Raw genomic sequence first — 65764 nt, forward strand, 5'->3', positions numbered from 1 at the left:
GCCAGTCAGTGTAGGCAATACTAAAGTAGATGGACCCCCTGCTTTGACTCAGTATAACAAAGTAGCTTCCCGTGATCCTAGATAACTCGCGCAAGTGAGACAGGCTTCTGGAGGAGAGGCACCCATGCCCAGTCTCCGAAGGCGTCTCTGGATACAGCTGGGAACGCCTCCCCAAACCCTGGAGAGCTGCTGCTGCCAGTCCGTGCCGGCGCTGATGAGGCTGAGCAGGCTGGAGTCAGTCTAAAGCTGCTCCCGGCGTCCCTCAGGCACACGATGGACGCGGGCTCTCCCTTCGGTTCGCGGCGCAAAGAGAAGCCGGGATCCGCGGTGGGAGCCCGACCCTTCTCATCCTCCTTGCCCTCAAGGTACCCCCACCCCCCGCGCGCCCTCCGCCCGGTTCGGCCTGATCCAGCAGCCAGGCTCTTGGGGTGCTCTCTGGCTTCCAGGTCCCCCGGGAGGACTTGGATACAGGCTGCAGCTTCCCCTCGCCCCCTCCTCCAGGGAGACGCCTGGCTGGGCCGCGGCGGGACGAGTCGTCCCGGTCTTCCTCGATGAGGGATGGCGCCTTGATCTTGCCCTTCGCTTGGAAGACGCACACGCTGGGCGGGGAAGGCAGCGGGTGTCCCTCGCGCCGGATCCTGCTCGGGCGTGGCAGGCGGGGCCTCCGTCCGCGCTGGAGAGGGGGGGGCGCGTTTGGAAGCTGCAAAAAGGGCGCGCCCCGTTTCCCTTCCCCCCTTCAGAATCTGCTGGGGCCGAGAAGGCGCTGAGGCCGCCTGTGCCCGACCCCCTGCACGCTCACACCTCCCCACACTCGCGCAGCTCTGCCCGCCTTTGAGATCTCTCTCTCCGAGAAGTGGGGGTCCCGCCCTCTCCCTCCCTCTTCCCCCCTCCCACCCCGCGCGCCGGGCGCGCTCCCCGGCTGGCTGGCTGGCTGGCTTGCTCTCGGGCTGCTGCTGCTGGGCGGAGGGATCCGCCGCCGCCGCGACGCTGCGTCAGCCGGAGCCGCGATGGGGAGGACGGAGCAGCCCTGAGGCCAGGTGAGCGGCGGCCAGAGGAGAGGGAGAGCCCCCACCCCAGCCAGCCAGCCCAACAGCCGCGCCTGCCTGCCTGCCTGCCTGCGCCCCCCTCCCCGCCCGCGATCCCGGCGTGGTCCTCTCCATCTTCCTCTCTCCCTCCCTCCGGCAACGTCGCCGCGGCAACGGGATGAGGCTGGGTTGGGCCAAGCGCGCAGGGATGCGGCGGGCGCAGGTGTCCTCCTAGCCCAGGCAGGTCGGGCGCACGGGAGGCGAGGGGCCTGCGGAGGATTGGAGCTGGAGGGGTGGGGTGGAAGGGAATGGGCGAGGTCTGGTTTGGAGGGGGGAGCTGGGAACCAGAGATACCCCCCCCCTCCGCCGCCGCGTCGCCTCCTCTAAGGCCCTTCTTTCTCTCCCTCTCTCTTTGGGCCCCAGCAGCCGCGACCAGCAACCCGCCTTCCCTCCCGGCCGGGCGGCCGGCAAGCGAGGCCCGAGGCCGCATGGAGGGGCGCCCCGCTGAGCCCAGCCTGCCTCCCGGCGCCGAAGCAGGGGCCTGATCCATGCTGCGGGCGGAGGACATGCCCCAGCGAGCCTGCCCCGGCTGCCCTCCCAGATAGCCCCCTCCGCAAGGGGCGCCGGCGGCTCCAGCCCAGCAGGTACTTACCGTAGCCACCGCCTGGGGGGAGGGGGCTAGTCGTGAGAGGGTGGCTATTCGTGGGGTGTGACGCATACCCCGCCCGATAGGGGTCTCCCTTGCTTGCCTGCTCTCACCAATCTAGCTGAGCCCCCAACGGATTTTTCTTTCACACCCCACCGCAGGCAGAAGTGTCCCATCAGCAAATTCTTGGGCCTGAGAGGGGACCCAGGAGTCCGAGCTCTGGCCCACCTCTGTGGGGGCTGAGACTCTCTGGGTCTGGCTCTTCTCAGGGCCGCCCCCCCCCCCTGCACTGGGCCTTGAGTTCCTCTGAAGCCCACAGGCTTAGATCTCCATAAGGACTGGGCCACAAATGGAGACGGTTGCCCCCCCCAGCAAAAAGAGATGCTGGTCGGCTAGTGGTCAGCAAGGCGCTCTGTAGCATTACTGAATGGTAAGACTCCCTGCATCTGAAACACTGGAGAACCACTGCTGCCAGTCAGTGCAGGCACACTCAGCTAGATGCACCTGCGTAAGCCAACTTCCTACATTCCTGAGCCCTGCCCACAACTCTTGAGACGGGTGGATCCACACACACATGCAGGAACACCTTTCTACCTGTCCCCCTCCCCCTAATATAGTCTCTCTCCCTCAGCAGAGCCCCCCCTTTCTGGGCACCCCCTCCCCACCGCCTGCCAGCCACCAGAAGATGAATGCAGGCCCCCCGGAAGCTTTGATCTCCGTGTTTCTGCAGTTCATTGAGGATCGTGGCCGCTGGGCCTACGGGGCCCTGAGCCAGACGTGCCACCCCCGGAAGCAGCTGTGCAACGAAATGAACCTTCTGTACCGCAAGAGCAAGGTGGAGTGGAAACAGAGCAAGGACGACGAGCCCAAGAAGAGGTAGGCGAGGGCTGGAGGGGTTGGCTTGGCCCCTGACGTGCTCCACAGGTGCTGAAAAGGCGATGGGGGGTATAGCATTAGGCAGGGGCCCAAACAAAGGTTGTCCCTTGAGTTCGCCCACCTGTGCTGGACAGCAAAGGGCACACTCGGAGGGATGGCACCACTGGAACTCCCTTCAGCTGGAGGCCTGGCAGAGTCCAACTCCTGAGAATCTTCCACAACAGTTGGAAGATCATTTCAGGCAGGCTGGGCTCTACAAGGAACTAGCTTGGATTTGAAGTGGCTCTCTAAAGGATGTTGTGGACAGCTAGGTTTTGAGGGCTGCAGGCCAAATAAACAGAATTTAAAACACAAAAAAGACCCAAGCCCAGAATGCCTTGCTCTGAGCCATGCCCAGAATAAACCCAATAAAAACTTTTGTGCTTTTAAATGTTTCAGTCACCTGAAAGTTTGAGGCTGCTATTTTTGTGAAGCGGTGCTGCGACGACGGCTTTTATTCCCATTTTTCTCAGATGACTCGCAAGGCCTGTTTTGATTCTGTTGTCACTGCTTCATGTTGTGGTTTTCCCTTTGGTTCTCTTTTACAAGTCCGATTTGAAAATAGGCCATATCAGCTGGCCTCTTGATATGCCAATTCCGATCTTGTAATGGACTTGTTTGACCTGATGCAAAAGCTTACTTGTGCGTTGGCTGTTTTTCTTGAGGTGTGTTTGATCCAGCCACTCAGGTCCTGAGATCATACATTGCTTATTATCTTCATTCCCAACATTGTTATGGTGATGTATAGCAGAAATGTATAGCAGAGGGGAGAAATAAGTTATCTGCTGTCCTTGATTGCTGCAAAACCTTGAGTAGAGGGAAGGGCCTTCGCTTAGGCGGAGAGCACCTGCTTGGCATGCAGAAGGTCCCAGGTTTGATCCCTGATGACATCTTCAAGTTAGGCTGGGAATAGCCCTTGTCTCAAACCCCGGAGAGAGGCTGCCAGCCAGTGTAGGCTATACTGAACTAAATGGATGAGGGAACGGAGAAGGCAGCACCGTTAAATCAAAGTGAGAACATCTTCCCAATTCCCAATTCTTCTTTTTCCTTCAGTGCTCCCAGGCATTTTTTCAAGAATGCTCTTCGCTCAATGAAACAGACTAGCTTGCTCTCCCCCAAGCTGGTGCCCTCCAGCATTTGGAGTACAACGTCCATCAGCCCCAACATCACATGGCCATGCTGGCTGGGGCTGATGAGAGTTGTAGGCCAAAATATCTGGAGGGCACCAGGTTGAGGAAAGCTGACGGCTTAGGGAGCTGGGTATGTTTAGCCTGGAGAAGAGAAGGTTAAGGGGCGATATGATAGCCATGTTCAAATATATGAAAGGATGTCATATGGAGGAGGGAGAAAGATTGTTTTCTGCTGCTCCAGAGAAGCGGACACGGAGCAATGGATTCAAACTACAAGGAAGAAGATTCCACCTAAGCATTAGGAAGAACTTCCTGACAGTAAGAGCTGTTCGGCAGTGGAATTTGCTACCAAGAAGTGTGGTGGAGTCTCCTTCTTTGGAGGTCTTTAAGCAGAGGCTTGACAGGCATATGTCAAGAATGTTTTGATGGTGTTTCCTGCTTGGCAGGGGATTGGACTGGATGGCCCTTGTGGTCTCTTCCAACTCTAGGATTCTATGATTCTATGATGCAGGGAGAGGGGTAGCAGAGGCAAGAGATCGTCAAGAGGCAGGGGCCTTGTGGGTTAAACTGTGGAGGAGGACCATCAAGAAGGTGAACTTGAGGGAGTTGGGGACGTTAAGCCTGGATAGGAGGAGACTTAAGAGATGACAGGATGGCCATCTTCAAATATATAAAGTCCTGTCCCCTGGAAGAAGGAGCAATCTTGTTTCCTGCTGCTCTGAGGGGCAGGACCCAAACAAATGGATTCAAACTGCAAGGAGATTCCGACCAAATGTCAGGAAGAACTTTCTGGTGGTAAGAGCCGTTCAACAGAGGAACAGACTCCCATCGGAGGTGGTGGACTCTCCTGCATTGGATGCTTTTAATAAGAGATACATAAGAATAAGCTGCTCATCGTGCGTTGTGGGGGGGGGTTGGACTAGATGACCCTTGGTGCCCCTTGCAACTCTACAATTCTATGATTATATGGAGGAAAGAGCTTAGAGCAGGGGTCGGCAAGGTTTACCGGCCATGGGCCGGATCACTCCCACGGAGATCGTCAGTGGGCCGGACTGGCGCAGCATGATGCCAGAAATTGCGTCTCTGCATGTCCATGGTGCTAAAAATCGCTTCTGCACATGTCCAGACACCAAAAATTGCACCTGTGCAGAAGTGATTTCCGGCATCCGGACATGCACAGATGCAATTTCCGGTATCTGCATGTGCACAGACGCGATTTCTGGTGCCACACTGCGCTGGTTTAGTGCAGCGTGCAGGGGACTCGCCGTTCGGGGGCGGCTTGGGGGCCAGTAAAACGGTCTTTGTGGGCCGCATCCGGCCCTTGGGCCACTTAGAGAGTGATTCCCAGCAATGACTTTACTGTTCCTGGAACCCAGCAGCGCCTGGTGACGTCTTGCTGCCCTTGACCGGTTTTCTCAAGCACCAGCCACCTGGCCTTAAAGCCCCTTGGTTTGTCTCCCCTACACCCCACACCATTGTTATTTTGGAGACGCCCCGCTCTCTCCTGGCAGATGTTCTCCCCTCTGCCCCTAATCCGTGTGCCCTGGTGGAAGTTTCCCTGCCTGGACTAAGTGCTCTATATATAGCCCCTGGTGTTTTCCAAAGGCGTTTAAAAAGCCCAGGTTATCCTCAGATAATCTGGGGTGGGGGGGAGCGGATTCGCTGAATGGTGGGATGGTGAACGAGAGCCTGCCTTCCCCATCTGATGCAGAAAAGCTGCTCTAATGATTGGCTATTATTTGGAGGGGCAGATTGTCTGCGAGATCTCAGGCTCAGTGGCTCAGGCAGGACCCAGCAAGTAGTGCCAGGCAGTGGGGGCCTGTCCTCGCAGCATGAGGAGAGCCTGTTGGATCAGGCCAATTGCCCACCTAGTCCAGCATCCTGTTCTTACAGTGGCCAGGCAGGTGCCCATTACGGGAAACTCACAAGCAGGATTTGAGCACAAGAGCAACTCTCCTCTCCTGCAGATTCCAGCAACTTGTATTCAAGAGCATTGCTGCCTCCAGCTGTGGAAGCAGAGTACATGATACAGCATCCAAGTCAGTAGCCATCCTTGGCTCCTGTGGCAGCAAGTTCCATAGTTTAAATATGCACTGCATGAAGAAGGGCTTTATCTGCCCTTTGACTCTATCCCCCTTGTGTGTTGGTGGGTAAGAGGGGAAGCTTCCACAAGAGGGGCTGCCTTGCCTGGAATTCCTTGCGCATACAGTGAGAGGAGGCGGCTGGTTGAGGGAAGAGCGCTCTGCATATGTACAAAGGAATTTTAATTTTCACTTGTTAGACACTGGAAAACAGGTCCTGGGGCTAAAGCTCACTGAGTTCCGGGTCAAATCAAGCCTTTGCTGGCTTCAGCCTGCGACCGTGTGACTCAGGGGAGCATCAGCAAAAGCAGTTCCTTGAAGGGGCTTTGATTTCTGCTCCAGACGGATGATTCACAAGAACAGTTTTGACATGGCAGCTGACTTTTATGGACAGGCAGCATTTCTGCCATTCTGAAGAGAAAACATTTATGCAGTCCTTCCAGTTGCAAAGCACTGCACAATCTTGAACATGTTTGCTCCCACAGCAGCCCTGTGAGGTGGGCCACTACTGGTCCCATTTTACAGGCAAGGTCCTGAGACGTTTTTTTTTTTTTTTGGAGGGAGTGCGGTGGCAAATGACAGGTTGGGCCCATGTCCAAGGTGGGATCTGAACTCAGGTTGTATTCCACAGTACCTCTCAGCTTTAGGCCAGGCTAGTGCCTGCTTTTCTCAGTGGCTGTCACAAAATCATAGAATTTGTAGAGTTCCAACCAAAGCTCATCTAGTCCAACCCCCTGCAGTGCTGGAATCACAGCAAAATAATCTGTTTGACAACCTCCAGCGAAGGAGAGCCTACCATTTTCCGAGGCTGTCCGTTCCACGGTTGAATGGCTCTTACCTCCAGGAAGTTCTTCCTAACTTTTGGTTGGGATCTCCTTTCTTGCAACTTGAGTCTGTGGGTTCAGATGTCCCCGTTACGAAACTCCCTCCCAAACCCGGACCCGAGTGGTGGGGCGTGACATCAAGCAATTTCATCTCAACCAGCTTTGGCTCTAAGTTACAGAGTGGTGTGTTTTCCAAAACTCAGCAAGCCACAGTGGCTCAGGGCAGAAGAATGTGTGTAGCCACTGGAGGAGAGTGTACAAAAGCCTTCGTGGAAGCACAGCAAAGGCTAATCTAGTCCAACCTCCCGTTTCCCGCTGCAGTTTAACCAACTGCCTCTTCTGGGAACCCCACAGGCAAGAGCAGAGGCCTGGTGTTACTCCCCAGCAATTTCACATCCAGAGGCATGCTAATTTTGATCCCGGAGGTAGCTCAGTGGGGAGAGCAGCTGCTCTGCATGCAGAAGGTCCCAGGTCCTGTCCCTAATGGCATCTCCAGGTAGGGCCAGTAGACACCCCATTCTGGAACCTGGAGAGCCTCCGCTAGTCAGCATGGACAATTTTTTAGCAAGATGGGCTTGTGGTCTGACTCAGAATAAGGCAGCTTCCTATCATCCTAGATACTCATCATGGCAGCTAGTAGTGGCCAGTCACAGCCTCCGTTCAAAGTCTAACCCCTTCACAGTCCAAAGTTGGTGGCCACCTCTGCACCTTCTGGAAGCAAATTCCATAGTTTGACTAAGTACTTCCTCCTCTTCTTCCTGAATCTACGGTATCACTGTCAGGCTGGGTGTTGGGAGAAGGTCAGCAATAACTCCCAAGGCATCAGTGAAGTTAACTCTTTATTGAAAGAAACAAAACAGCTCAGGCCCAGTGAGCACAGCAACTCTTCCCAGTACTGTAGGTCTTGCCCCCAAATGAGGCAGTTGCCTTCCCAGAACTCTCCAAGTCCCCTTCTTCCCTGGTTCCTTCCCAAGCAATCTAAGGCTCCTTCATCTTGCCTCTCTTTGCTCCATCCTCTTCATACCTCTCTTGGTTCTGGTGGAGACCCCCTGGCTTCTCCAGCAGCCTGCCTTACCTGTCTCCTGGCCCTGCTCCTCTCCTGCTTCAGCTTCTGCCACTGAGTTTGGACTTCTCTCTGCCACAGCCTCTTCCTGCTTACTAACCTCTGTTGCCTCTTCAGCTTCCGACATCTTCTCTTTCCAGTCTTCTCCTGCTGACTACTCATTGTCTCCCACTACAATCCCTGAGCCTTCTTCCCTTGCAGGTTCCCCAGCAAGTCCATGATACCCAACATGCAGCTTCACTGGATGACCCCCATTGGGGTCAGCTATCACAAGGGAGGAAAACTTTCCCCCATCCACTTTCTCTGCATCAGGTATAATTTCCCATGCCATTCAGCTGGTCCTTTGCAAAGTGTGGCACCATTCATCCACGGTAGGTTTCTGCCACCAGTGTGACGGGGAGATCCTTGGGAGGCTGCTGTTAGCAAAGGAAGCCGGCACAAAATCCCATGGTTGGAAGGTGCCCCGGTGAGGACATCTTTCCCACCCTTCTCTCGCAGGGAAGGCAATCCTGAAGGAAAAGCACTCTGCTGTCCTGGGTCTGCCCCCACAAAGAAGGTATCCCCACAGGCTCGCTGAAAATCCTGCTCCCTTGCTTGCGTAATTCGGAAGTTCTGAGCATGGCCCATGGCCCAGTGCCTGATCTGTCCCCCTCCAGCAGGCTCACTCATCGATGCTGCTGCTCCAGCTGCCATTTAGAATTTCCCAGAATGCCTTGGAGCGCCCAACAAAGTGCTGCCCCAGTGCTTTGTGGGAAATTAGGTTAGCAGCTTGTAGCTTTCTGCCACCTGGTGAGGAGGGTCCGGAGCAGGTGTTGGCACCAGCAAGTCCTGCTGGAGCTCTGGCAAATGCCCAAAGATGCCAGCTGCTGAACACCTGGGTGAGGGGATGGATAAAGCTGCCTCTGCCTAGGATTTGTGTCGTGGTAACTTTTTTCAGAGGGTGAGCTCTTACTCACCCTCTTTTCTTGTCGTCTTGGATCCGACTCAGCCTAACCCCGTCCAAGTCCTGCCCTGTGCACCAAGCAAGCCAGCAAGCCCTGAGTCCCATTCCATTCTGCCCCCTTCAGCTTCTTGGACCTTCCTGAATTCCCATTTTGATCTGCCCTCTTCTCTTCTTCAGTTTGTTGAGGTGGCTCTGAGTGCTCATCCTGGCCTCCAAATGCATTCTCAAAGAGGCTGGGAGGGAGACCCCACCCACAGCTACCCTTGCAGCTGCCTCACTCCCCCTTGTCCCAAACAGAGCTAATGAAACCTGCTTGGGGTGGGGATTGTTCCCCCCCTCCCCTGGTTCACAGAAAGTGAAGGGTTAAAGGCACCAGCCGGCTGATGTTGCCTGGCTCCTGCAGGTCACCCAGACGCAGTTTCCATGGAAACTGCTGGGCCATCCGCCAGCATCCTGCTGCATCCTCATACTTTTGGTACCCAGGACCCTTCACTCCAGCGAATAAAACCAGGGAAGAGAGAGAGGAGATGCTGAAGGTCTGCCAGCGGGAGGCTGGGAGAGGTGTGGCCAGAAGGAAGTCAGGAGGAGGGTGGCTGAGGAAGGAGAAGGGTGGCGCATCTCTCCTGCATCGCGAGGAGCAAAGATGTCTGTGGTGGAATTGTGATGTCAATGGGCGGGTGGCTGTGGAGGAGGAAAAGCTGGGAGGATGAATGGCGATGAGCAGGGGGTGGAAGGTTTTGGGTTGTGCAGGGGAGGGAGTGATCTTCGAAAGGCAAAGCCCCAAGTGGTTTAGGGGGCAACGGGAGCCCGTCCCAGTCTGAAGCTCTGGAGTGCTGCTGCCAGTCAGCATAGAAGAGACTAAGCTTCCTGGAGCAATGGCTTAAGGTAGCAAGTTTGGCAGTTGCACAGAATTCTTAAGGGAACCTGCCCTGGAGATCAATTCCATGCAGTTCAATGGCTTGCTAGCTTCCTTCCCGAAACAAAAATGGTCCCAGTCGAAGGTATTCTGTGAATCATTCTCAGTCTGGCCTGTCTTCCTTTGGTACCGGTGCAGCCGCTGTAATAACTGTGGACTAACAATGTAGGAAGAGGCCTGCGTCTGGGCCAAACATTGCGGCTGACCTAGCTGTCTTAGGCTACGGGCTTAGGGCAGCTTTTGCCAACCGTGCCTGCTGGGGGCTGGTGGAAGTTGTGGTCCAAAACATCTGGAGCACACCACATTGGCGAAGAAGGCTAACTTAGGAGATGGGCAGGATGCAGGAAGGCAGTCTGTGGAGTGAGCAGATAAGGGGGGGACCATTCGGGAAGTTTTGAATTATGGTGCTGGAGGAGACTGTTGAGAGTCCCATGGACTGCAAGAAGATCAAACCTATCCATTCTTAAGGAAATCAGCCCTGAGTGCTCCCTGGAAGGACAGATCGTGAAGCTGAGGCTCCAATACTTTGGCCACCTCATGAGAAGAGAAGAATCCTTGGAAAAGACCCTGATGTTGGGAAAGATGGAGGGCACTAGGAGAAGGGGACGTCAGAGGACAAGATGGTTGGACAGTGTTCTCGAAGCTACGAACATGAGTTTGACCAAACTGCGGGAGGCAGTGCAAGACAGGAGTGCCTGACGTGCTATGGTCCATGGGGTCACGAAGAGTCGGACACGACTAAACGACTAAACAACAACATTCGGGAAGTAGGGTGGGGCAAAGGCAGATGGGCATGAAAGAAGCTCTTCCCTCTCTCTCCAGCTCCTTTCTCGCTTGGCTGTGGAGATTGCTGCAGGCAGGCAGGCAGGCACTCTCTCCTTCTTCCGTCTCACCCAGATCTGGTGTGATGACTGGAGGGTGGAATCTGGCGATGCCAGACTGGCTGGGCCTCAGCCAACGTCTCTCCGTCTCCGAAAGCCAGGGAGCAGCTGAGGGTTTGTTTACTCGCCCAGCATCTGCTGTTGGCACGTGCCCTGTCTTCTCTCCTGTCTTCTCTCCGCCACTGTGCCAAGACACAGAGAGACAGAGACAGAGAGGGAGGAAGGGGCCTGCGGGAAGGGGCTGCTCATTGGGGATGAAGGGGCATTCGGGAGAAGCCACTCCCAGCCCTTGGCTCTTTGCCAGCTGCAGCTGACACACTGCAGCACATTTCTCTGCTGCCGGCAAGTGCGATGTGTATGTTGCTGTGCAGGGGGAGGGGGAGGAAATGCCTTTTTTAAAAAAATGTGGTACATGGAGGCAGGGTTGGTGGAGGGAAATGCTAGCCGTGATGCTCTCCCTCCGCGCTATGTATCATTTGCTAGAAATCAGGGGTGGTGTTGTGCTCAGGTTCTCTCCAGAATATCCTTCGCTTTGTGGAAAGGTTGCAGCATTTGGGGTTTTATATTGGGGGGTGGGGTGAATAAGGGTGTATAAATGACAAGAGGTGTGTATATATTAATGCATGGATACAGTGGTTTGCCAGAAACAGCTTTGTCATGCTGGCCACATGACCTGAAAGCTATACGTCAGCTCCCTCGGCCAATAATGCGAGATGAGCGCGTAACCCCAGAGTCGGTCACGACTGAACCTAATGGTCAGGGGTCCCTTTACCTTTACAGTGGATATAAAGCCTTTTTTTTGCCTCTCATAAGATGTAGTGATGGCCACAATAGGTATGTTCTCTCACTGGGGACACCCTTTTGGAAGAATGTGGGGAGGGAATCATAGTGTTTTGGGGCATTGTTTTCTCTGGTACGAGAACTTCAATCATGATAAGTTCAGTTCCTGACACAGCTTTGGCCCACTTGAAGGTCTCCAGGTGTTTTAAACTACAACTCCCGTCAGCCCTCGGGAGTCCAAAACATCTGTGCTAGCAAAGGTAGGGTCACACACACGGCTTCCCGGCAGTGAGAATGTCAACACACAGCACATCCTAGGGTTTGGCTCCCTTTAGAGGAGTGAGCATGAGCCTCTGTTGGAGCCTGGCGTGTCAGAGGAGTGGAGAGCTTCAGTGGAGGCAAAGGGAGCAGGTGTTTCCACAAGGCAAGGGGACAGAACAGCCCCCCCCCTTTGAAGAAACACTGCAGCCCTCGGGCCCTTTTTGTTCAGAGAAAGAGGCAGGAATGGGCCACCAACCTGGATGGCTTTAAAAGAGGATTAGACAAATTCATGGAGGATACGGCTATCAATGGCTATTAGCCACGATGGCTGTGCTCGGCCTACAAAGTTGGAGGCAGCAATGCTTCTGGATACCAGTTGTTGGAAACTTCAGGGGGAGGCGACTGCCTCAGGCAGCAGGATCCACAGGGCGGCAGATCTGGTCTCCTAGGAAGGCATTGCCTCTGCTGCTCCCGACTGCAGCACATCCCTCGGAGACCACATCGGCCTCCTCCATAGTAGCCTGCCCCCAATATTGCCTCTACAGCAGCCTCTTAGCGAATAGGGGGAGCTGCTGGTCTCCTCCCACCCCTAGGGAGGAAATGGCAGGGAGCAGGGCCCCCGCTCTGGGGGTCTCCTGGGCTCTGCAGGCACCCGACGTAATCAGAGCAGGCCCCTTCCCCCTGCAATGATTGCCTTTTATTCCCACTTCAACTGTCAGGTGAGGTTGGTTGGATTCCCGCCTTGTTCCCCGTGTAGATCTCCACTCACCCCTTCTTCCCTGGTGAGAGAAGGACACCATTTTGTGCTGCGGCTCAGGTGTCAAAACGTCTTGGGCCAGCCCGGACCTTTCTGGCACCTGGCTGGCCACTGTGAGAACGGGATGCTGGACTAGATGGGCCACGGGCCTGATCCAGCAGGCTCCCCGTGTGCTTTCACTTGCTCGGCTCTCCTGGTTTCAGACAACGGACATTCCCAGCCCCACTGGGAGATGCTGGGGACCCAACCTAGACCTTCTGCATGAGCAACAGCTGTTTCTCTCTCACGCACAGAGATGTTCAGGTTTCTGCACACCATTCTCCTCCATTGAGGGCCATTCTGGGCTATCTCCTTCACAAAGAAACAGTCAGGTGGCTTCCCTTGCAGGCATCCTGAGGGGAGGAGTTCTTCTAAGGTCAGACAGGTGCCACAAGGTGTTGCTTAAGGCAAACCCCAGAAGAACAGAAGCTTATGGTGGGTGTGGGGCCAACTGAGGAGGGGGCAGCCTTGCAGCTTCAAGCCAGAGCTGTGACAATCTCCCTCCTCGATGCAAAACTGCCACATGACACCAGCTCTTTCCTCCACCCCCACATCACTTTTATTGTGGATGTGTGGTGATTTGTCCTCATGCTTGCATTATAAACAATTATCAGAAGTCCCACATTGGGGGGCATTTTTGTCCATAAAAATTCTTCTTTGGCAATCACTCGCAGCCGAGTAAGATTGTCTTCCATAAACACGGTTTTAACAATGAGTCCATAAGTGATTGTGGAGGCTAATTCTGGACCCACACGTCCTTCCACAGTGGGGACATTGGTTCCCGGGTGGGAGTTGATCATGGTGCGGATTTGGCAAGCGTGAATAAACTAGGAATAACAATACAGTTTGGCGCCTGCAAAACTATCAGGGTGGACATTCGGTTTCATTTCCAACCGATGCAAGCTCCGTGAGTTCCCGTTGGAATCTTATTAACTATTTATGCCTAAAACGTCCCGGTTTATTCTTTTTTTTTTGTCTCAGTTTTGTTGGTACAGGAGTTGCCCCCTCCATATGGCAAAAACGCAGTAACATTGGGAGAAGCATCACAGCTAATAAAGCAGAATGATGTGTGGACACAGTCCAGGATAAATCCACCTCTAATGCACTCTTCACTCTTCTTGCATCAATAACATGGATTATTTCAAGACTAGAATTACTAGTCTACTGATATTTTAACTTTTTGAAAGCCTTACATTGCCATTACCTATTTCTCTTACCGATAATACCGTTTTAGTTCCCCCCACCAATCAAGTGGTGTATAAAATTTTGAAATAAATAAGTAAGCCCTGGTGCAGATGAGGTTGTGTGTGTGTGTGTTTCCCTCCCAACCACCCGTTCATGAACTTTGTCCTCACCCCTTTCCGCTTCTCCCTCCACAGTTCGGCCAAGGAGCCCAGCGTGGGGAAGGTACGGGACGTGGCCTCTTTCCGCCGCCACTTCAGGATGGGGTTCATGACCATGCCGGCCTCGCAGGAGCACGCCCCGCACCCCTGCGCCAGCAGCATGGCGCCCCGCTCCCTCTCCTGCCACTCAGTGGGTAGCGTGGACAACAGCTCAGGGGATGCAGCCGCAGGGTCCCGGAAGCCGCCAGCAAAGCCCAAGCGCCACCCCAGCACCAAGCTCAGCGCCGAGGCCAAGTCCGTCCTGGATCCGGCAGGGAGCAAGAGAGGAAGTAAGGAGGAGGACAGGGCTGCCCTAGGAAGCAGACCCAGAATGTGCCGGGGGGGGGGCAGGGTGGCATTTAGGGAGGTGGGGCCGTGTTGCTCGGAGAAGTTGTCAAGCAGGCCAGACTGACTCGCCACCCCTGGGGCCCAAGCTGCCTGCTGGACTTACAAAACCAGTCAACAGTGGGGGGAGGCGTGGGGGGGGGGGAGAAAACACGGCAGCTGGGGTTACCCAAGCAGAAGACAAAGCGATGGACCCCATTGCCTCACCTCAAGAAGGATATTATAGAATTGGAAAAGGTTCAGAAAAGGAACACGAATGGAGGGGACGGAGGGACTCCTCTGAGGCAAGGAAAAGGGGAGGAAGAGGTGACATGATAGATTATAAAATGATCCCTAGCATGGAGAAAGCGGACAGAGAAAGGTTTTCCTCGCTCTCTCGTAACACCCAATGAAGATGCATGTTGGAAGATTCAGTGCAGATAAAAGAAAGCCCTCCCCTCCCCACAGTGTGTAAACTTTGGAACTCTCTGCCACAGGAGGCAGGGGTGGCCACTAACTGGGGTGGCTTTAAAAGGTAAAGGGACCCCTGACCATTAGGTCCAGTCGTGACCGACTCTGGGGTTGCGCGCTCATCTCGCATTATTGGCCGAGGGAGCCGGTGTATAGCTTCCAGGTCATGTGGCCAGCATCACAAAGCCGCTTCTGGCAAACCAGAGCAGCACATGGAAACGCTGTTTACCTTCCTGCTGTAGCGGTTCCTATTTATCTACTTCTTGCATTTTACGTGCTTTCGAACTGCTAGGTTGGCAGGAGCTGGGACTGAGCAACGGGAGCTCACCCCGTCACAGGGATTTGAACCACCGACCTTCTGATCAGCAAGCCCTAGGCTCAGAGGACGGGACAAATCCATGGAGGAGGAGAGCGCTATCCATGGCTTCTAGCCACAATGGCTCTGCTCTGCCTTCACAGCTGGAAGCAGCAATGCTTATGATTACCAGTTGCTCGAAACGCCAGGAGGGGAGAGTGTTGCTCTTGTGCTCAAATCTTGCTTCCTGGTTTTCCATTGAGGCTGCTGGACTAGATGGGCCATTGGCCTGATCCAGCAGGCTCTTCTAATGATAACTGTGTTCTCCCACCACCATAGGAGGCTGCACGCCTCTGAATGCTGCTCGCTGGGAATTGCAGGGAAAAAAGAGCACCTCTGTCAGGCTCAAATCCTGCTTCTGAGAACAGGATGCTGAACTAGCTGGGCCTTGGGCCTTGTCTTTTGTTGTGAGCTATCTCAACTGGGGTGGGGAAATGCAAACAAGCTGCGGTGAGCGCCTGGGTGAACCTGCCTCAGTTCCCCAGGTGAGAGCTGGGGCAGTTTCACCAGGCACCTTGCGGCCAGAGGCCAATGCAGCTTGTTTTTTCAACAGCGCAGTTTATCGGCAAACAGCAAAGTTTCGCTGGCGATACACCACAATGTTGAAAAGCTGATATCGTCCAGCGCTAGTGGGCCCCTGGGAGAAGCATCAGGGGGACTGGGTGCTCCGCCCCCCCACCTGCATTTCTTAAGGCTGCCTGGGAAGCTGCCCATCAGTCCCAGCTCAGTTTGCACCCGGACGCCACCTCTCCTCCTTGTTCTTTTTGCAGCACATGGAATCTCCCAGAGAATCCTTGGAGCTGTAGTTTGTTAAGGGTGCTGGGAATTGTTAGCTCCATGAGGAGTAAACTACCATTCCCTGGCAGAAGCTTTCAATGTACGGTGTGTACACAACTGGAGTATTGCACGTGGGTCCTGGAACGGAGCCCCCTGCCTCCTTATTCGGCCACCATTTGTCTTGCTTTTAATGCATGCCCCTTTTCCTCCTTTGCTGTTGCTTTTCTCCACCAGCTTCCCATAAGTCAAGCGCAGAGAGCCGAGAATCAGGGCGCAAGGTCCCCCCGCAGAAGCCAAAACGCAGCCCCAACACCCACTTATCTGTCTCGTTCGACGAGACGTATTCAGGTCGACTTCCAGGCCCCGTTGCAGCCGGGGCAATGCAGCGCTACGGCCGCGCCTTCTCCCACAGCCAGGCAAAGGGCTCTGACGCCGAGGAGGACGAGCCTGTGTACATCGAGATGGTCGGGGACATTTTCCGGGGACCCGGCCTCCCATCCCAAGCGCCCCCCACAGCAGACGAGGACTCTGACGAGAGCGAAGCCATTTATGAGGAGATGAAATACCCGCTCCCTGAAGAAGGTGGGGGGGAGTCCCGCCCCAATGGGGCCCCGGCCTCCCCGCGCCACCGCCCTGTGAAACGGGAGGCCGCCAAGGCAGCAGCGCCACCGCCAGGCACCAAGACGTCCCCCTGTGAGATCCCTCCGCCCTTCCCCAATCTCCTGCAGCATCGCCCCCCCCTGCTGGCATTCCCCCAGGGGAAGAAGGGGTACAAACCCACAGGTCAGGATGGCTCTAAGCTGCCAGTCCCCTGCCACAGCAAGGAGGCGCCCTCCGCCCCCATGACCCCGCAGGTCCCCAGTCATCACCACCACCAACACCACCACCCACGGAGCGGCGAGAGCACCGCCCTGGGCCCCTCTGGCCGTGCCCGCAGCCACTCCACACCGCTCCCTCCGCAGCCCACAGGGCAGAGCAAATCAGAGAAGGAGCTCCCCAACTCCCACAGCATGATCTGCCCACCGGCCAAGCAGGCCCCCGTGCCAGTGCTACCCGCGGCCTCCGTCCCATCTATGCTGCCGGTGAAAGAGAAGCCGGCTGTTTCCTACACCATGGTCTACTCGGCGGTCAAGGTCACCACGCACTCCGCTCCGGCCGAGCAGAAGACGGAGAAGGAGATCTCGGTGCTGCACGGCCTGCTGTGCGCCCGCCCCTCCACCGTGCCATCCTGCAAGCAGGTGCAACGGGCGTGCACGCTGCCCGACCCTCCACCCCTGGGCATGGTCTGGACGTACCCTGCGCCGTGTGTGGGCATGAAGCGCCCGCCAGCATATGAGAGCGTCAAGAACGTGGGCACCAAGGCTTCATCGGCGGTCAAGATCCAGTTGCAGGACCGGGCATTCACCAGCATCGCCTGCTCCCACGTCCTGTCCAGTGAGGAGTGTGGCCGGCCCCCGTTGGGAGAGGAGGAGCCCTTTGGATGGGTCCTGCAAAGGAGGATGGGCTACGCCAGCCAGAAGGGGAAAGAGCCGGAGAGTGAGTGTGGCCCAGAGGCACCAACCCTTGGGTGGGGTAGGTGGGGACAGGGAGACAGTTCTGGCTGGTATTCTAGGGGTTGCGAGGACGAAGGGTTTACCGGTCTGCCTGAGGGTGGATGAAGCTTCTCTCCTGGGGAAGGTGCTGCCTTTGGCCTGGGGTCACCCGCAGGCTGGCACTAAACCGGTGAGGAGGAGTGTGGTGAGGAAGAGCAGCCAAAGTGCCTGGAGGGGCTGCCCTTCTATTGGGGAGTGTGGCAGAGTTTTTTCATCCCTTTTGGGCCCAGCTGCCAGCACTGGGAGGGAGGGGGTGGGTTTCCTCCCTAGGGGACCCTTTTTCCAACCAGTTGCAGAACGAACAAGGCTTCCCGTCTAACAAGAAGCCGATCCAGAGAGTTTGGGGTTACGGCGGCATGCCTCCCTGCCCAGCCTTCCTAAGGCTGAGTCCTGAGGCTCCAGTGGTCCCTGGGGATGCACATTATCCATGCTTACTACCCTCCTACGCTGGCTTACCCTGTCTGGCTTTCCCACCTACTTGTGCCCTTCCCTGCTTCCCTCCTTGAGCTCTTCTTTCCCTGACTTTTCAGAGGCTGCAGAAGCCCCCCAAGGATGGGACAGTGGGGGTGGTGCTCCACCGAAAATGGAAAAGGAAGAGAAGGCCCACCAGCCGCCGGTTGTCCTGCAGTCGGGCATCCCTGTCCGCGCCCCGGGGCCAGAGGGCCTGGCTGCCAAGATGCCAGCGGGGAGGACAAATTTGCCCGTTCCCTGCCAGACCTTCCCTGCCTGTCATCGTAATGGAGGTGAGGCTGCCGTTGCCGGGGGTGGGGCCGGGGTGGGGGGCTTGCAGGGCACAGCCTTCCCCGGCCTTGCTTTTGCGGGGTGGGGGTTGTGAGGGATCCCTCTTTGTTCTCTGCCTCGTTTTGGCTGCAGAACTTGTATGCGATGCAGCTGCAAAAGAAAGGAGCAGGTGACCTTCAAATGAGGACAGACTGCAGCAAGCAAGTGCGGGATGCAGAGGAGAGAGAGGAAAACACACACACAGAGAGAGAGAGAGAGAGAGAGAGAGAGAGAGATGTTTGTTCACTTGTTCATCATGCCAGGCTCTTTTCTGCTGGGGGCTATTCCCAGGGGTCCCTCTTTCCCCCTGAAATCCTGCTTTGCTGTTGGGGTTGAGGGGGAACAGAGGGTGCTGCCTCATACGGAGTCAGTGTGACCATTGGTCCACCAACTCAGTACTGTCTTACACTGACTGGGAGGGACTTGCCCAGGATTCAAGCAGGGAGTCTCTCCCAGCCCTACCTAGAGAGGCCATCGGGGATTGAACCTGGGACCTTCTGCATGCAAAGCAGGTGCCCTCTCGCTGAGCTACAAACATTCCCCAAGGAAGGAAGAGGGGGACTCCATTATCTTTGCTTTATTCAGTGTACAAGGCTGTTGCTCCCTTTCAGACATGTTCCTGGCACGCCTCCTCTTAGAGAGAAAGACAGGCAACATCAGGGCTAGCCATTATAGGGTGGGAGGGAATGCTTAGTGGGGGGCCATTGCTCAATAGTCTGTTTCCTGCTCTCCCCTCGCACACCCCAGATTTCACAGGGGGCTACCTTCTGGGCCGCTCGGCATCCACCTCTGGCGTCCGACATGCCGTGATTCAGGCGCAGAGACCGTGCAGCCACGCTCGGGACCCAGCCAGCCTGGTATGTTGGAAGTGAAGGCCGGTGGGGTGGGGGTTGAGTGGTTGGAAAGAATTGGGGCCTAGTGGCTTAGACTGAGGGATTCTGTTTGTGCGCACACACCTGCGGTTCTCCGGAAACAGAAAGGAAGCCTGTTGTATCAGGGACATGGCAGCAGGATATCAGATCCTGGGTGACACTGGGTGGCGCCATCTTCATTTTTAAGGGCTGGCCAAAACCTTTCCTTTTTAACTCAGATTTTTGGCCTGTAATTTGAAGGATTTAGAGTATCTGCGGCCTCCTTTAGAGGATCAGGATCAGTAAGATCTGCCCGTTATTTGTATAGTGAAGGTTTATAAAGTTTTTATGGGTTCTGCTGATTGGTTAGAGTTTATTATTGTGCTTGTAATACACTTTGGGTCATTTTCTTGAGGAAAGCAACAAATGAATATTAACAAATAGCAACGGCACTTAATTTTATAAATGCATCTCCTTTCCCAGATTTTGTGGGGGAAACAAATAGCTGCAAAATTACTTGCGCTGTTTTGGTGTGCATAGGAGTAACATAAGACATGAACTGTTGTGACATGAGCAGACACTGACCCAGCCATTGCCACCCGAGGCTCTTCTACATGAGCCGCCTCCAAGGGAGGTCCAGAGGGTGGTGAGAAGAGAACAGCCTTTATAGCAGTGGCTCCCTCTTTGTGGAATGCTCTCTCCAAGGAGTCCTGTGTGGCGCCATTTTTGTCTATATTTAGGTGCCAAAAAACCTGTCCTTCCCACCTGGGCTTTTGGCACTTAATTGGAAGGGTTTGGGGTATTTGTGGCCTCTTTGTGGGGCAGGATTTGAAGGAGCCATCGGTTACCTGTGTCAGGGTGGTTTTTAAAAAGTTTTTTTCTTGGTTGTGCTCATTGTAATTGGTCTGAGTGATTGTATTGTTTCTGTAAGTTGCTTTGAGTCACTTTCACGAGGAACGCAACAAAATAGTAGTAGTAATAATAATAATAATAATAATAATAATAATAATAATAATAATAATTCATAGGCTAAAAAAGGTGAGGTAGGATGTAAAGTATCCCACTCGGCTTTTGAGGTTTCCCCCTTGTTCTGCTGCTTCACCAACACCACAAATTTAAACAGGTCATAGGCAGGTGACATGCCAAGGTGGGCTCATAATCTATCTTGCCAAGGCTCCCAGCATTGCTGCCTGAGATCCTTTAACTTTGTATTGTGATTTTATCTTGTGAACCACCCTGAGACCTGCGGGTATAGGGCAGTATACTACTACTACTACTACTACTACTACTACTAATAATAATAATAATAATAATAATAATAATAATAATAGGGATCCCGTCTCTTAGAACAGCCCCGCGTCAGCCGGATCAGACCATGGGGAGCGCCAGTCTAGTCCAGCATCCTTTTCTCAGGGTGGCCAAACAGATGCCCCCAAAGGGAAGCCGTCGTGGTTTATTTTTAGACAGGAGGGGATGTGGAGTGAAGTGCTTCCATTAGTGCAAAGATTTTCGGCTGCACAGAGGAACTTCCTCTCCTCCCCGCTAATCTGTTCTAGGTCCCCCACCCCCACCCCACCATGCTCCAGAGCATATTTGGGGAGGGCAACAGATCCAACTGCTTGTGTGTTAGAGCAGCCTTTGCCAACCTGCTGCTCCCCAGGTCACTTTGAACTAAATCTCATGGTCTGATGGGACTACAGCCGGGTGGGGCTAATGGGATAGCTCAAGGCACCTGGCAGGCCCCAGGTTGGCAAAGGCTGCATCAGAGGGAGGAGGACAGCCTTGCTGGGGAAACTTTTTCTCCTCCTGCCCACCTCCAGTGACAATGTCCTGCCAACCCCCCTTTTTCCCTTGCAGGCCTTGCAGCACGCACAGCTGCCGGTGTCGGGGGGCCCCCAGAGCTCCCGCGAGAGGGATGGGAAGCTGCTGGAGGTCATTGAGCGCAAGCGGTGCGTCTGCAAGGAGATCAAAGCACGGCACCGTCCAGAGCGCAGCCTGTGCAAGCAGGAGAGCATGCCCATTCTGCCCAGCTGGCGGAGGAACACGGAGAACCGCAAATCCGGGACGCCACCCTGCCGCCGCCAGCAGACGGTGCTGTGGGACACGGCTATATGACAGTGAGTGGGGGCTGAGCCCCAAGGAACCTGTGCCTTGTGCTGGCCGAGCTGAACACGTCGTCGTCGTTGCAGGGCTGACTGCTGGCAGCATGGTGCCCTGCCTGCCCCCGGGGGCCCTTCTGGCCTGGGACTAACCAGAGACTGCCTGGGCTGCCTGGGGGCGAGCTCCCTGCTGAGCTATGACTTCTGGCGAAGGAGAGGGGGGTTTCTCCTTGACGATATCATGGATGAAAAAGAGATAGGGATGGATGCTGGAAATGCCAGGCAAGACACACCCATCCTGGTGGAGAGCCAGCCACCGCCGCCGCTGCTGCTGCTGCTACTGTTGCTGTTGCCTCCCTCCGAGGGATCCCTGCATCAATGGCCACAGACACACCGCAGAGGCAGCTGCATATCAGAGCCGAGCAAAAGGTTGCCTGTTTGGAACAGCTGCCCCCACCCCCCACGCCAGAGCCAGCTGCATCTATGCCAACTGACTGACATCTAAGACACCAACACTCGCCTTTCTTAGGAGGTTGTGGGCAGGGGGGGGGGGCAGGTGTAGCCGTGCTGTGATTGTGTGTGTCGGGCGAAAAGACAGCCGCCGCCGCCTCCTCCTTTTGCCAAAAGATGATGTGGTTAAAAGTGCCAGGCGCACTTCCAATCGCTCACACGGTTTTTTCCCCTTCCATCTCTGAAAATGCCACTTGGGAGTGGATGTTGGGGAGGGGGGAGGGAGAGGGAGGGAGGGAGGGCTGCAACTTCACATTGGGTGGGGGGGGGGGCTGACTAGAGGTGCCTGAAATTTCTCCTGCTTTTCCTGAACAATTTGGGAGGAAAGAGGGAGGGGAGAAAGTGGCTGAGCTCCCAAACCTGTTGTGCTGAGTTTTTTTGGTTAGCCAGTTTCTGGAGAGAAAGCGAGAGAGAATCGTGGAATTGTAGAGTTGGAAGGGACCCCCAAGGGTCATCTAGTCCAACCCCCTGCAATGAGAGAGAGAAAAGAACAAAGGTGCCATCTTGTTCCACCCTGATGCTTTGGGTTGTCATGACCTTTGACAATCCTGTAATATTTTTACACAATTATTTAGGCCAGGGATAGGTTAAAAAAATTCATAGCAAAGCTAAATAAATCACAGAGCTGGGCCTTGTCTCTTTACACACATGGAGACTCTTGTCTGTTGTCAGTTCTCAGCTCTCTTTTTTTTAAAAAAGGTATGACATCCCCCCCCCAATTCGCTCACGAAAATGAAATGAAATACGCAAAATCAAGCCACTTCCAGCCTGGCATTCGAATTATAAAAACACAGCTTTCTAATCCATTAGATCTGAGAAAAGGGAACAGACTTTTGGTGGAAAATTCACTTCTTCAGATCTCCCCATAACCCCACCAAAAAACTCCGAATCTAATGTTTCCTCAAGTAGCAAAAACGTTTAATAGTTGCAGATGTGACCTGCGATAGTGTACTTCTATCCCCACCTTTTTCATTTCTGATACTTTTCAGATCCAGCAGGTTGGGTTGATTTTAGCGACTAAAGACATTAAAATGGACCTTGCCCAGCCTTTCATCTCCCACTGATTCTACTCAGTTAAAGTCTACTTAAAGAATTCCTTTAGGCTGATTAATTTTTCCTGCCAATAAAAGCAAAGTGGAAAGTCTGAGAGAGCCTGGAGAAGATTCCACAATGGAAACGGCATATCCTTAGGACTTGGCGTAGGTTCAAGTGACTGTACTAGGATTCTGCCACAATTCAGAGTGCTGATGAGAAAAACACAGGTGGGCGGAACTGCCTTGATGCCTTTCGTCCTCTCTTGACGTTTTAAGAGGGGTGAACCTCCATCCTCAGCTCAACATTAGCTCCTTGCTGTGGCAAGAAGATTCTGGCCCTCTCTGGGCACTGGAGGACTCAAGAACTCTGTGGGCTTTTTTCATAGCAGGTTAAACACAGGGTAAAGAATGTGATGTAAACTAGTGCCAGACATCATAATACGCTAAGTGTGACATGCATTGAACACCTCATGTTGGGGGGAGGGCAGGGATACAGTTATTTAGACATTGCCCACTTTCCCCCTTCGTAGAGCTAGTCAACAGAGCTAATTGTAGGGGGTGCCCCAGAAGACCAGCCAGTGTTGCCCAGCCTGTCCCCCCCCCCATCCCCAACCCCCAATTCACTTGGTAACTCTTTTAAACTCACACAGATGTAGATCATGAAGAGCGCTTCCAGACTGTCGCGAAGGGCGCTTTTAGTCCTCTTGCGATAAGGAAATCATGGGGGGGGGGGGAGCACTTGCTTCAATGCAGCGCTGCTTAACTGCCCTGCAAGCAAATTGGAGTGAATGAAAGCTCAATAAACGCATTGTCTGGAAGCAGCCTAGGCCAGTCCGGGATTTTGTCAAAGCAATATCATGCTCATCCTTTTAGTGGTCCACGTTCCCACCCACCCCGCCACCTCCTGCCCACTTCCCCTCCCACCTCATCCTCTCCGCAAACACCATCTCTTGCTCCCAGTCCCCTTCCATTTCCTTCCATTTGCCTGGCATCAAAACACATCCTTCGCCCTCTTCCTCCCTGATTATGACTTCTCTTTCTGCAGTCAGTGCTTTGATGGGAAACCTCAGCTGGGGAGGTCTATAGGTTGAACTAAAACAATGGCCTTCCACCCCCCCCACCCCCCCGCATCTGTCTATACAAGCATTTTTAGTTGGTGTGTTTAAAATCTCATCTTTGCCAACCTAAGTGGGTTGTGGGAGGGGGTGCGAGTCTTCTTCATATCCATCACAGCACCACTACTGAACTCATCCTTTCTCTCACGTCTTCTTCCAACTAAGTGTAAATCCATTAGCCACAATTTCCTGTTAGCGTCCGCAAGACACGGCTGGACCGGTTGAGGCGCTGGCATGAATTAGAAACTAGGGTTACAGACTGGGGGGGGGGGGAGAAGGGAAGTATACAGCACCACTGTAGGGCTGGGGGGGGGAGGGAACCCAGTTGGGAGTCCTGGGTTTTATGTTCTTAACCCTCCCGATTTAAATATTTCACAAGATTGTCTAGCGTAGCAAGATGATGAAACTGCTTTGCAAAAATATTTATGCTGGGGATTCGTGGGAGGGTATTTATATATTTAAAAAAACAATGGAAAGAAAAAATAAAACTGTCACGCTGGGTTGCTCTTCCGAGGACTAGTTTCTTGCACTTAATGCTGGGTTTTCCTTTTATATATATATATATATATATATATATATATATATATATATATATATATATATTACAGGAAATTTTCTGCTACCAATTCAGTGTTTTGCAGCAAAGAAATTGCCAATCTGTGCATTCCTGTCCCAATTTTTATTGACATCTTCTGTTACGGTAAAGATTTCAGCAATGCACAGGAACACCCAGACATCATTGCAAAAGTGCAATGATTCAAATGGATTTGTGCTTCTGCTTTAGACAGGACTACACAAGAACCAACGACCTTCCATGGAAAAGTGCTATAGAAAGATTGGTGCCAGCTTCCTGACGTCGGTTTATATGGATTCATCCTCTCAGCCACCTTAAAGGATCTGCTTCTGTTGGCTACAGGAATAGCCTTGGGCGTAGCCGTGCCCCCCAGATCAAGTAAAACAATAGAAATACTTAACTACCTGACCGATCATGTCAGTTCTGCCCTCCAAAACAGTCCTGCCCCCCCAAAAAAACAAAATCCTGGCTACGCCCATGGGAATAGCTCTGCTTGCAAGCACCTCAGGAAATAATATTAATTGATATTTTAGTGGAGGCACCTGCAAATCTTTAGCTCTTGTAGGAACTGCCTGTGCAGCATCAAACCAAGTTTCATCTAGCTTAGACAGTAGCCAGCCACCAGACTGTTGCCTCTATACAGGGGCATATCTAGGGGTTGGTTAGGTTGGCCCCCGCCAAGGGCCCAGGCCCAGGGAGGTACGAAGATTGGGGCTCTCTACTCTGGCTTGGAGTGACTAGAAGCCCATGGCAAGGGCACAAGGGATGGTGTGTGTGTGCCAATACAGCTCCTTGCTGAGGGTACAACAGAGCCTAGCTATGCCTCTTCCTCTATAGCCTCCAAAGGTGGGAACATAGTTTTCTTCATCTCCATGTACCTGATATGGAGAGGCAGAGATTGCTTCTACTGTACACCAATTTAGCTAGAGAGGTCTGTCCAATGACTATTGGTAACTTTTGGACAGACTTCTCCTCCTCTACAAAATTTCCCACAGTCCTTTTGTAAAGCAGCCTAATTTTAGTGGCCATCTTCACATTTCGTGATAATGAATTAGTTAACTAACATATTTTATCTCCTGATTCAAGCAGGGCTGTTTGGTTTTTCAAAAAAAGTTGGTTGAAAGGTTTAACCCAGGGGTCAGCAAACTTTTTCAGCAGGAGGCCAGTCCACTGTCCCTCAGACCTTGTGGGGGGCTGGATTATATATATATATATATATATATATATATATTGGGGGGTGTGAACAAATTCCTATGCTCCACAAATAATCCAGAGATGCATTTTAAATAAAAGGACACATTCTACTCATGTAAAAACACGCTGATTCCCGGACTGTCCACGGGCCTGATTTAGAAGGCGATTGGGCCAGATCCGGCTCCAGGCCTTAGTTTGCCTACCCATGGTTTAACCTGACATTCCACCCCCCCCCCCACTCTATGTTTCAGAGTCAGCCCCACCCAAGACAGGCTGTTATCTCCCTTTAAAAGGTGGTGTGAGCAAATTGGAGGCTCCCCCATTTTTTGAACTCCAGAACCAATCTTGAAATATAGTCTGCTTCTTTGATGCCCCAGTTTGGCGAAGGTAGTTTTGTGAAATGGCAAAAGGCAGGCTGCATTTTCTCCACAACAGGCTTGGAAGTTGGACACCAAGGCAATTGCAGGGGAAACTACATCAAGCCTGTGGAAGTTAACCCTAAACCTCCCAGCTCTCTGTAAAAGCCCCCAAATCTGATTTTTGTTAGGTGTGGTTCATACTAGAAAGCTGCCGGTTCATATTACAGTGGTGCCTCACTAGATGAATTTAATTCGTTCCACGGGTCTTTTCTTATAACGAAAAATTCGCCTAGCGAATCCCATAGGAATGCATTGAATTTTTTTTTAATTTCTTTTGCCCATGTTGTTGTTGTTTAGTCGTTTAGTCGTGTACGACTCTTCGTGACCCCATGGACCATAGCACGCCAGGCACTCCTGTATTTTTGCCCATAGGAATGCATTAATTGAATTTCAATGCACTCCTATGGGAAACCGCGATTCGCTAGACGAATTTTTCGTAAAACGAATTTGTCTAGCGAGGCAACCTCCACTAGAAAAAACCTTTCGTTAAGCGGAAATTTCGTTAAGCAGGGCATTCGTTAAGCGAGGCACCACTGTAGTTGTATCAACGCTAAGTAGACTATAAGATTTTTCCTCTTTAATAGTCATGGCTTAGGTCTGAGATGTAGATACGCCCTCATGCAAACATAAGAATGGACCTGCTGGGTCTGGCCAAAGGGGGGGCATCTAGTCCAGCTTCCTCTCCTCACAGTGGTCAGCCAGGTGCCCTAAAGGGAAGCCCGTAAGCAGGACCCGAGTGTGGCAGCACTCCCTTCTTGCGATTGCCAGCAACTGACCTTCAGAGCCAATACGACCTCCAAGAACCTAGCCACTGTGGCTAGTAGCCATTGATGGCCTTATTCATTAATTTGTCTAATTCTCTTTTAAAGCAATCCATGTTGGTGACCATCACTCAGATGATCATTGGTTATCTTGTGAAAGTCGGCAAAAGAGCCCACAGCCCCTTTTTCCTAGTGCCAAGAGACCACCTTTACTTTTCCAGGCAGAACAAGGTACTTGATGAGGTTAATTTCTAAAAAGGTGTGTGGTGTGTGTGTGCGTGCTTCTGGGACATTTGAGCTGTCCTGGAATCTGCCCTGTTTAGCTGTGCAAACCCTGTCCTATAAATCCGAGATGCGAGGAGACAGGCTGCGGTTGCTCGTTGATGTGGGAAACATGCTAAGAACAAGCTCAAAGATACTCTTGGTCTTCATTTCACATGCACCAGGACTTAAGACTAGGCCCTGGGCCTAGTCTGCCTAGATTCACAGCCAAGCAGAATGAGATGCTGATCTCTCCTATCCCCTGACAATGTTAATAACTGGCTGGCTGCTCATTTTCATATTTGCCTGCTCAGCATGGAACGTGGAGAGCTCTTCCTCGGAGGTGGGGGGGGAGGGGGGAGGGGGGAAAGACAAAGACAGCCCTGGATGAAATGCTGCTGGTGTTAAGATCGCATGAGGTACCAGAAAGGGAGGGGAGGAGTCGCAGGGAGGGAAGGAAGCATTTTTCTTTCTCATCCTTTCTTAACCAGTTAATAGTTCCAACCTATTCAAGGCTGGTCACATCACACCTGGAGGGTTGTGCCGCAGTCCTAGGGAGCTGAGAAGAGAAGGTTAGGCCTTAAACCATTAAGAGTGGACACAGTAGTGGTCTTCTAATAACCGAAAGTCTGGTGGGAACTGCGAGGGAGCAAACGCTGGCCAAATGTTAGGAATAACTGTCCTACAATGGCCAGAACTGTTCAGCAAGGCAACAGAAAGTTGGGCTCTTCTTTGTCAGAGGCATTGGTTGGACAGCCATCAGTCAAGGATGGATGCTGTGGCTGCAGGTTGTGTACTGAGCATGGGGCTAGACTAGACGGCCTCCTAAAAAAAACCCCACTCCATTATGATTCTACGATCATACATTCATAGACAGAGCATGTCTTGGTCAGTCATGCATACAAAACAGAGTACAGTACGAAACAGAGATGAGCCACTGCTTGGTCTAAACACAAGAAGCGTTTTGTTGAGGACAGCTTATGACAGGCATTGCCTGGACCTAGACTCTTTGCAGCAAGGGTGTCTCAAATATTTGAACTGGGGCGGGGGGAAGCATCCTTTCCAGAATTACAAACCCCCACCCACCCACAGCAGTGGTAGACTCTTCACGCTCAGCAAAATGTATTGGAGGCCACTGGCAGAAAAGAGGCAGCATGTAAATGTCATGAATATAGAGAGGTAACCACTAAGCCTCTTGGGCTTGCCAATCAGAAAGTCGGCGGTTTGAATCCCTGCAATGGGGTGAGCTCCCGTTGTTCGGTCTCAGCTCCTGCCCACCTAGCGGTTCGAAAGTATGTCAAAGTGCAAGTAGATAAATAGGTACTGCTCCGGCAGGAAGGTAAACAGCATTTCTGTGTGCAGCTCCGGTTTCACCAGAAGCGGTTTTGTCATGCTGGTGAAAAACTGTCTGCAGACAAATGCCGGCTCCCTCAGCCTGTAAAGCGAGATGAACACCACAACCCCAGAGTCGTCCGCGACTGGACTTAACAGTCATGGGTACCTTCACCTTTACCTTTATGCAGCTTTCTACAAGGCATGGGGCAGTGAGGCAACATACTAACATTAGCTGTGGTTGGATGGTCCTATATACAGTACGTATTCCCTATCCCTCCATAGCTTGGATATGGGAGACAGGTATGTTTAGTCTGGAGAAGAGCAGACAGATATGATAGCCATCTTCAAATGTCTGAAGGGCTGTCACATGGAAGATGGAGCAAGCTTGTTTTCTGCTGCTCCGGAGGGTAGGACCTGAACCAACAGATTGAAATGACAAGAAATGAGATTGCGACCGAACATCAGAGAGAAGTTTCTGATGGTAAAAGCTATTTGACTGTGAAACGGACCCCTTTGGAAGGTGGTAGGCTCTCCTTTGGTGGAGGTTTTTAAACAGAGCTTGAATGACCAAATGCCAGGGATTCTTTAGCTGTGATTCTGGCATTGCAGGGGTAGAACTAGATAAGCCCTTTTTTGGGGGGGGTTCCCTTCCAACTCTATTCCGTGGTGAGGGAATTTCATCCAAGCAATTTTTCCTATTGATTGATTGAATTTATATACCACTCTATACCCAGAGGTCACAGAACAAAATCAACATATAAAATCACAAAATATATAATCAAAATAAAAACAACAACCCAATAACGCCCACGCCCCCCCCAAACACCATATTTTAAAAGGGCATAGGATGTCAATCAAATCAACCAACGGCCTGGTTAAAAATGAATGTTTTTGCTTGGCGCCTAAAGGTGTATAATGAAAGCGCCAAGTTAACTTCCCTGGGGAGAGCATTCCACAGATAGGGAGTCATTGCAGAGAAGGCCCCATTCTCATGTTGCCACCCTTCGGACCTCTCAAGGAGGAGGCACACGAAGAAGGGCCTCAGAAGATGATCTCGCCCTAATTCCTCTTTCCTCCTGTCATCCCCCTCTCCACTCTGCTGGAAAATCTGCCTCTAGAGCTTGCTGCTAGCACTGTTCTCAGTCAATGACAGCAATATACCGCTTCAGCAACTCCAGGAAACCAGTCATCCTTGAACCATCGCCCCTTTATTTACAAAGTTAAACTAAGACAAAAGGCACCATGCGTCCATGAATGAGTTCTGCTTGGCACATCCCGCCACCCCCCAGCTATGACTGATGTGTCGTGGTTAGAGCAGGTCTGAAGGCTGTGATGTTACACATAAAACCTAAGAAGCGCCTGGCTGCTGGATTGAGCCAAAGGTGGCCCATCTAATCCAGCATCTTATGGTCACAGTGTCGGTTGTGAACTGAGGATAACAGCAGTGATCTCCCCACTAGCGACTCCCAGCTTGGAGGTAAGGACGGGCACCCCCAAACTTCAGCCCTCCAGATGTTTTGGACTACACTTCCCATCATCCCTGACCACTGATCCTGTTAGCTAGGGATCATGGGAGTTGTAGGCCAAAACATCTGGAGGGCCGCAGTTTGGGGATGCCTGGGTAAGGACCTCTCTGGCTCCACTTCTTGCAGGAACCCCTCCCACCCAAATGACTAGCACACCCCACCCCAAGGGAGAGACAGTCCAGTCTGAGAACAACTGAGGTTGTGTCAGTTGCTGGCCAACCCCACCTGCCAAGGGAGGTTGTTCACTATGAAGAGTGTTTTCTCACATGGAGCATGCACAGAACAATTTGTTGCCTCTAATCACAAGAACACTGCGTGGCGCTGAGGTTGGCATGACTCCTTCCTCCACAGGCAGCCTCCTGACGAATATCAAAAAGCAGGGCGGGGAAGGCAGGGCGAAGACAAGGGAGTGGGAGATTTCACTCAACAGTGCTTGATGCCCGCACATCCCGGCCTCACATCAAGGAGCTCTCTGAGTCACATCCACACACGCAGCCACTTCCCCCAGCCTCACCCCAGAGCAGCTACACAGGCGCTGCCCACCCACCCTCATCTGCATGTGCTGCATTAATAAATCAGGGAGAGTTTAGTCTTTGCAAAGCATGCAGCATGGGGGTGAGTTGTTGTTATTTATTCATTCATTCATTCATTTTTAAATATTTTCAAAAGCTTGCTGGTCTCCAGTTAAAAATCAGCACAGTGAAAGAGGGGACGTGGGAAATGACAGGGCTTGCCTGAGAAATTTCAGCTCCTGAGGCTGAACAGCAAATGCTGTCTCTCCCCGCTCCACCACCTTATCCCGGCCACCACCATACCACGACAAGGTGTATTTATTATTAATTAATTTATATAAGTGGTACCTTGGTTCTCAAACTTAATCCGTTCCGGAAGTCCGTTCCAAAACCAAAGCGTTCCAAAACCAAGGCGCGCTTTCCCATAGAAAGTAATGCAAAATGGATTGATCCGTTCCAGACTTATAAAAACAACCCCTAATACAGCCATTTAACATTAATTTTACTACCTAACGAGACCATGGATCCATAAAATGAAAGCAATAAACAATGTACTGCAGTCACACAATCAATCAGCAAGTAGCTGAACTGGGTTCCACACAGTCTCAAAAAAAAAAAAAAAGAGCCGCAAAAAACAACAACGCAAAATAAATAGCAAAAACAGACAGACCTCACCTCAGCATAACACTCAAGTGTGGCACTCAAAACAGAAGTGTGGCACTTAAATCAGAAGTGTAGCACTCAAAGCAGAGCATGTTTGACTTCAGAAAAAAGTTCGCAAACTGGAACACTTACTTCCGGGTTTGCAGTGTTTGTGTCACAGTGGCCTGAGTGGACTACTTCAGAGTAACGACGCTACGCAGCTCTGCATTTTATTCTTTTATTGGTGCTGCGTATTTACAGTGCTCAAGTCATTGCTATTTACACGGAGCGATGTTGTCAGTCGGTTTCAGAACCTCCTAATGGCTTTTGGCGCGTCTTTCTCCAACACAAAAGCTTTGGCAGACCCATCCTCTTGCCCCTCCTCTTCCTGCGTAATTCTGGAGTTGGAGGGATGGGTCTTCCCCCCTTGCTTGCCCCTTCCTGTCCCCCTTGGGACCCTGGCTCCTCTACCTTGCCTGAGCCTCGGACACGACTTCCTGCTTCCCCACTGGAATCGGAACTCTCCCTGCTTTCCCCTTTGCTCGGGGACGGGCTTGAACTCAGGAGGGGAGGGACTTCGCGATATCCCCTGTCCCTCACATCCACCCCCCTCCCAAGCTCTCCTTCACCCCTCCCCAGGCCCCCCCCATGTGTCGGTGACGACTGGAAGCCTAAGAACTCAGTGCTCTCCGAGCCCGTTGGTGTGAATACCTCCCCCCAGTCCTGCGAGCCCCCCCCTTCCGCCTGGGCGGACGGGAATCCCAAAAAGTCCGTGGCGTCAGAGCTGGTGGGGGTAAAAACGTTCTGCCAATCTGCCCCTTCCTCTGACTGGGTGGATCTCGGTGACACCCATACCTCATCCTCTGGTTCCTCAAACTCCGCTTCCCAGCGCCATGGTGAGCTGCTCTCCCGTGCCTCCTCCTCCTCCCCCTCCCTTTCCATGTGCCAGGGCTTGGGTCTGTGGGGAAAGAGGGCGTGAAATTCTTCCACCAAGAATTCCTCCTGTATCTGGGTGGCTGGGACCCATTCATTCTGGGACGGTGGAGCATCCTCCCATGCCATGAGGTACTCCAGTCCCCCCACCCCCCACCTTGAATCCAGGATGGCCGTGGCCTCATTGAGTTGCTCCCTGCCTTCCCTCTCCCCCCCTCCCTCGGGGGTTTGTTCGCTGTCTCGGAGCCTGCTGCTTTCCCTGTACGGCGACAGCAGCGATCTATGAAACACTGGATGCACCCTCATGTCCTCTGGCAGTGCCAGCCTGTATGCCACCGGGTTTACCTGTTGCGTGACCGTGAAGGGGCCCAGCCTTTTGGGTGCCAGCTTTTTGCACCTCCCTCTGGTGGGAAGGCCCTCCGAGGACAACCACACCTTGTCCCCCACCCTGATGACCTCCCCTTGTCGCCTGTGGCGATCTGCCCCCTTTTTGTACGCTTCCTTGGCCCTCTCCAAGTGTTCTCTGAGCTGCTGGTGCACCGTCTCCAGTTCCTCTGCCCAATCCTCAGCCTGTGGGCCCTCCTCCTCCTCCTCCTCCCTCTCCCTCTCTGGGAAAGATCTGAGGTCGCGCCCGTAATTGGCCTTAAAGGGCGACACCCCTGTGGAGACGTGCACTGCATTGTTGTAGGCAAATTCTGCTAGTGGCAAGCGATCCACCCAGTCCGTTTGCCGCTGGCTGACGTAGCATCTCAGGTACTGCTGCAGAATGGCGTTGACCCTCTCCGCTTGTCCGTTGGTCTGCGGGTGTCTAGCCGTCGACAAGCTGACCTCCACCTGCAGGAGGTTCATGAGCCGCCGCCAGAACCTGGAAACAAATTGGCGACCACGATCCGAAATAACCCTTAAAGGTAATCCATGCAGTCTGAAAATGTGATCAACAAACAGTTTGGCTGTCTCTTCTGCCGAGACTGCCCTGGCACACGGTATAAAGTGACACATTTTGGACATAAGGTCCACCACCACCAACACTGCAGTCTTACCCCTGGACGAAGGCAGATCTGTGATGAAGTCCATGGACACCACTTCCCACGGCCTGTGTGGTGTGGCTAAGGGCTCCAGCAACCCTGGTGGCGCTGCTCTGACCACCTTCGCCCGCTGGCAGGTGGTACAGCCCCTTACATAGTCTCGAACATCTTCCCGCACCCCTGGCCACCAGAAGTGTCTCATGACTAGGTGAGCGGTTTTGTCCCTTCCAAAATGCCCCGCTGTAGGGTTGTCGTGCATCTGCTTGAGGACCGTACGTCGAAGCTGGGTGGTGGGCAGGTACAGCGCACCCTTGTAGAAAAGCAGCCCTCTGCGTTCTGCAAAGTCTTTTGCCTGCTCCCTCCCCCCTCTCAGTTCTCTGAAGATGCGGTTGGCAAATTCATCCGCTGCCGTCAGAGCTGTGAGTTCTGCCTCGCTCACCACAGCTGCTCCGCAGGACCATGCCGACGGGGGGAAAATGTGCCTTGGGGCTGGTGGCGCCTCCTCCTCCATGTACTCTGGCTTGCGGGAGAGGGCATCCGCCCTGACATTCTGCTCCCCCGGGATGTAGTGTATGGAGAAGTTGAAGTTCGAGAAGAACTCTGCCCACCGTATCTGCCGCTGGTTGAGCACCCTGGCAGTTCTCCAGAACTCCAGGTTCTTGTGGTCTGTGCACACCTGGATGGGGTGCTTTGCGCCCACCAGGAAGTGTCGCCAGTGCTGGAACGCAGCGTAGATCGCAAGAAGTTCCCTATCAAACACTGTGTAGTTGCGTTCAGGCTGTGTCAACTTCCTGGAGAAGAAGGCACAGGGTCTCCACTCCCTGTTGGCGTCCAGTTGCAACAAAATTGCGCCCCCAGCTTTTTCAGAAGCATCTGTCTCAATGCGTAGGGGCGCGTCCTGCACCACATGGAACAGGTTTTGGTCTGAGGCGAACACTCTCTTGAGGCTTTCGAACGCTGCTTGCGCCTCTGGTGTCCACTTGAACTTCTGCTTGCCTCTCAGGCAGTCCGTGATGGGAGCCGTAACGCGAGAGAAGTTCTTGATGAACTTCCTGTAGAAGTTAGCGAAGCCTAGTAGGCGTTGGGCATCTTTGCGCGTCCTGGGGCTGTGCCAGTCCAGGATGGCCTGCACCTTGTCCTTGTCCATCGCCAGCCCCTTGTCTGACAGCTTGTAGCCCAGGAAGTCCACCTCTTTGGTGTGAAACGTGCACTTCTCCAGCTTCACATACAGGTGGTTCTCCTTCAGGCGTTGCAACACCTCTCTGACATCTTTCACATGCTGCACTGGGTCATTCGAGTAGATAAGGATGTCATCTAGGAAGACCAAGCATTTCCTGAAGAGGAGGGACCCCAGGACGTGGTGCATGAAGGCCTGGAAGCATGCTGAGCCCCCTTGCAAACCGAAGGGCATCACCAGATATTCAAAAGAGCCCAGAGGCGTGAACATCGTGGTTTTCCATTCATCTCCTTCCCGGATCCTGATCAAGTTGTACGCCCCCCTTAGGTCCAGCTTGGTGAAAATCTTGCCCCTGCGTGCCGCTGTCAGGAGATCATCCACTCTGGGCATGGGGAAGGCCACTGGCTCTGTCACCGAATTCAGCCGTCTAAAGTCCACCACAAGACGGCGCTGTTGCGTGTCTTTCTTGTCCACCCAGAAGACCGGGCTGCCCCCTGCTGCCTTGCTTTCCCTTATGAACCCCCGCTTGAGGTTCTTGTCGATGAAAGCGCGCAGATCCTCCAGCTCCTGGTCTGACATGGCGTACAGCTTGGCTGGGGGTATCGTCGCCCCTGGCACCAGGTTGATCTGGCAGTCAAAAGGCCTGTGCGGGGGCAGGTGGTCGGACTCCGCTTCGCTGAAGACCTCCTGCAGGTCCCAGTACTGCTTGGGTATTGCCTCACCCCCTTTGATATGCATGGTGGCCACCGTGGCTATTGGAGGCCCCTCCCCTGGTTGGTGCTGCATGCAATGTTCCAGACAAAAGTCCGACCCAAACGTGATGCACCTCTGGTGCCAACTGATGGAGGGGTCGTGGCGCGCCAGCCAGCTCATGCCCAAGACGATGGGGGGGTCTGAGATGGTGGTGACGTTGAACGCCAGTGTCTCTGAGTGCCTTCCCACCGTCATTCTCATGGGGGGGGTTTGATGTGTGATGGCCCCTCCCAGCAGCTCCCTGCCGTCAATGGTTGCCACGTGCAGAGGAAAATCCAACTGCAAAAGCTGGATTTGGTGCTCTTCTGCAAAGCTTCTCGAGAAGAAGTTGGCGGACGCCCCACTGTCAATTAAGGCGAGGACCGTCAGGGGATAGCCATTTGGGAGCGTTAGCGTCACTTCTAGAACCACTCCTGCTCTGGGAGGGGTGGGCTGGCTCTGCACCTCTCTGTGCGGGTGGGCGGGCTGGGGCTGTTGTCTGCTGACTGTGCCTGGCTGCTGCCCCTTGTCTCCTGCAGCCAGGCTTTCCCGTTTCCCTGCTGTGGTGCTGCGTCAGTGGGGGAGGGCACCACCGTTCCCGCCTTTCCTTGCCACTCCCTGCGATGTGGGCAGTCTCTGACGAGATGCTGGGGTGAGTTGCAGAGAAAGCAATTCCCGCCCCTTCCCTCCTTGCGTCTTGGCGCCGCTGGGGTTTGAAAAGCCCGCGCGCGCGCGCTATCAATCTGCATGGGCTCCTGGTCCTGGCTGGCTCCAGGCGTGGCTTGAAAGGGTTGTTGAGGGAGTGGCTTCTCCTGCGACCGTGGGAACCAAGCCCGCTTTGCGCGCGTCGCTTGCTTGTCGTTCCACCGGGATTCCTGCCTCACCCCCACCGCCAGAGCTGCTTTGCTCAGCTGATCCATAGTACTGGGCTTTGGACCTCTCGAGAGTTCATCCTTCACCTCCTCGCTCAAACCCAAGTAAAACGCAGCTTGCATGGGAGGCGAATCCAAAACCCACCCCAGTCTGTGCACCAGCATGGTGAATTTCGCCCAATATGCGCGAACTGTCATATTTCCTTGGCGTAAATTATGCAGTTCCTCCTTAGTCTGGTCCAAATGACTATCGGACGAATACATCGTCCTCAAACCTTCTAGAAATTGTTGGACATTTTTCATGCAAGGATTCTTGGTTGCGATTAATGGTCTTAGCCACTCCCTGGCTGCTCCGGTGAGATGTTCCACAATAAACGCTACTCTGTGCTCATCATCGGGGAACTCATTCTGGTGCAGCTCAAGAGCATACACGATCTCAGTCTCAAAGCCCTGAAACTCCTTCGGGTCTCCATTGAACTTGCTTACAAGGGTCCCTGCTCTCCTTCCTGGCAGCACTTGGACTTGGGGAGCCCCTCCCGCCTTGTTTTTCTCTGCATCCAGCTTGTTTTGGAGGTCTACCGCCACCGCCCTTAAATGCTGCTCTTTTTCCTGGAGCTCTCTCACCTGTTCCGCAAGTTGTAGCCGGTCGTCCTGGACCTTCTTAGTCTCCTCTTTAGCTGCCTTCAATTCTCCCTGCGCCTGCAGCGACAGCTGTTGCAGTTCTAGCTGGGCTTGCTCAGCGATCTGCCGCCACTTCTCCGCCTCGGACACGCTCATCCCGGCAACTCCGAAGTAGCCCAAAAATGATTAGGAGGTTGCTGTCACAGTGGCCTGAGTGGACTACTTCAGAGTAACGACGCTACGCAGCTCTGCATTTTATTCTTTTATTGGTGCTGCGTATTTACAGTGCTCAAGTCATTGCTATTTACACGGAGCGATGTTGTCAGTCGGTTTCAGAACCTCCTAATGGCTTTTGGCGCGTCTTTCTCCAACACAAAAGCTTTGGCAGACCCATCCTCTTGCCCCTCCTCTTCCTGCGTAATTCTGGAGTTGGAGGGATGGGTCTTCCCCCCTTGCTTGCCCCTTCCTGTCCCCCTTGGGACCCTGGCTCCTCTACCTTGCCTGAGCCTCGGACACGACTTCCTGCTTCCCCACTGGAATCGGAACTCTCCCTGCTTTCCCCTTTGCTCGGGGACGGGCTTGAACTCAGGAGGGGAGGGACTTCGCGATATCCCCTGTCCCTCACAGTTTGGGTTCCAAGTTGTTTGAGTACCAAGACATTTGAGAACCAAGGTACCACTGTACTTATTGTGTGCCAGAACAGCCTCTACTGTAAGTGGCATACAACCATAATTAAAAACACATATTAACATTCAAGCATCCTTAATTAAAATAGACAATAAAGCAAAGAGCTAAAAAGCATAGCAATTAAAACAGGTCTTCTAAAAAGCAATAAAACCACAAGTTTCAGGGGCATGCTTGCCTTTATCCAGCGTGTCTTCAGGAGCCGGTACTGGCTGGATGGCAGCCAGTGTTTTCTTTCTTTCTGGGGGCACTCAAGGGTACGCAGTACAGGCACCTTTTCCCCCCAGTAGAAACGCACTGGTTAAAAGTGTGGCACTTATTGTAACAACTTCATGGTGAGTACTGGCACCTTTCCCCCCTAGAATACAAGCACTGGTGGTGGCACAGAATGCAGTTCCCAAGGCTGGCTACCTTTGTCCACCTGAGGCTGAAAGTCCCACCAACATCTCCCCCTGGGAGTAAAAGCACACCTAGCAATGAATTAAAACAACTGGCAACCTGCTTCCTCTTCATGACGCCCCAAACCATCTGCCTGGGGCAACTACCTTACTCTGCCCAACAGGGCCACCAGGGCATGTTGGATCTGAATGTGAGTTGCTACAGCCCGTTCATCCTCACAGGGGTAAACATGTGGGGGGCAGACACAGAAGACTGAACTGTCTGATAGGGGCCCGCCTCTTTTTATTTTTATTGGGAAGCTGGGGAAATATGTGCTATTTTAAGCTGTTTCGGTTGAATGGGCCCCTGCCCCATTCGTTGTAGCCCAGTGGGCCCTAACCTGAACCCTGACCCTGCACCTCACAAACACTCTGCCCACCTGCCCCAAGATGGCTCAATTTCTGACTGCACCAAAAGATAGGAAGCCATTTCCGCAGAAAGACCGTGAAGTTGAAATTTCCACAGTGACAAAGTGGACAAGGAAACTTACGAGAAGCAACTTCTGGGGAAATAGGTCTGGGGTAACACATGACCAGCATGTGCCCAGGTGGTGCCAGGTTCTGCATGGGCAGCCTGGAGGTGTCTTCGCTGCTGCCACCACTGCTGTGAATTCCTCCAGGAGGTTTAGGGGCTGGGAAATTTATTCGCAGGTGCAAAGTGTGAAGAGCTGCTAAACAGTCCCTCACTGACGCCTACTTCCTTTTGGTTATGAGAAAGCTGCAAATAGCCTGGCTCCTGACAACAAGCTGTATTTTTAATGAAGGATGAAACAACAACAACAACAAAATATAAACTCCACAAGCTCATTCTCATACAAACACCGGGCTGCCCACTGGTCAGAAAAAAGAACAACAATCTGAAATCAAACCTATTCTATGCCCCCCCCCAGTGCACACACAGTTTCCCAAATTCACAAGACTGGCTTTAAAAATCATTGTCTAATGACTTACATATCACATTGGCCACAAGCAAATACCGGTATGTGCTCAAAGTGGCTCACACAAAAACCACAAGTCTAACTACAGTAACCTTTGTCTTAAAAAGCAGAGACATCACCTTGCCGACAAAGGTCCGTATAGTTAAAGCTATGGTTTTCCCAGTAGTGATGTATGGAAGTGAGAGCTGGACCATAAAGAAGGCTGATCGCCGAAGAATTGATGCTTTTGAATTATGGTGCTGGAGGAGACTCTTGAGAGTCCCATGGACTGCAAGAAGATCAAACCTATCCATTCTGAAGGAAATCAGCCCTGAGCGCTCACTGGAAGGACAGATCCTGAAGCTGAGGCTCCAATACTTTGGCCACCTCATGAGAAGAGAAGACTCCCTGGAAAAGACCCTGATGTTGGGAAAGATGGAGGGCACTAGGAGAAGGGGACGACAGAGGACAAGATGGTTGGACAGTGTTCTCGAAGCTACGAACATGAGTCTGACCAAACTGCGGGAGGCAGTGCAAGACAGGAGTGCCTGGCGTGCTATGGTCCATGGGGTCACGAAGTCGGACACGACTAAACGACTAAACAACAACAACAACAATACTGTCATTAGAACACAATAAAGCAGATATCACAGCAATGTAGCACTAAGAAAATTAATAACCAACAATTAACAGTTCATTTAAGAACACGAGAAGAGCCTGCTGGTCAGTGGCCCATTTTCTCACAGTGGTTAAACAGCTGCAAGCAGGATTCGAGCACACGAACACTTTCTTCCCTCCTGTGGTTTCCAGCAACTGGCACCGTATTTGGAAGCATCACTGCCTCTGACCATAGAGACAGAGCAATAGCCATTGCAGCTAGCCGCCATCAATAGCTATTCCTGCGTAAGTATGTATGTTATAAATATGTGTGTCAAATATGCCTACAGCTTGCTAATAGGTCAAGCTGCAACTATCCATTAAGCAACTCTCTTATTAAGGCTCCTAGGGAATTGAGGGTGGGGCAACACAAGTGGAAGTTACCACCCCCTGATGGCATTCAAAGAATCTCTCACCTCTCACAGTTGTTCAGTTATTTTTAAAGTAATAAAAACGTCATAGCCCAGACCTAGGAGCCGCTCAGCCGGGGAGTGTGCACAGTTCTTCAGCTTAACAATATCTGAGCATGTTTAACTTCTGGCAGATGCACTCGCAAGTTATTTATTTATTTATAACATTTCTTACCCGCCCTTCACCGTAACAGGGCAGATAACATTACAGCATACAGACTGAAAAACAGATAAAGTTCTTATAATTATAAAACAAACCAACCCACTCCGAATGGAACAGAACAGCATAAATCCAAAGAACAAGGTGGGTCCCACAAAACAGAACATATCAACAACTATCAAAGGCTGGAGGAAAGAGCCACCTGCCAGGAGCAGAGATGGGGAGAGATATGGGACAGCCAAGCTAATCTGCGGCACCAAGGTCACATCCACACCACACCTGTGGATCTAGAATTGGCCTCCACAGCCACTTACGGACTCGCTGATAAGACTGTGTTCATGGAAGACAACCTTACTCAGCTACAAGTGATTGCCAAAGAAGAAGATTTAGCTATGACTCCTGCATTGCAGGGGTTTGGATCAGATGACCCCTTGGGTCCCTTCTAACCCTATAAATCTGTCATTCTGTTGGAAGTGCAAGGCGTCCGGCCAAAGAATCCTGGGAAATGTAGTTTACCCCACACAGAGCTATAGTTCCCAGCATCCTTAACAAACTACACTTCTCAGGGTTCTTTGGGGGAAGCATGGTGCTGGAGGAGACTCTTGAGAATCCCATGGATTGTAAGAAGATCAAACCTCTCCATTCTGAAGGAAATCAACCCTGGGTGCTCACTGGAAGGACAGATCCTGAAGCTAAGGCTCCAGTACTTTGGCCACCTCATGAGAAGAGAAGACTCCCTGGAAAAGACCCTGATGTTGGGAAAGATTGAGGGCACTAGGAGAAGGGGACGACAGAGGACGAGATGGTTGGACAGTGTTCTTGAAGCTACGAACATGAGTTTGACCAAACTGCGGGAGGCAGTGGAAGACAGGAGTGCCTGGCGTGCTCTGGTCCATGGGGTCACGAAGAGTCGGACATGACTAAACGACTAAACAACAACATCTAGACGCGGGTGGCGCTGTGGTCTAAACCACAGAGCCTAGGGCTTGCCAATCAGAAGGTTGGCGGTTCGAATCCCTGCGACGGGGTGAGCTCCCGTTGCTCAGTCCCAGCTCCTGCCCACCTAGCAGTTCGAAAGCACATCAAAGTGCAAGTAGGTAAATAGGTACCGCTACAGCAGGAAGGTAAATGGTGTTTCCGTGCGCTGCTCTGGTTCGGCAGAAGCGGCTTTGTCATGCTGGCCACATGACCCGGAAGCTGTACGCCGGCTCCCTCAGCCAGTAAAGCAAAATGAGGGCTGCAACTCCAGAGTCGTCCGCGACTGGACCTAACAGTCAGGGGTCCCTTTTCCTTTACCCAGTTGTGTAGAAAGCTCGCATGAGTTTAAATTTGTGGTGTCCAAACTTTTTTCAAAGAGGGCCAGATTAGATGAAGTGAAGGGCTGTGGGGGCCAACCAAAGGACCGACCAAAGTTGTTGACCTTTTGAAGTTGTTGAGCTTTTTAAAAGGATTTTACCCCAAAATCAACAACCCCCCTCCCCACACTCACAATTTAAAGGCCATAGATCGGGGTGCCCAAACTTTTTTTCAAAGTGGGCCAGATTTGATGAAGTGAAAATGCGTGAGGGCCTGACCAAAGTTGTTGACCTTCTTTTAGGGGCTTTTTTAAAGGGTTGGAGTTGTTAAGCACAGGGGCCAGATTAAACTGACCAGCGGGCTGGATTAGGCCCCTGAAATGGATTTTGGACATGCCTGGTTAGTCTATTCTCTTTTGGCTTTTAACTTTCGGTGTATTTTAAAATATGTCTTTAAATGTTTTAACTTTTTGTTAACCACTTTGAGTTTTTTCCTTAACAGCCAAGGAGTCTATAATTTTTTTTATGCAACAAATAAATAAAACAAACAATTAAAAGTGGATTGCCCGTTGCTCAGGGCAACATGTTTTTTTGTTATGGGAGACAGCAAAATAATGTGGGAGGTGTCCCCCAACCCCCCCCCCAAAAAAAAATTACCTGTAAGCTCACAAAGGTTGGTGGGATGCAGTGCAGTCAGTTGGGGCAGTAAAATGTGGCTGGTCTTATAAGCCATAAAATGGGTTCGTCTTTCAGGTGTTATCAGGAAAGGCCCTTAAAAAGGAAAGAAAAATGGCTGGAGGACCTCCATCCCAGGGACATGATTTGAACCCATTCCTTAGCAAATTCCTACCCATCTGAGATCCCCCAATTTTGTTAGTGGTGACAGTATATAACATAGCGACACAGTGGTGATGGGATGTGCAAAAAAGTGTTAAACCTCCCTGCCCAGCCCAGTGCCAAGACAGGAATATCAATCCCTTCCTCCCTGCTCATTACATTGACAATTTAATGGGTCGCCTCACTCTGCCATGTGGCCTCCGGATGGTTTAGTCATGGGTGAATGTGGCCCCTGGGCTCAGTAGGACCAGGCAGCCCTTTGAAAGGACACCGGAATTAATTTTTAAAATCCATCACAAATGGGCTTCATTTTCCTCTGTTTTTCTGGGTTGTTTTCCATTTTGCTCATTCCCCTGCAATGAATCTTTGTTTGAATCAGATTTTCTACTTCTCTCTCTGAAATGTATAAATATGCATTACTATATATATATATATATCTGTAGGAAATACCCCATTAGAAATATATGTGTGTGTACTTATATGTGTGTATACACACAGTCTTTCTCCTAGGGTATTTCCTACAGAGCTTGTGGTTTCTGCTGCGGTTTCTCCCCTTCTAAAACAAACTTTATCAGGAATTTCCTGTTGTTTATTGGTTGCCCAGTTTAACTTCCTTCTTTTGCTTTTCACGCTTTGGGCAAGCTCTTGCTTCCCTGCTTTGCCCAATCATTTGGTTTTTCTGCAAGCTGGTGTGGGGGTGGGGAATCAGCCTGGTTTTCCTTCTGCTCACTTACTATTTTTATTTTATTTTATTTCCTTCCTGTTTGCCTTGCTCATGTCCCATCATCTGGTCTGATCCAGCAGCTGTGCCCTTAATCATGGCTATTATTTTTATGGTAGAAAATGGCCATTACAGGTGCCACACAACATCCACGTTGGTAAGAAATCCAACAGCACAAACACTTTGGAACTCCCTGCCTATTGACATCAGGCTGCACTCTTTTGGGCACCTGCTAAAATACATTTTTGTTCAGGCAAACCTGCCCAGATATGTAGACATGTGTTACCATCAGGAAATTATTACCTTAATCCTAGCTTTATATGCATTTTGGGGAGGGGGATGTTTTAAACGGTTCTCCTTTTTTTAACCTGCTTTGCTAATAGGTATGTTATTTTTAACAATCAAGAGATGCATCAACTTTGTTAAATAAGTTAAATGGCAGATCTGGAAACGCTGAGCAGATAACTTCAGTTGTAAAACGGGCGAGACTGAATTCTGAGGTAAAACCTGAGGGGTCACGTGGCCTTTTGGGCGGGAAACACTCGCGCCACCCTTCCCCCACCCGTCCTCTGGCAACGAGCACGCTTGGCGAGGGAAAAAGGCGGGACCAATCTGCGCATGTGTTTCCAAAAAACCAGGCCACCGTCGGCTACTGATCGGCCGGGGAAGTGGAAGGAGACGATGCGCCTGCGCACTGAAGAAGGAAGCCCCCTTCCTCCCCGTGCGGGTTCAACGCCTCCCTCGGCTTCGGAACCCGGAGCACGCGCAGACGACGCGAGGTCGCGCGCTTCCCCCTCTTGCGCGCCTGCGCGTAGTGGTTCAGGGGGCGGCGGCAGCAGCCGAGGACGAATGGGGTGGGATCGAAAGGTCGGCGGGAGAGGGAGGGGCGGAGAGGGGGGAAGCCCCAGCCGGAGGAGAGCGGAGCATGCGCCGTGCGCGGCGGGAGACAGCGGGGCGCATGCGCGGCGGCGGGTGGCGGAGCTGACAGGGAGCGAGGGGGCTCAGGTGCGCGCCCGGATGGCGGCGTCCGGGTCGAGGAAGCCGAGCTCCCCGCGGGACTCGGAGTCGGAGGTCTGGTCCCGCCGGGTGAGGGAGCTCGTCAGCTCCGAGCCGGCCAGCCGGCTCTGCTTCGAGTGCGGCCAGCGAGGCGTCACCTACGTGGACATCACCATCGGCAGCTACGTCTGCACCACCTGCTCGGGGGCGCTGTGAGTGCGGCGAGGGGGCGGGGCCACGCGGCTATGCGCGAGGGGCGGGGCGGGGCTATTTCCACGCGGAATCCCTCCTATGGGCGGAGCCAAGGGCGGGGCATCGGCGACCCTTCCTCAACCGGGTGCCCTCCCAGCTGCGTCAGGGACCCCATGGGGGAAGGGCTTAATGGTTTGTTGGTCCGTGTTGTTGCCCTTGTTTTTATTATGTGTTTGGATCTTGTGAACTGCCTTCAGATATACAGATGAAGGGTGGCATACAAATTTAATAAATAATAATAATAAATATCAGCCCCACAGCCAGCCTTGGCCAAGGGTTGGGGGGCTGTAGTCCAAAACAGCTGGGGGGCTCCAGGTGGACTGAAGGCTAGACGACCTTTGGGTGTGCCATCCATCTCTGTGACGTACATGAGACCACCGGGCGAAATCATCTGGAGGCTTCCGATGTGAGACGAGTCTTGCAGGAGGAGCACAGTGGCTCTTCTAGGGCAGCATCCCGTTCTCACAGTGGCCAACCAGATCATAGCTGTCAAGTTCTCCCTTTTTTTAAAAGGGAAATTCCCTTATACTGAATAGGCTTCCTCGCGAGAAAAGGGAAAACTTGACAGCTATGAACCAGATGCCTGTGGGAAACTAGCAAGCAGGATCCGAACACAAGTGCAACATTCTCCCCCCCATGTGGTTTCCAGCAACTGGCATTCAGAAGCATTGCTGCCTCTGACCATGGAGGCAGAGATTAGAGGAGCCAACCAGATGCCCCAAATGAATGGAAGAAGCCCACAAGCAGGACTTGAGCGCAACAGCATCTCTCCCCATTTGCGACCCTCAGCAAACTGCGGGAGTTATAAAGCAGCAAGTAAAAATATGGAAACTGTGCACACAATTAAAAGAAGGGCAGCAGATGATGAAACAGAGAGAAGGCACCAGCAGTTTGGAAGAGGCCTGTTTGGACTTTGTGTGGGGTGCAGAAGGACCTCTGGGATAGTGCTGCAAGGCGGCGCAATGCACCCTGGGCCTCTCCCCTGATGCTGGCCGTGCTTTTTGGCCTTCGCTAGCCAGTGGGAGGCAGAGGCATCTCTTCGCTAAAACAAATACTGTTAGAGTTTCATAAGTTCCCCTTTGAGCGGAAAGGCAGGTTAAACACCTTTTGACCCAAGTAAATAGAAACTCGGTGAGTGGAGGTTGTTGCCCTGGATGGTGGGGTATGGCTGACATGAGAGGGAGGGTGGGAAAGAAAGGAATCTGTGGAATACTTTAAAGCCAGCCATTGTCAACATGGTGAGTAAAAGGCGACATGGTAGAAGTTTATATATGGTAACTATGCCTGGCATAGAGAAAGTGGGCAGAGAAAAACTTTTCTCCCTCTCTCACGAAGCTGGTACTCGTGGGCTTCCAATGAAGCCGAATGCTGGAAGAATCAGGACAGATAACTGGAAGCCCGTCTTCACACAGAGCATAGTTGAACTGCAGAACTCCCCCCCAAAGGAGGCGGTGATGGCCAACAACCTGGATGGCTTTAAAAGAGGATTGGGCAAATCCATGGAGCTGGAGAAGGCTTTCGATGGCTACTGGATGGTCAGAACACCAGTTGCTACTGGATGGTTTCTGAACAGCAGTTGCTGGAAAGCACAGAAAGGGACGATGCTCTTGTGTTCGAATCCTGAATGCAGATTTTCCCATCATGGGCATCTGGTTGGCCTCTGTGAGAATAGGATGCTGGGCTAGATGGGCCACTGGCCTGATCCAGCAGGCTCTTCTTGTGTTCTTAAATCATGCTGATATGAGTCCTTAATTTCTCTCCCCCCTGCCCCACTGAGATTGCCCAGATCCCTAATCCAGGTTTGCTCCCTGAGGAAGTTCTCCCCACATGGGGTTCACAGCTCCTCCTCTCCGTGGCATTCTGAATATTTCATTTTCCACCCTCTTAATAATTAACTGCCACAGGCAGAGAGAATCCTTGCGTCAGCAGGTCAGAGCGCTAGGGGACAGGGCCATGAGGAGCCCAGTGGGGCAGAGTCGACATCTAGGCTCTCTTCCCTGAGGGCCCAGGCCTCTCCTGGATTCCGCGGCTCAGGATGCCCAGCACTCTGTCCGTTTTCCTGGCAGCTCAGAGAGCTGTCAACATCACTCTCTTCACCAAGGTGTCTCTCTTGCAAAAGCACACACAGTTTGCTGAACTCAAAGGCCTGGTTTCTCCTGCTCTCCCCTAGAGAGCCTTGGCATCCACTCAGTGGCTATAATCTGCTCTCTTTGCTGTGATTCCTGCATTGTGGCAGCTTAGACTAGATGACCCTCGGGGGTCCCTTCCAGCTCTACAGTTTCGTGATTCTTCTCCCCCACCCCACCCCTAATGCAGCCGTGGCCTGAACCCTCCTCACCGGGTCAAGTCGATCTCCATGACGACCTTCACGGAGAGCGAGGTGCAGTACCTCCAGACCCGTGGGAACGAGGTGAGTTGGGGGCCAGTTGGGGCCTTCGTGGCACTTGTGTCCTGCTTTCTCATATGTATATATATAAGACAATTTATAATAGCAAGGTGGCGAGCTTGGTCTGGTGGCAGAGGAGGCCAACGGAAGGCACGAGTGAGGTTTCGGAGGGTGGGCAGGTGATTGTCCTCTCCTGCTGTACTCAGTTCAAGCCCACTCACTTCCCAAAGGACACCCAGAGTTCTGAATTGCAGCTTATTCCTCATACGCATTGATAAGAGCCCGTATCTTTTAGTGTGGCAGTACCTAAACTTTGGAACTCCCTGCCTATTGACATCAGGCAGGCGCCTTCCCCATACTTTTCGAGCTCCTGCTAAAAGTCATTCTTGTTTAGGCAAGCCTGCCCAGTCAATTTGTGTTTTAATCCCTTTTTGGTTTATAGCTGATTTTGATTTTTTTGATGCTGTGTATATAGTAGCTTTTATTGGTGATTCTGTTGTTTTCCTCCCTCTCTTTGTATACCTCTTCGAGTTGTCCCTTCCGTTACAAGCAAGCAGTGTGTAAGTCTTACAAAGTAAATAATTCTGGGCCCCCTACCCACCCCAGGCCTGTCGGAAGATCTGGTTGGGCACCTTTGACTCGCGGACGTCTCTGCTGCCAGATTCCCACGACCCTCAGAAAGTGAAGGAGTTTCTGCAGGAGAAATATGAGAAGAAGCGATGGTGAGAATGACAGGAGCCTGTCCCTCAAGGGGAGCTCAAATCCCACGAGCTTCCTGGGTGGTAAAGGACTCAGATGAAATTCTGCAAACTGGGCTGTTTATTTTCACACCTTACTCCAAAGGCGAAATGTTGACTTTTCACCCACCCAAGGGATGAGAGGGTGGGGAGATTATCCTGGGCAGTGGTCTATTCTCTCCTCTGGCTTCCCCCTGCAGGTACATCTCCCCGGAGCAAGCCAAAAGTCTGCCCTCGCTGACATCCCAAAGTTCCACGGTGGAAGTGAAGACGCTGCTTGGAGACTCGGGGGCGATGTCTACAGCAGCCAAGCCTAGCCAGGTTGGGCACATCGGGGATCCTTCTGGCCTGACTAAGTTGCTCAGAAATTCTTTCCATTCACTGGCCAACCCAGGCTAGGCCCCTACCCTGTTTCACAAGCTCTAATATCAGGTTTCTGACAGCTGTTGGGGAGTAGCAGGGCAGGGGGTGGTGGGCTGTAGTTTGCAGTGTTTGGGGCTTGTGTAATTTGGAAAAAAGACGAGCAAGAGACAGTAAGAAATGAGAAATTGACAGAGGATAAGGCGGTCCGTGGCAGCTAGCCACAACGTTGACATGACAGAGGGTTATAAGATGAAGATCGGCCTGGAGAAAGTGGATAGAGGGAAGTTTTCCTCCCTCTCTTATCACGGCACCAGAACTGAAGCTGAATGCTGGGAGATTCAGGGCAGGCGAAAGACTGCCATGCAGTGCCCTGTTTAATCTGTGGAACTCCCTCCCACAGGAGGCAGGGGTGGCTGACGGCTTTGAAAGAGGATTGGGCAAATTCATGGACAGGACAAGAGGGCTATATGGATGGCTGCTAGCCACAATGGCTCAGCTCTGCCCTCCGCAGTTGGAGGCAGCCATACTTCTGAATGCCAGTTCCTGGAAATCGCAGGAGGGGACAGTGTCGCTCTTGTGTTTGAATCCTGCTTGCGGGTTTTCCACTGAGGTGTCCGGTTGGCCACTGTGAGGACAGAGGGGCTGGACTAGGGGGGGGGGGGCAGTGGCCTGAGCCAGCAGGCTCTTCTCATCTTCTGACCTCATCCTTTGTGCAAGGCCTGATGGTGGCTGACAGTATAGCAGCTCCCCTGCTCTAGAGGAGGGCAGGAAGGGATGAGCCATGGGGCTGCACTCGTGTAAACTCTCCCTGTGCTGCAAGCGAGTCGCCACCTGTTTGACTGCATCACACCCTTTCTGGCTGGTTTCTGCCACCCCCATGAGAATATAAGAAGTGCCTGTTGGGTCAGGCAAAGGGGAGCCCACCTAGCCCAGCAACCTGTTCTCACAGTGGCCAGCCAGGTGCCCATCATGAGAAACCTGGAGACAGGACCCGAGCACAAGAGTCCTCTCCCCTCCTGGTTTACAATAGAAAACACAGAACTGCATCATATAATAACAAACAAAAACAACACTGCCCCTCCCCCCAGTTTAAAGGGCCATATACTGCCAAAAGTCTGGTTATAGAGGAACATTTTCACCTAGTGCCTGTTAAAAGGGTAAAGGGACCCCTGACCATTAGGTTCAGTCGTGACCGACTCTGGGGTTGCGCGCTCATCTTGCATTATAGGCCGAGGGAGCCGGCGTATAGCTTCCAGGTCATGTGGCCAGCATGACAAAGCCGCTTCTGGAAAACCAGAGCAGCACATGGAAACGCCGTTTACCTTCCCGCTGTAGCGGTTCCTATTTATCTACTTGCATTTTGACGTGCTTTCGAACTGCTAGGTTGGCAGGAGCTGGGACCGAGCAACGGGAGCTCACCCCGTCGCAGGGATTCGAACCGCCGACCTTCTGATCAGCAAGTCCTAGGCTCAGTGGTTTAACCCACAGCGCCACCTGTGTCCCTATCTAGTGCCTGTTAACAACCAACAATTCACCCTACGCCACAGAAACAGTAGATTCTGAAACTTTGCTCACGTTTGAAACTTTGCTGAAGTTCAAAATAAGCATGGCATGCCAGGGAGACCTTTGCGATGCCCTCTTCTCCTAGCCGTTGTGTGTTCTTTGCGTGCAAAAGCCACATAAAGCTATCTCCTTATGATCCAACAATATAGAGTCCAGGCCACAGTATTCTCCCTTAGCACCTCAGTGGGCCACAACTTGCTTCAGAGTGCACTTGCGGTACATGCCAGGCTCTGGGGGGGAGATTTCTTCCCGGGCAGGATCCTTGCCTTTCAGGCTGACCAGCTTTTCTTTTTCCAGATTGCAGAGAGGAGCCAGCCACAGAGCGCCCAGCCAGCCAAGAAAGCCAGTATGGACCTCTTGGCTGACATCGGGGGAGACCCCTTTGCTGCCCCGCAGCCTGGACCTGCCTTCACAGCCTTCCCTGCTTTTGGGAGTGAGTAACTTCTTGCGGCTCGCGGGAGCCTCCTTATCACACCAGAGAGAGGGTGGGTGTGTCTGGCTGGGCAGTTTTGATCTGTGGTGTGTTAACTGAGGAGACTTCAAAATGGGCATCATGGGGGGGTGGGACCCAAGCAACCAGGGAGTTGGGGGAGCTGCCTTTTACCCCATGGGGAAAGAAAAAGGAAAACACTGGCTTTTGGCTCCTTGATTTAGGGCAAGGTTCCCCTCTCTGGCTGTTTTTTTGGACTACAACTCCCATAACCCCCGGTACCAGGACCAGTGGTCAGGGATGATGGGAGTTGTAGTCCAAAAACAGCCAGAGAGCCAAGTTTGGGAAACCCTGATTTAGACAACAGACTGCTAAGATGCAGGGTGTGCTTACAAACCTAGCATTCGTGAGAACATGGTTCTGCAGTAGCTGGGTCATTGGGCAGATCCAGCAGGCTCTTATTGCTTTCCTATGGAATTACAAATGGGGGTAAAGAAGGTGTGATGGGGGTAGTATTCCTGCCTTGCAAAGGGCTGGATGACCCTCGGGGTCCCTTCCAACGCTTACGATTCTATGAGAACGTTCGCCCTTTTCTCCTAATGCCCTGTACCCAGATTTGCTCGAGGAGGTCAGAGCCATAGACTTGGAGGGTTGGAGGGGACCCCAAGGGCAGTCTGGCGCAGGCCCCTGCAATGCGGGAAGAAATCCATCGGCGGTAGATTCAGGGCTGGCCAGAGAAGGAACTTAACCCATGCACAACACTGTGGCTAAATAATCCCTCTTGTGCTCTCTCGCTCAGGCCAGGGGCCAGCCCAGGCCGCCTTCACCAGTTTCGATGCCTTTGGAGGAAGTCCTGCCGGAGTGACCTTTGGGGACGCGTTAGCCGCCAGCCACAGCCCCTTCCAGAGCCAGCCCATGGCAGCGGGTAACATGCCCCGTAAGTGCACTGTTATCATTACTACTATTTTGTTCATCGCATTTATATTCCGCCTCCCCTATAGTTCCTCACCCCCCATTTTATCCTCGCAACATTTTATTCCTCCTCCTTTCGTCGGCAGGCGGAGACTGTTTTACTCCCACAGGCTTTTGGGAACTGACAAATGTTTCTACTACCTGCATATTAACAGATTTGTTTTTGCATTGCTTTGATTCTGCTGCATTAAAGCTGAACACATATAAAAGATAGTTTAAAATGTAACTAAGCTATTACATATTATATGCTTTTAGCTTTTTGCATTTTACCTGCTATGTTTTAATTTGGGTAAACCAGCTCAAGTCCTGGTCTGGGAAAATGACGGGAAGGTGGAGGGGGGAGTTTAAAAATATATTTAATTTGTATATCTTTCTTCATCAACAGATCTCAGGGCAGTTCAGAGCGTAAAAATACAACATAAAAGCACAAAACACACGATTAAAACAAGAACAAAGAAACACAAACCAATAACTCCCAAACAAACCAATATTAATTAATATTCTTCCTCCTGTTCCTTTGCAGATGGAACCCACATGGGCGGTTTCCCCGCCTCCCCTGCCAGCCAACCAGGAGTGGGCATTCCAGACATGGGTGGAGCCTTCAGAGTGGGTGGAGTCCCAAGCAGGTACTATGTTTCCCTCTGGATCGACTGGTTTGGGGCTGGTGGGTCTGTGGACATTTCTGCCTTTGGGCAACGTGTGTGTGTGTGTTTGTGAGTCTTAAGTGGCCTCTAGGTGCATCTCCCAGAGAGCCTTGTGCTTACCTGCTTCCTCCTCCTCTTCCCCCTCTCTCTGCCAGTGTCTTTGGGGCCCTGAGCCAGTCGCCTGTCCTGCCCCCGCCCAGCCCAGCCACGGCCTACGGGGGTAAGTAGTTTTCCTTCCTTCTCTTGGTTTTGATAGTTGCTGCTGTCACCATCTTCAATTTATTTGTAGGCCACTTTTCCTGCGGCGGTGATCAAAGTGTCTTGCATTGCACCAAACAAACAATAATAAATAGAACAATTAAACAAAAACAAAACCCCCAAGGACGATTAGAAATAATCATAATATATACAGAACATAAATCCATACGAAAACAATACAGATAAGCTAAGAACTAAACGGAAAAAAGGTAATGCGCTCAGCTGCTGCTGTGTGAACCTTCAGTTACCCACACTTGAAAGATCGTCATCGTTTTATTAGTAGGCCACCTTCCCGCAGTTAAAGCCAAGCTCAAGGCGGTTCGCAACATGGAAAGACTTTCATAATTACAAACATAACAAAAGTAGTCATAAACAGTGAACGGAACAGATAAAAAAGTACACAACCAAATGGAATGATTTTCACGTAAGTCATAATAATATCTAAAAACAAATCTACAAGAGAGCAGAAACAAACGCCACCCACAGAACCCTCTAAAGTAAGCCAGTGGTTCCCAATAGGGATCTGCGTAACCCAACCGGGGATCTGTGGCACATACCTGTCAGCTGTCTGGGACGTCCCCTTTTGGGAGGGGCCCAAAAAAGCGAGAGATTACACCTGTTACGGGGCACCATGCTCTCGTGCTGGTCACATGACTTGCTCGAACACACAGCCCGGGAGATGCTGAGCCCTGGTTTTGCACTGGGGCACATTGGAGGGTCTGGTGGCACTGCTTGGCTTTTGAAAAACGGGGGGTCCGTGCACTTGGCTGTTTGGGGACCACTGCCCTAAACAATTCCCCATCCCAAGGATTTGTACCGTAACGTCACATAGAGAGAGATAGTCATATGACAGTCAGATAGACACAGCCAGATATACAGAGAGTCGGATACACAACATCCATTGCAAAATCGCCTTCTCCTCCTCCCCCCTAGTCAGCCCTTCGTCCCGCAAAAGCCGTGTTTGACGTGCGTTTCTCTGCTTGTTGAATAAATGCGGTTGAGCAGGAACTGATGGTGCTCACATAGCAAGGCCTGTGCATGTGTGCCATCCAAGAGGAAGTAAAATGGTGGCATGTGAAATTTTGGGGAGCGGTGCGTGTCTTCGAGGGAGGGGCAGGTTTCTAGGAACAAGTCTTGCAGTTACTATGACAAAGTCTGAGGACCCCCAGGCATGTTCCTGGGGTGTAGCAGAGGCCAGTTGCTTAATTTGTGGCATAACTCTCTTTCTCTCTCTCTCTGACTTCCAGCTTGCACCAATCCTTTCGCCACCTCTGCCGTTGCTCAGCCCACGCTGCCTTCCACCAATCCCTTCCAGACCAACGGCATGGGCCCAGGTAAGCCCTTCCCTGCCACCTTGAGACTCTCAGGCTCATAGGTTTGAGCCCCACTTTACCCGGGGGGGGGGGGAGAGAGATTCCTGCATTGCAGGGGCTTGGGCTAGAGGGCCCTCATGTTCCCTTCCAACTCTACAGTCCTGTGGTTCTTATCATTCGAGCGGAGGTGGGAGGGTGGAGAGAGAGAGACGGTGATTCGGGCAAAGGAGGAGTCAGGGCTGGATTTGGAAGCTGACTTCCGCCCTGCAGGACTCATAGAATCGTAGCGTTAGAAGGGAGCCCCAAGGCTCATCTAGCCCAACCTCTGGCAAGGCAGGCATCTCCTCTGGCTCCCTGCAACCCAGTTCACAGCACCCGACCCTTCGAGGTCTTTAAGAGAGTAGCCAAAGGCACCTTTGTGTAAATATACTTGTGGGAGGAAGCCGCCAAGCAGCACCGGGGTGCACCCCGGAAGAATACCTCCTTGGACATGTGGAGATAGAACACAGTCGGAAGAGCATTCTGGATCAGGCCAATGACCCATCTAGCGCAGCTGGTTTGGGTCCTGCCCTGTGGAGCAGCGGAAAACAAGCTCGCTCCATCTTTCACATGACAGCCCTTTCAGATGTTTGAAGATGGCTACCCTCTCTCCTCAGTCTTTCCAGGCACCCCCCCAACACCCTCCAACATTCCTCCAGTTTCCAGGCCCCTGATCTTGGTTGCTCTCCTCTGCACAATACCCTTCTTAAATTCTGGCACCCAGAATTGGACACGGGACTCCAGGTGTGGTCTGACCAAGGCGGAATGGAGGAGGACTATTCCTTCCCTCGACCTGGACACTAGACTTCTGTGGATGCAGACTAGAATAGCAATAGCCTTTTTTTGCTGCTGCATCACACTGCTGGCTCATGTTCATAAGCTTGTGGCCCCCTTAAGACCCACTGCATCCTTTTCACATGTGCAGCTGTCAAGCCAGGCACCGCCCATCCTCCACTGATGGGTTATTCCTGCCCCTTCCTCATTTTCCTGGCTCTCTCTCTTCTCGCAGGCGCCTTCGTGGTGGGGTCGCCCAGCAGCTTCTCCACCTCCCCACTCTCCAGCGTCTTCGCCTCCCCACTGCAGCACCAGCAGCCGCCTCTGTTCCAGACCCAAGGAATGCTGAGTCAACAGCAAAATGGTGGTAAGAGGTGCTTTTGTTTGGGGGGGGGAGGAGGGAGGAGGAGACTCAGTCCAGAAATAGGATTTGGAGCAGAATGTAAATATGTCTCAAGCAGAGGGCTGGCCTGCCTGATCTGGGACCGGTCACTGCCTCTCAGCCTAGCCTCCCTCGCAGGGTGGTTGTTCTAGGGGTTAAATGAGGACGGGGGGAAACCATGTGCATGCCACCTTCAGCTCCAGACTTGGCTGCAGCGCTGTCTTAAGAGAGCCGGTGGTGGTCTATAGTGGTTAGAGTGTCAGGCTAGGACCTGGCAAAGACCAGGGCTTGAAGCCACCCCACCTACTCTCAGCCTAAGCTACCTCACAAGGTTTATGTTTGGGGGATTAAATGAGGAGGCCAGGAGAACCCTTGAGCTCCTTGGAGATATAAAGGCAATAAAATAAAATAAAAATTTCCAGGCTCCCTGGGTGTGTTTTAGGCCCTCTGGGTGGTTTCATCTCATCACGGCAAAAGTCATCTCGACACTCACTCACACTCTGCGTGTGTCTCTCCTGCCTCAGGGTCCCCGTTCAGTGGATTTTCCGTTGCCAAAGCTGGGCAGCCTGTTGGGATCTCCACCAACCCTTTTGTGGTAAGGAAGCCCCTATCCCTCTCCTTCCCCCTTCTCTTCCAGCCCTCCAACCTCTCCCACTTGCCAGTTCCCCATCTCTCGTGATCCCCTTTCCACCCACCAGCCCCTAGGTCTCTCTCTGTGTGTGTGCATCTGTGAAGGCTCCGGTACGAAGGCATGTGGCACTCACGTGATCTTGATAATAATCAAAGAAAGCAATGTTTTCTCCTCTGTTTGAGGGGCCGGGGTGGGAACAGGCTTCCTCCATAGAAAAGTTGCAGTGTTTGGGAATTTTCAGTTCAGAGGGAAAGGCAAGAAAGATGATAAAAAGTTCCACATAGCACGGAAAAAAGCGGATAGAGAACATTTTTTCCTCCCTCTCTCATAACTGGAGGGCATCCAGGACAGATGAAAGAAAGTCCTTTTAGCTGATAGTTAAACTGCGGAACTCCCTCCTGCAGGACACAGTGGTGGCCACCTGCCTGGGTGGCTTTAAAGGAAGAGGTCACAACGGTTGCCTTTTAACCCCACAGTTGGAGGCTTCTGAAACCCAGTTGCTGGAAACCCCAGGAGAGGAGGGTGTTGCTCTTGTGCTCGGATCCTGGTTCTGTGTTTCCCAGAAGAGGCAGCTGGTTGGCCACTGTGGGAACAGACGGCGAGCTCTTACGTTATTGATAATAACTCAAGGAAAACAGTGTTTTCATCTGTTTGGGTGGCAGCAGAATAAATAGGCTTTCCCTCCCTAGCTTACAGAATCTTTGGATATTTCAAGATGATCTTTCCATTCAGTCGATTGGGGTGTGTGTGTGTGTGCCTCTCTGTGTGTGCCTCTCCTTCTCTCCCCCCCCTCCCCCCACTCACCCACCTCTCTGTCTCTGTCTCCCACAGACCCCGATGGCCTCCTCGCCTGCTGGCCCTTTCTCCCTGGCGAAACACCCCCCCACCAACCCTTTCTTATAGCGCTGGCTAGACGACAGACCGCCGGAGACCCTCGACTCGCCTCGAGAGAGAGTGTGTGTGTGTGTGTGTCATATAGGAGAGAGCGTCTCTGCCACTTGAGCACTTTACTCTTCCTGCCCCCTGGACTGGGGGTGGGCGCTTAAGTGCTTTTCAGAAGGTGGGGGGGGACGACATGGGGGGGACGTATGGCCTCTCCCTCCAGAAAGGAGTGCATGATGCGACTTGCCAGGGAGCTGGGTTAGCTCGCTGGAAACCAGGGCAGTGATGCATGCTGGGGAGAAGATTGGGGAGGGGGCGGTAAGCAGTTCTGAGCGATCCTGAGGAAGCTCAGTACCTAGAGGTGGATGTGCATGCTGGGTAAACAGGAAGTCCAGGAGCCCCTCTGAGTCAACTCTCTGCTTCCTCCTTGGCCACCCCTCCCACCAGCTTCCCAACAGCCCTGGGATTGACCAGCCTTCATCCCCCTTCCAAGTCTCTCTGGCCTCTTCCGGGCTCCCTTGCCAGCCTCCATGGGGAGGCTTCTTGGCCCCTTCTCCTCTAGGGCAAAGGTGCCCCATAGGCAGACAGGAAGGCTTCCTGCATCCATTCCTCTTCTGCTGTCCCCGTCCTGCCTCTTCTTCTCATCATTTTATTGCACTAGACGAGGCGGCAGGGAGATGCGCTCAGGGTCGCCTAGAAACACGCCTGCCTGCTTGTGAGCAGACGAAGGGGCGCTGGAGCAACGGAGGCTCCAGGTGGCAATGCTGGAGCCCCAGAATCAAGTCCAGACGCTAGTCCCTCCTCGGAGGAAAGACAGAGGCAGTGGGTATGGTCTGGGGCCCTTTTCGAACAGGTCTGGGCCTCTCCTCCCCCCCCCCAGGCTTGGGGGTCTGTGCTGTCGTGCAAAACCCAAAGTTTGACTTTGCAGCCAGTCCTTGTTTGGGTCCCCCACTGCCGGCTGTGTGCTCTGCCAACGGGTATTGCCTTGTTGGGTGGGGGGAGCCTTCTGGGAGAGCCTTGGCAAGGGTCTCTGAGCAGCCCCCCCCCAAAAAAAAATCTCTTGAGAAGTGCAGGGGGCAGAAGGGAGAGCTCTCTTTTCCTCTCCCAGCTGACGTGCGCTCAGAGTTGTCTCTCTGCCAAAAAAGATGCCCTGAGCCACAGAACCCTCAGACGCTTCCTGCCCTAGGGGAACCCCAGAAATCTGCCCTTCTAGCCCCCCCCCCCCGGAGGTCTTCCACCAGCCTCACCTGGTCAGACAGTGCCTGTAGAGTCCCAACATTTCAAAAGTGGGGTTTTATGCATATTTCAAAAGCAAGTCCCTACTCCCTACCCCTCCTTTTTTGTGGTCTCAGGAAATCTGACCAAAGCGTTAAGTTTCCGTAATTCTGTTTGGCTGAATGCAGAAATGGGTTGGGGAATGTGCTTGCTGGATCTCAGTACCTGGGAGCAGGGAAAACTATGGCTTTGCTAAGCGAATGGCGGCAGCTCTCGTTGTGCTTCCTTAAGTGTGCTGTAGCTCTTTTACTTCTTCGCACCCAATGCCCGGCTCCCCCCTCCGCTCTTCCTCCTCCTCCCTCACACTTTCAACCCAAGGCTCCATCAAAGGCCACAATCCCTCCCCCCACCCCCTCCACGCACAAGTATTCTACCTATCCCGGGCTCCCTATGCCAGCCGGGGCTTTTTCCTTTCTTTGGAGTAACCCTTAAATTGCCCCTCCTGGGAACAGAACGGATGTATTACCCCACACCCCCTTAAGGAAGACTGGAGTTTATATTTTCAACAGAAGTATGGACTACGTTTTTAAAAGATATATATCTATATATACTCACGAAATATATAATAAGCGCAGAACTTGTTGCACTCAAAATGTCTATAGATATCTATATGGGGAAGGGGGGGAAATCTATTTGAAAAAACAAACACTCTGGTCCCGAGTCTTCTTTCGGCAAACTCTGGGGTTGCGGGCCTGGAAGCAATTGGATCAGGGCCTCTAGATTCGTGGCCTCTGAATCCCGAAGAAGCCTTGCCAAGAGATCGGAGCGTCTCAGCCTCCAAAGGCATTCCCAACAAGCAAGCGAGCCTTAAATCTAAGGCCTTTGCTCAGAGGTGGAGTGTTTGCCTTGCACCTCCAGGAAGGGTTGAGAGAGGCTCCTGGCCTCAAATCCTGGAGAGCTGTTGCTGCCAGTCAGAGCCAGTGGCAGTGTTAGAAACTCAGATATATTATAAGCACATTGCCAAACGGCACCTTAAATCTGGGTTATGTTCACCACAACGGCACCACTTTTTCTCCCCTGTTGAACTTTATTATAATTGCTAATATTATTTTCATTTCTCTTACCGCTTTATATTTTGAGAGTCTCAAAGCAGTTAAAACGTCAGTCCAGTTCAAGCTTCAAGGGAAACATTTCAGATCCTTCTCTAAATGGCATTTTGCTTTCCCCCATATTCATTTACCGGCTTAATTGATAGAGCTGCCCCATAGCAGGAGAACTCTAGGAAGGCAATGTGGTGTAGTGGTTAGAGCAGAGTTTCCCAAACTTCGGGTCTCCGGCTGTTTTGGGATTACAGCTCCCATCATCCCTGATCGCTGGTCCTGCTAGCTAGGGGAGGATGGGAGTTGTAGTCCAAAAACAGATGGAGACCCAGCTTGGGGAAACACTGGGTTGGAGTGTCAGACCAGGACCTGGGAGTTCAGGGTTCAAATCCCCACTCAGTCTTGAAGCTCCCTGGTTGACCTTGGAGTCAGTTGCGGCCTCTTCACCTCCCTCGAAGGGTTATTGTAGGGATGAACTGAGGAGGGGGGGTGGACTCCTTGGAGAAAAAGGAGGGATTTAAATGCAATGAACCAGCTCTTCTGCCAACCTGCTTAAAGCAAGGTGGGGCCAGGCAGATTAAGATGTCCGTCACCAGCCTGGCATCCAGAGATCTCCACGATCGCAATCGGGGCATCACTACAAGCTGGGGGTCTGAACCTGTTTAAACTGGGACCTCATGGGTGCATAGAAACCGCAAAAGACAACCTCTTTCCTGCCTAAGGCAGGCTTTGCATCATGGAGTGTGGGGGAAATCTGGCGCGGGGGCAAATGTTGCCTTTTGGGGTGCACCTCCCCAGGCTCCCACCCCTTGCTGACCTTGCCCTCCGCTTGGGCGCTTTCGGCTCATCTGCATGAATTGGAATTTTCAGAGCCAGAAGGGACCCCTAGGGGTCATCCAGTCCGACCCCCTGCAATGCAGAACAGAAGGGGGGTGGGTGGAGGAACCCCTCAAAGGTTTGCACTGCTGGCACTCCTCCTATTGGTGCAGAAAAGGGAGATTGACAATGGTTGACCCGCTCTGGACACTCGCTGCCACCACGCGGCCATTGGCAGGTTGCCAACGCGGCCCTCGGACAGGAAGCCTGCTCTGGCAGAGTCAGCTTTACCAGACGCTGATGGATTCAGGAATCACTTTAGAAAGGAGAGAGAGAGAGAGAGGGCAGCTTTATTGAGATGGTGGGTGGGGGGCCAGCGCATGCGTTTGAAGCCCTCCTGGCTGATGGCTCCTTTGGGTGGTGGGTGGTGGTCTTCCTCCAGGGGGTCACCCCTTCCGTCGCTGCCCTAGTTCAAAGGGACGGCGGAGAGGGCCAACCCAGCAAGTATCCCAGAGACGTGGCCGGTGAGAGAACTCCTGGAGGGTGGAGAAGGGAAAGAGGGGACGCATAACCTCAAAGATAGATTACTGCAACACAGGATACGTGGGGCTGCCCCGGAGGCTGTTCAGAAACACCCACCTGGGGCAGAATTTGGAAGCCAGGTTTCTCACTGGGGCAATGCAGCTTGAACGTATACTACCGAATCCTGGCCTGGCCGTCACATGGAAGGCAGAGCAAGCTTGTTTTCCACTGCTCTGGAGGGTAAGACTCGAACTCATGGCATCGCACTTCATTAAAGGAGATTTTGACTAAACGCCAGGAAGAACCTTCTGATAGAGCCGTTCAGAAGCGGAACAGACACCCACAAGAGGTGGTGGACTCTCCTTCCTTGGAGGCATTTAAGCAAAAGGTGGTGTGTCCACCTGCCATGTGTGATCTAGCTGACACTCCTGCTTTGCGGGGGGTTGGGCTAGATGACCCCAGGGGATCCCTTCCGACTCTACAGTTCTATGAGAATGAGGCTGTGCCCCGGGCCCCTGCCCCACCTGCACTAAGCCTAGCTCCGCTGCCCTGGGGGTCTGTCCAGTCGCCAGCTGGTGGTTCCCTCAGTTATTCAGCATCTCGATGTTTGCCCCAGGCTGCAAAAAGTAATGTGCTAGCCTTGCACCTGCAGGAGAAGACACACACACACTATGACTCAGCCTCTCCTTCCTGTGACTCACGCTGCTTCTAGGGGGAAGAGCTCACGGCACAAGCTCATCAGTGAGCACAGAATCGTAAAACTGTAGAGTCGGAAGGGATCCCTTGCGGCCATCTAGCCCAACCCCCTGCTTGCAATGCAGGAACCACAGCTCAAGAACCCCTGGCAGATGGCCTGTTTTTAAATCTTGAGGATAATTCCACAGCCACAGCTGGATAAAGAACCAAAGTTGGCTTCTCTGCTCTCATAGCGGCCAGACTTCCTGCAGTGGAAAGTTCCAGTTTAACTATGCGGCCTCCATGCTGGGATTCTGCCCTAAGCGATGCCAAGAGTGCCTCTGAGCGTATCTAGAGTGTTGGAATGATCTCGGAAGAGGGGGAGGGAATTGTCTAGCACTCCCTGGTGCTTGGGTTTCTTTCCCCTCCCCGACTGGCATCCAGGGCTTACCTGGGATAAAGGATGGCGAGGAGGAGGCATTCCAAGATGCAGAGCCACCTGGTTGTGAGTGTGAATCCGCTGGACATCGTTGCCACAGGGACAGATTCCACTTGCCTGCCCATGGCTTCCAGGGAGAAGAGGACCCCTGCAGCTTGGAAGGAGGAAGAAGATGTCTGAGCCACAGGAAAGGAGCATCATTCTAACCTCTGCCCCTCAACACAGGCTGGGTGGCCCTTTCACAGTTGATTCAGCATTGGGGGGGTGGACTAGATGTCCCTTGGGGATCCCTTCCAACTCTAAAATCCCACGCCTGAAATTTGCTGGAGGTTGTCAAGAAGAGATGGGGTGATAATCCGCTAGAGCTTTTTCAGCTGTGATCTCTGCATTGCAGCGGGGTGGGCTAGAAGACCCTTGGGAATCCCTTCCAACTCTAAAATTTCACAGGGGGTTGGACTAGATGAGCCTTGGGGGTCCCCTCCGACTCTCACAGCCCCAAGGGAGAGGGAGAGCCCCCACACACCCCAGGGGCAGCATGTTGGGGATGGGGAAGCCAGCTCACCTGAGAACCCGACGGCGCAGTGTTCCCTGTACCACAGGTTCCCTGTCAGTGCAGCCAGGAGGGTGTTGAGCGCCAGGTGGAAAAGCCCCCCCAGGAGGGCCAAGGCCAGGAGCAGGACCCCCGTCCGCAGGCTGCCCACCTCCTGCTCCACCCCGTGGCCCAGCCACAGGAGCGTGGCCATGTTCATGAGGAGGTGGGCGGGGCCCAGGTGGTGGAAGGGGGCCAGGAAGAGCCTCTGCCACTGGCCCCGGTCCAACACCGTCCTCACGCTCAGGCAGGCAGCCCCAGGGGGATGGAGAGGGTGCCAGAAGAGGGCGAGGTTCATGCCCACCAGGGCCAGGGTGGCCCAGGGCACCATGGGTGGGGGCTGCCTGCCCCCAGGCTGGGGGCCAGGAGAGCAAGAGCAGGAATGGGGGAGGGCTCCTTCTGTGACCTCAAGGCTGATGCAGACCATGACCTTTGACCCGCCCTCCTCCTCAATCCCAATGGCCCCACCTGGACCAGCACTCTGAAACAGCATCAGGCCCCTTTAAGAAGACGCTGCCCCTCTCCCCGCCCACACCCAAGGAATCCTGGGAGCTGTAGTTCCTTAAGGACAGCTGAGAGTCACGAGAAGACCCTCTCTTACTCCAATTCCCAGAGCCCCCTGGGAAAAAGGGGTGGCTTGTTAAGGCAACCCAGGGCAGGCGAAAGGCAGGACTTCTCCCTGCATTGTAGGGGGCTGGAATAGATAGCCCTTGGGGGTCCCTTCCAATTCCACAGTTCTATGGTTCTACGCAGCGCAGAGTTAAACTGTGGAACTCCCTTCTGGGTGCCACAACTTAAGCTGTGGACTGAGCTTTCAGGAAGTCTAAGAACACAAGGAGTGCCTGCTGGATCAGGCCCATGGCCCCTCTAGTCCAGCATCCTGTTCTCACCGTTGCCTGTGGGAACCAGCAAGCAGGATCTGAGCGCAAGAGCCACTCTCCCCTCCTGCGGTTTCGAGCCACTGGCAGAGCATAGCCATTGTGGCATTGATACGCCTTTGCTTCATGCGTTTATTTTTTAAAGCCATCCGCGCCAGTGGCCACGCTTGCCTCCTGCAGGAGGGAGTTCCAAAGTTTAATCCTGCGCTGCGTGAAAATTCTTTTGCCTGTTCTGAATTTTTCGAACTCAAGCTTCATTGGACGGCCATGAGTTCGGGTATCCTGAGAGAGGGATAAAATCGTTGGCTAAAGCCTGTTCCAAAATCCTAAAGCTCCATCTAGTGTCCATCCCTTCACACTACACCTGATGAAGCAGACTCTCTCTCCCCTGCAGAAGTTTATTCATGCCAGCCAGCTGCCGGTAGCTGTCCCTCTTCCAGATGTTTTGGACTACAACTCCCACCAGGCCCCTGGGGCATCATATGACCACGCTAGCTGGGGCTGATGGGAAATGTAGTCCAAAACCTCTGGAGGGCAGGAGCTTGCAGAAAGCTGGTTCATGGCATAATAAAATGAGTTCAGTCTTTTAAGTTATGTCACGTGGATCGTTCCTGTGACCAACACGAGTGCTGGAGCGTTTTTGTTTTTTGTTTTTATTGAAATGCACAGACTGCTTTTCGAGGAACTTCCTCTATGGAGAGGCTTAAAACCTCCAGTTAAAAAACAACAACAGCCAACATCCCCTGATGATAAAATGTAAACATACACGGAACTGGTACAGCTAAACATTGAACCAGTATGTAAATAGAATATAAAACGTAAGAGAGATAAGAATGAAAAAAAACAAGAAAAAAACCATACACGCCATCAAGGAAAGTAAAATTACTAAGTTTTCGGAGCTTGCGTTACTGAATCTGGATTTAAATGAGAATCAGGGCTTGGTAGAGAAACCACTAACTGGATTTCTCTTGGTGGCAGCAAATAGGGTTTATAGATAAGTATTTATAAGGTGTGACTCCTCTATATAGGAAAATTTGGTGCTTTTTATTTTAGAAAGAGGGACACGGGTGGCACTGTGGGTTAAACCACTGAGCCTAGGGCTTGCCGATCAGAAGGTTGGCGGTTCGAATCCCTGTGATGGGGTGAGCTCCCATTGCTCAGTCCCAGCTCCTGCCCACCTAGCAGTTCAAAAGCACGTCAAAGTGCAAGTAGATAAATAGGTACCGCTTCGGCGGGAAGGTAAACGGCGTTTCCGTGCGTTGCTCTGGTTCGCCAGAAGCGGCTTAGTCATGCTGGCCACATGACCCGGAAGCTGTACGCCGGCTCCCTCGGCCATTAAAGCGAGATGAGCGCCACAACCCCAGAGTCACCCACGACTGGACCTAATGGTCAGGGGTCCCTTTACCTTTACCTAGTTTAGAAAAAGAGTAAGTTAAGAGGTGACATGATAGAAGTTTTTTAAATTATTAATTTTTTTAATTATGCACAACATGGAGAAAGTGTATACAGTATCCTAGGCTTCCTCAAACCTGGCCCTCCAGATGTTTTGGGACTACAATTCCCATAATCCCTGACCACTGGTCCTGCTAGCTAGGGAACGTGGGAGTTGTAGGCCAAAAACATCTGGAGGGCTGAGTTTGAGGAAGCCTGCAGTATCCAGTTCTGGGCGCCACAATTTAGGAAGGATGCTGACAAGCTGGAATGTTTGCAGAGGAGGGAGACCCAAGATGATGAAGGGCCTGGGAAGCCAGCCTGATAAGGAACGGTCGAGGGAGTTTGGGATGTTTAGCCAGGAAAAGAGGAGACTGGGAGGAGATAGGATAGCCATCTTCACTTATCTCAAGGGCTATCACATGGGAGAGGGAGCAAGCTTGGTTTTCCCCTGCTCTGGAGGGCAGGACTCGAACCCATGGCTTCAAGTGACAAGAAAGGAGATTGTAGCTCAACATCAGGGAGAACTTTCTGACAGTAAAAGCCGTTCAGCAGTGCAATGGGTTCCCTCGGAAGGTGGCGGATTCTTCTTCCTTGGAGGTTTTTACGCAGAGTTTGGATGGCCACCTGTCCGGGATGCTTTAGCTGAGATTCCTGCATCGCAGGGGGTTGGGATGGATGACCCTCGGGGTCCCTTCTAACTCTACAATTATAGGATTCCTCTCCAGCTGTTTTAGACCACTACTCCCACAGCACCAGGAGAGGACAGGTTGATGAAGGCTGTTCTAAAAGGTGGAGGTGGAAGGGGTTGGGATGGATGGCCCTCGGGGTCCCTTCCAACTCTACAATTCTATGATTTTCTCCCTCCCACTTAACACTGCAACTTTGCAGCTGGCTTTCAGAATGTCTCCAGCTGCCTTCACGGTTAGCAGCCACCCGCCTCCTCCTCCTTCACGAATTTGCCTAACCCCCTTCTGAATCCACACAGGTTGGTGGCCATCGCTGTGTCTCTTGCGAGAGCGAGGTGCACGGTTTAGCCAGGAGCTGCGTGAGAAGAAGATCTCCGGGGGCAGCAGACCTCAGAGGTCAGCGTTGCTTTCGTGCAACACCCTTGTGTGTGTGATGGCAACACAGCAGCGCTTGCCCTGGGCCACATGCCCCGGCTGGCTGGCAACAGGAGCAGAGACTGTTTGCCCACAAACGCCGAGGGACGTGGAGACAGGAGGAGACTTTGGGTTTAGTAAACAGGCAGTCTGGTGGCGCCCAAAACAATCCCCGGTGCCTTGGGTGGGTCGCAGAGACCACCTCTCTGGGGGAGGCCGAGGATGGGTCGAGGGGCGGAAGGAGGAGAAGAGGAAATAGATTTTATATCAAGGAGGAGAACTTACAGGTGCTGCTGGAACAGAGGACCAACCAACATGCCAATAGGTGTGCAAAGACCATCTCCCAAGAGGGAAGAGGGAGAAAGACGCAGGGCTTGCCGAGGGTTTGGGCGCATGAATGATTGCAGGATTTCTGCATCAGGGCCTGGAGTCTTGTTCCCTCGCTGGCTTTGCTTTGTCTATTTGAGCCCATCAACGCAACACCTCCAGGCGCCGCTGAGCTACAACTCCCAACGGCCCTTGACTCTCCCTTCCTGCGGTTTCCAACAACTGGGATCCAGAAGCGTGGCTGCCTCTATTCATGAAGGCACAGAACAGCCATCATGGTTGATAGCCATCAATCACCTTCTTCTCCTGTGAATTTTTCTTATCTTTTTTAAAAAGCCCTCCAGGTTGGTGGCCATCGCTGCCTCCTGCGGGAGGGAGTTCCCCAGGAACTATGAGTAGGGGGAAGAAGCGCTTTCTTTAATCTGCCCTGAATCTTCCAACATTCGGCCTCCTTGCATGTCCACGAGTTCTGGTGTTATGAGGGAGGGAGAAACACTTTCTTCAACCCACTTCCTCCACGCCAGGCATCATTTCGTAATCTCCTTCTCTAAAACCCCAAAGTCTGCCATCTTTCTCCTAGGGGAGTTGCTCCATCTCTTCAGTCTTGACAATATCCGTTTTGAGGCAAGGCGACCAGAACCCTGCACAAGAGGACCGCATCCTATCAGTGACGCTGGGCCCCAAACTCTAGACACCCTTTCCCTCAAATTCCTAACTCAGCTACGAAGGTCAGGAGGTGACCGTCGGCCAGCCACTATGTTTCATGGCCAGCCTTCCTCGCAGGGCTGCTGTGAAGATAAACGGGAGGCCTGGTACCAAGGATACAAACGTAATGCGTATCTGATGAAAGAAACTTTAGCCCATGAAAGCCATTCTTTCTGGTGTCACAAGCTGCGATTCCGGCATTGCAGGGGGCTGGGCTGGATGACCCTTGGGAGTCCCTTCTGATGCTACAATTCTGTGATAAGCCCCTTTGTTGTTTTTAAATTAATTAGTCGGGGAAAGGGGAGGGGTGTCAACATTTCGATTCCCCCACTCCCTGCCCTGCTGCGGCATAAGCCGTCTCCCCCCCCCCGCCCCCAGCTCATCTCCAAAACCACTTAGACCACCGCAGAAAGCCCAGAGGAAGCCATGCTCAATATAATTAAGGTCCTAATTGTTTATTGCTCCCTCCTTCCACTTCTGCTTCTTTCTCTCCGCAAGCCAGGAACAAATTTTATTAGCTCCAATTCCAGTAAATGGGCTTGACGTGAGTGAAGCTACGGGGGCACCGTGGGCTGGCGGAGGCCTGAACTTTGGGGTCCCAGCAAAGGGCGATGTTCGGGGTGTGTGTGTAGCAGAAGTCCAAGTCATCATCATTAGGTGCCCCTAACGATCAGAGCCTCGTGAATTAACCTGGCCCATGATATATTATTATAAGATTGCTCACGGCGTGGGGAAAATGCACAGGGGAAAAGCTATCCTTGTTGTTGTTTAGTCGTTTAGTCATGTCCGACTCTTCGTGACCCCCTGGACCATAGCACACCAGGCCCTCCTGTCTTCCACTGCCTCCCGCAGTTTGGTCAAACTCATGTTCGTAGCTTCGAGAACACTGTCCAACCATCTTGTCCTCTGACGTCCCCTTCTCCTAGTGCCCTCAATCTTTCCCAACATCAGGGTCTTTTCCAAGGATTCTTCTCTTCTCATGAGGTGGCCAAAGTATTGGAGCCTCAGCTTCAGGATCTGTCCTTCCAGTGAGCACTCGGGGCTGATTTCCTTCAGAATGGATAGGTTTGATCTTCTTGCAGTCCATGG

At 52.5% G+C, this 65764-nt stretch overlaps 2 protein-coding genes across 3 annotated transcripts; both read left to right on the plus strand.

The window, feature by feature from the left end:
- The first annotated feature begins 2356 nt into the window (after positions 1–2356).
- Positions 2357–20977, plus strand: NYAP1 (neuronal tyrosine phosphorylated phosphoinositide-3-kinase adaptor 1). The gene is made up of 6 exons (XM_035136367.2): positions 2357–2547; positions 13641–13933; positions 15805–17106; positions 17693–17905; positions 18690–18799; positions 20651–20977. The coding sequence occupies exons 1-6, from the start codon at positions 2357–2359 to the stop codon at positions 20906–20908; spliced, it is 2367 nt and encodes a 788-aa protein (XP_034992258.2). The 3' UTR covers positions 20909–20977.
- Positions 20978–43172: 22195 nt separating this feature from the next.
- On the plus strand, positions 43173–60579 carry AGFG2 (ArfGAP with FG repeats 2). 2 transcript variants are annotated; one of them, XM_035136314.2, is made up of 12 exons: positions 43173–43461; positions 45818–45911; positions 46494–46609; positions 46825–46945; positions 48848–48983; positions 49780–49905; positions 50476–50578; positions 50752–50816; positions 52102–52188; positions 53216–53347; positions 53887–53957; positions 54825–60579. In XM_035136314.2, exons 1-12 carry the CDS (start codon positions 43271–43273, stop codon positions 54894–54896), a joined length of 1314 nt encoding a protein of 437 aa, XP_034992205.1. In that variant the 5' UTR covers positions 43173–43270; the 3' UTR covers positions 54897–60579. The 2 variants fall into 2 exon arrangements, with proteins under 2 accessions (XP_034992205.1, XP_034992203.1); XM_035136312.2 differs by having other exon boundaries at positions 43176–43461; positions 49780–49917; positions 54825–60577.
- The last annotated feature ends 5185 nt before the right edge of the window (positions 60580–65764 follow it).

This window comes from Zootoca vivipara, chromosome 13, assembly GCF_963506605.1.
Source record: "Zootoca vivipara chromosome 13, rZooViv1.1, whole genome shotgun sequence".
NCBI classification, from domain to species: domain Eukaryota; kingdom Metazoa; phylum Chordata; class Lepidosauria; order Squamata; family Lacertidae; genus Zootoca; species Zootoca vivipara.

Coding starts and splice junctions, on each gene's coding strand:
- NYAP1 (XM_035136367.2), top strand. CDS start 2,357: ATGAATGCAGGCCCCCCGGAAGCTTTGATCTCCGTGTTTCTGCAGTTC. Junction 13,934..15,804: donor GGCAGGGAGCAAGAGAGGAA/GTAAGGAGGAGG, acceptor TTTCTCCACCAG/CTTCCCATAAGTCAAGCGCA. Junction 17,906..18,689: donor TGCCTGTCATCGTAATGGAG/GTGAGGCTGCCG, acceptor CGCACACCCCAG/ATTTCACAGGGGGCTACCTT.
- AGFG2 (XM_035136312.2), top strand. CDS start 43,271: ATGGCGGCGTCCGGGTCGAGGAAGCCGAGCTCCCCGCGGGACTCGGAG. Junction 49,918..50,475: donor GGCAGCGGGTAACATGCCCC/GTAAGTGCACTG, acceptor GTTCCTTTGCAG/ATGGAACCCACATGGGCGGT. Junction 52,189..53,215: donor GACCAACGGCATGGGCCCAG/GTAAGCCCTTCC, acceptor CTCTTCTCGCAG/GCGCCTTCGTGGTGGGGTCG.